The 72,089-nt window shown below is 38.8% G+C and overlaps 4 protein-coding genes across 5 annotated transcripts; all 4 read left to right on the forward strand.

Annotated features, from left to right (window-relative positions):
• The first annotated feature begins 7,372 nt into the window (after nt 1–7,372).
• LOC118803152 lies at nt 7,373–10,140 on the forward strand. 2 transcript variants are annotated; one of them, XM_036563670.1, is made up of 3 exons: nt 7,373–7,490; nt 7,899–7,970; nt 8,318–10,140. In XM_036563670.1, exons 2-3 carry the CDS (start codon nt 7,960–7,962, stop codon nt 10,023–10,025), a joined length of 1,719 nt encoding a protein of 572 aa, XP_036419563.1. In that variant the 5' UTR covers nt 7,373–7,490; nt 7,899–7,959; the 3' UTR covers nt 10,026–10,140. The 2 variants fall into 2 exon arrangements, with proteins under 2 accessions (XP_036419563.1, XP_036419564.1); XM_036563671.1 differs by having other exon boundaries at nt 8,321–10,140.
• Nucleotides 10,141–14,663: 4,523 nt separating this feature from the next.
• LOC118803149 lies at nt 14,664–20,074 on the forward strand. Its single transcript, XM_036563666.1, has 5 exons — nt 14,664–14,674; nt 15,021–16,305; nt 16,366–16,711; nt 16,998–17,308; nt 20,066–20,074. Exons 1-5 carry the CDS (start codon nt 14,664–14,666, stop codon nt 20,072–20,074), a joined length of 1,962 nt encoding a protein of 653 aa, XP_036419559.1.
• A 1,959-nt stretch (nt 20,075–22,033) lies between these two features.
• On the forward strand, nt 22,034–37,214 carry LOC118803150. The gene is made up of 2 exons (XM_036563667.1): nt 22,034–22,122; nt 35,504–37,214. The coding sequence occupies exons 1-2, from the start codon at nt 22,034–22,036 to the stop codon at nt 37,212–37,214; spliced, it is 1,800 nt and encodes a 599-aa protein (XP_036419560.1).
• Nucleotides 37,215–66,970: 29,756 nt separating this feature from the next.
• LOC118803151 lies at nt 66,971–70,266 on the forward strand (the record flags this gene model as incomplete). The annotated part of the gene is made up of 3 exons (XM_036563668.1): nt 66,971–67,060; nt 68,029–68,091; nt 68,664–70,266. Coding segments are annotated over exons 2-3 (1,614 nt in total), but the record flags the coding sequence as incomplete, so codon positions are not given.
• Between the last annotated feature and the right edge of the window lie 1,823 nt (nt 70,267–72,089).

Genomic DNA, 72,089 nt, shown 5'->3' on the forward strand with positions numbered 1-72,089 from the left:
ACATAATATAAATAACACATGGGATGTACTAAGCTTTTGGTTTTTCCAAAAATGCTAATGTTTCTAAAGTCTCCTCTACTAAGTCCCAAGCTGCTTTATTTATTTTTTTCTATACAACTAGCGCTTGTTAACATGAACAAGGTTCTTGCTGTCTTTCCTGCAAGGCATCTCTGTTTTCTTGATGGCACTACAGACATTGTTAGGTCTGGAAATGGTAGACAGGAAAAAAGTACAGTAAAGAAGTACACATACTTTTTTTTAAAGTACATGTACTTTATTATAAAGTATTTCCAGTTTTTGAGACATTTACTTTCAGTCTACTGCATTTAACAATAGAACATCCGTTTTACTCCAGTACTTTCTGCAAAATATTAAGATGTAACAAACGATTTCCCATGATATCCAAAAGAACAAGATTCATTTTCACAAATAAATCAAACCAGTCATAGCAGACCTTTTACTAAATGCCTCCCTTAAATACTGATTGTCCAGTCATAGCTTAGCAGTTTTAATTTGGATTGGGCAATTCTGACAACCTTTTATAATTAATGAAAACGCTGTAACATTGAGTGGGCTATTTTTAAATCAGATGCTCAAAATCTCGAGCACACTGCATGTTTCGTTTTAGACCAAAGCACCGACCAAAGACAGAAACAAATGCAAACATTTAGTTGCAACGCCGTAACTGTGTTTTACTGAGATAATCCATAATGTTCTCCCACATTCTGTCTGTTTATTTGGCTAGTCACCCCATACCACAGCAGGTTGTTGTCACTAAACTGATGGATGATGATATATTCAGCAAACAATCAATACATTACGAATTTGATGTGTGTGTGTGTTATTTAAGCAATAGAACATGAGAGGGAGTGTGTTCTGTTGCTTTAAGTAATAAATTAATAAACTGGGCCGTGAACGCGGCGTTTAATATGTTTTAATGTTCGCAGTTCCTTCACCAAATTATAGTTCTTTAACAAGCAGCTTGTTGCTACGTCAGAGCAACGAGCTCCGCCCACTCGCTGCACAGCCGGCAGTTCGTTCTCCAGCCCCTTACACTAAATTCCCAAACTGTCATCACCACTGAGCAGCTTTTCAGTCGGCAGCTGAGACAGAAGAACCTAAACAACCTGGAATCAGCCAGAAATGAACCCAGTACCATTCGCTAAACTAAATGGACTGACTGTAAGATGCTTCACAGACTGGCTGGAACAAAACAACATCAATACTGATCCAGCAAAAATAGACAAAACTGAGCTAAACTTGATATTGCAGCAGTTTTATGGCTCAGTCTGATTTGTTCAGGCTCTGAAGATCAGACTACACGTTTGGCGAATGGTGTTCGGGTTCATTTCTGGCTGATTCCAGGTTGTTTAGGTTCTTTTGTCACAGCTGCCGACTGAAAAGCTGCTCAGTGGTGATGACAGTTTGGGAATTTAGTGTCGTCTCATCTTCAGAGTCTGACCAAATCGGCAAGAAGTAAAAATGTTCAAATGTCTTGAGCGTCTCCTACAGCTGTCAAAGTCGTTGCTCAGCAACGGTGTCTCAGTGGAGTGATACAGTGTTTGTGAAAAAACTGTGATGTTATGGTGAAATAACAGCACAGTTAGAACGCCTCTCAACCAATCAGCTCGCGTGGCCGGAACTAACTGTTGTATATTCTGCTTTCATGTGCAAGTGGAGCAGTATATCAAGCGGTTCACGTGAAAGAGAAACAGAAGAGACAGTAACTAGTGTCTGGATGCTTTATAAACTACCATGGAGACCCAGGTCTGTATGCATGTATCAGCAGTCTATTTGTGAACAAAAATGGACAGAAGGGTAATCAAGTAATATAACTATAATTTGACTACACCTGGACCCACACTAACAAGGATTAAATAAAGCAAAATGAAAAGATCAGGGATTTGTTATTCTAGGTTTTATCTAAACTGGAATGGTCTTACACCACTACACAAAAAGCAGGGCTTGAATCATATAAGGTTGGATTCCAAGACATGGATTAAGCCCAATCTCTGACTTAATTGCATGGTGAATCTCTGTTTTTAGTCTAGGGTTAGGCCTAATTTGGGTCTGGGAAATTGACCCTTACACTTTAATTACACTTTGTGATCCAGTAAGCTTTAATTACAGAAGCATTAATTTCACAAGCATATCACATCAATTAATGGAGCAACATGGACGCCAATGGAAGACGAACAGATTTCACAATGAATAAAAAGAGGCATGGGTTGATCTACAAGCTTCAGTGGGTCTAGGGGATCAAGGACAATCATGACGTGAACGGGCTTTAAAAAATAAAAAATCCAGATAATCACAGGGTAATTTTTAGATGCAGATCACCTCAGGGACCTGACTTGTAACACAGGTTAAACCAAAACGTTTTGACTGAAGGGAGACTAATAATTAAGGTTATCAAAAGTAGAATCGAAATCTTTTGTCCACTAAACAGTAACGTATTTCACAAGTGTATCACTAAAATGTCTCTGATATTTTCTAAGATCGGTTGATCGAAAACTCTTCCTTGTCACACCTGATGATTCTGGCTACATGGGCAAGAACTTGAATGCTGCAAGCCAGGGGCGCAATTTATTTATTTATTTATTTTAACTTAATGGTAAACATAGTATCCATTTGAAGAATAATTTTGTTAAAGTGCCATAGAATATAAAATTGTATTTATATTAGTCGAATAAGGACAGGTTGGTACGTGGAACTGAAATACTGTGAACCTCAAATAGTGTTGTCTTCTCCTTTAAATGCAAATACCACATTAGCAAAAGCGGGTGGTAAAACAGGCCAATTCCAAAATCCTAAACTGTTACATAACAGTCTTGACTCATACACCTGTCCACATTCCAACCCAGCAAAACAACGACAATCGCCAGACTCTTAATCGAATGTTTTATTCCATCTGTATTTGGGGACGGCTAACCTAGGAACAGTTGAACATGGCCCAATTGGTAGAGTACAATTTTGATGTCTGTTACCATCAGCAATGCTGATGACCTGTCAAGAATTCTTTCCCCAGAAGAACCTGAGATCAGCGATGCAGACAAGATTTCATACTGAAAAAAGCCAAAGCAATGTGTGAGTGCTTGTGGCAGGCCGCAGACGAAAAAGGAGATAAGTCTGCTGTACAGGCTGCTGTCAAGGTCTACATCAGGAAGGGAGACTGTGGATATAGTTGGAGTGAGACTGAGGAACAGCAAAGACATGATCCTGCAATCTAATCCATTTACAGTGCTGTGCTAAGTGAGAGAAAACCTAGCCCTGCTGAACAATGTGCTATGGATTAAAAACAGAAGTTCTATAGACAGTTTGATCACTTTAAGCTATGTCAAGGGGTGTTATTCCGCTGAATATGTCATCCATGAGATGGAGATGATGTCTGGCAGCTTGTTGTGCCAGAATCTCTGCAACGCAATGTCTGTGAGAGTCAGCATGAGTATGGTGGGCATTTTGGAGAAGTACGTGTAAGACGATGAGGCGGAGTTGACTATGGCTAAAGGCATCCAGAGCTGGATTAAGCTGTGCAAATGGTGTGCACTTGCAAAAGATGTACTCCCATGGATTCGTGCCTCCATGACTTGTAGCAAAGTTAGTGCTCTATTGGAAGAAGGACATCCTCAGGAAGTTAAGAGAAGGTGCTAGTTCTCACAGATATGTTTACCAGATTCACCGTCGCTGTACCAACTAAAAACCAAACAGCTCATGAAGCTCTTCTAAAGCATTGGTTTGTTCATTATGGTTGTCTAGCTCAATTGCATTCAGGTCAAAACTTTGAATCTAATGTAATCAAGGAGCTTTGTAAAATTTATGGTTATAGTCAAGAGCCGCACAAGCCCCGCCTCCACCTCAGCTAGTCCCCTACTTTTCCAATGTTCACAGGAGTTTCACAAAATCTAACAAAGCTTTTACAAACTTTCAAACTTTACACATAAAGTGAAGCGAAGAGTGGTGTGGAGAGTGCCGGGTTGGTCTGAACAGGTGTTCTTCCAGGTCATGTCAAAGAGGAAAGAGCTGTGAACATCTCCCAAGATGGTGGCTCAGCGACCTCTTATACTGCCAGGTGCCCCCGAATGGCCAATCGTGTGCCTGCACATAATACAACAATGGAAAAACACACAAAATGGCCACAAACAGATACAATAAAGGGTGATTACAGAGCTCTTGTGGTCTCCCAGGAAGTTCTGACGCGTGACAGTACCTCGAGTGCCCATTATCCAGGTGTTGATTGTGAAAGTCTGCAATCAACCCAGGGTCCAGGATATCACAAGCAGGCACCCGGCACTGTTCCTCAGGGCCATATCCCTCCCAGTCAACCAGGTACTGTACTGGCCTCCCCGTCTTCTGGAGTCCATCAACGAAAGAACAGTGTAGACTGTGAAACACAAGTCAAGTTTGTAAGTTACATCGTTAATTTTCGTAAGGACCTTAAACAGACCAAATGTACTTCGGGTTCAACTTCTTACTTCCATCTGCAAATCTGAAGTCCAAGGAGCCACTGGTGGTTGAAATCCTAAAACGCGCTGGCATGGGTTAATTCCAGTAGCACAGTTTTGTGCTATTTCTGCCCATACCAAGTAGAGAAACCAGTTGTTGGGGTTCAATGTTATCAGGATACAATGTTCTTCTTTTTGATCTTCAGCTTTATGTGAATGTTGCGCTTGTTTACCTGCAGAATCTGTTAAAATCTGTGAAATAGAGAGAGCTGTTTCTTTTGTTTAACTACCATGAGGAAAATGGTCAGTTCGCCTGGTACATTTCCCCAGTAAGACTGGAGTTTAAGCACTAAGCGGGAGCTAGTCTTTCTCGATTTTGTCGAGTCTCAAGTCATCAAATTTGTGACTCGAGTCCACACCTCTGTTAAATTGTATTAGTTTATATATTGGTATACTGGTAAATACTTATTCCAAGGCATATCTTACTATTACAACAACGTTTTAAACATTTGACAGCATGTTGACAGCTGGAGCTTTAATTTTATTTACTATTTCTGGTCTGTTAAAAAGGAAAATCAATAATAATAACAGAGTGTCCAAAACCAAATGAACAGAGAATGATGTGTTTTTCTCCCCATTTCAAGTTCAAAACTGAGGTGTCTAATCTGTTCAGAGTCTGAAATGCTGATCCTCCCCATACAGTACTGGTAACTGGGCACATGATGGACATGTGGTTGGCGACCGTGTGAAACAAACTGGTCAATAGCAACATGTACAGACACTACTGTGCAAAACAAACTGCAGATGAAGAGGCTGAACAGATAAACAATTGGTAGTTTGTTGCCTCATAACAAGCGAATTTGCACAATCCGTCCCAATCGGATTTCATTACGACTAAACAGAGACGCATTTGACTTCCATGTGTAAATTCAGGTGTCAATCTTATCAGGATACAATCCAGATACGAGTCACAAGAAGTGACCAATTGTAAATCCGGTCAAGGTGTTTCTGAACATACTGATGTCAGACAGCCTGCAGCATCATGTCGGCCTCTTAGCATCATTAGTGTCATTAGAACAAAACATTGGTGAGGCAGTGAGAGCTGAAGTGACCCTGTGCTGCCCCACCTTTTCACAATATCTATTGCCCTGCCATACTGTAGATCAGAGGTCACTAATAGGCGAACCGAGTCCAGACCCAGACACTGTCCTGTGCGGACCTAGGCTTATAACCGATAAACTATAGAGGATTATTCACTTTCGACGGGGTGGTCCTGTTTTAAGCAACGTAACTTTTCTAGCCTTTACGGTACCTGTAGCGGCCCGGGAAACTCACAGACCAATCGCATGGGTTGGAAAAATCACACGTGATGCTACTCAGCCAATCAGATCTGTGCATTACGATGAGCGCTGAGACTCGAGTGAATGACACACACACAGGGGACGGATGAGGCGGGAAACAGCAGTCAGAGAAGAAAGTGAGCTGGATTATTTTGCATGTCGTGCTCTAAAAAGAAAAAAACTGACAATGTGTTGTTGAAATATCACCGAATTCTACTTGAACATCATTCAGTTGTTGACTGTATAAGATGTTGATATACCAACTAGGCTACTTCAGTAAACAGTATATGGCACTGAATCATGATGCAAGTTAGACATTATGATGTTCCAGACGTTTGCTTGAGGACATTTTCTTTGACTGGACCTTATTGAATTTTAATTAAAGACCGCTGCTGTAGAGGATGTGAGTGAGGAGGAGGTGCGCTGGGTTATAATGTGCTCACAGCAGGAGAAAAGGAGAAGGGAAGAGAGAGATCTTAGTGGACACTGGAGTCAAAAACTGAGTTTAGTTCAGATCTTAAAGTTGTCCAGACAGAAGGGCACCAGTGACAGCTCCAGAGAGAAGATGGGTTCTTTATAGCACCATGATCAAAAAGGTCAACTTGTCCAGAGTGTCTGCACAGTTTATGAATGAAGAAAGCCAGATCTGCTACACAGAAGAGAGAAATTTGTAAAGCTAAAAAAGAATCTCACAATCCTGCATCTTGACTTTTGTGTCAGCCAAGATGCTACATAGTGGAGCTGCACATGCAGACACTGTCAGGGGGTGGCCAGCATGATGTCTTGTTGCCGCTAGAGGGACACAGAGAGCAGCCAGTCAACCAGAGGCAGAACACACTGCAAGACCTGTCCCTGCCACCAGAGGGAATCAGAGAGCAGCCTCCAAGGCAATCACTGGAAAACGCGTCACTTGTATGAGCTCTACTAAAGGACAGCTCTCCATGCAGCGGGTGCTCAGTTTTGGGTCTGCCAGGCTGTGAGCTGGTGTGTCTCTGTAGCTGGCAATTTGTAAGTAAGTAAGTACTAAGTACGTAAGTAAGTAAATAAATAAATAAACCTCTTCTCGAATTTAACCTCTGGTGTATCCTTGGTTTCCAAACAAGTCTTGAGCCTTCTGACCCACAGTATAAATTAAAAAGAGGGAAAAACAAACTAAAACGTTTCTTTTGGGTTTCTTTTGAGTTTATTTCTCGAGTCAGCTCTTCATTCTGCATCTGGGCCCAAGGCAGCATCTGGCTGGTGGCTCGCCTGATAAGCTTTTACCTTTCAACTAAGTCTGAGGTTCAAAACCAGCTTGTGGTGGCCGTCCCATTACAGACACATTTTAAGTATGTTTGCGTATTATTTTAGCAATTAAGGTAGTTTAATATAGTTTTTACCTTAAACCTTTCAACTGAATTCAAGGGTTTTTCTGTATGTACAGAACATAATTATGCAAAAATGCTTATACATAACCTTGCATATGGCTTTTTGCCTAGCTACAGCTTACACAGAAGATTTTATTGGCTGGAGTGCTGATGTGGCCACCTCCCCCATAATACATATCACGCAACTAGTTGATCTTCTAGTCAGTTGGCCAGTAAATTCGTCTGTGTAAGGAATTCTGGATTTTTAGTTAAATTTCTTTAATTTCCTTATATTTAAGACTAACAGAATAATTGTAATATCACCGCTTTATTCCTGACAGAGGAGCATTCCTGTAACACAGGTATGTTAAACTCATTTGCATTTCTATTGATAATTTGCCAGTTAATTTTGTTGGATGAAAAAATGTAATAATGTAGATTAGAGTAGAAATATGCTGAGTAATCAAGACCACCATATAGCAGCAGTACTGCGCATTAAAAGTTACTTAAGTAAAACCATCCTTACGGAAGAAATACTCAGTTGATGATACTCTTGGCAAAATAATATATTAAAATCATGATATATTGTTATTGTTAGTTTTATTGTTATTAAAAGACTGCAAATTGATTGTGGTGAGTCCTTGTCTGAATACACAGGTTGTGCTTTGCTTTAATTTTTAATGATTTAGTTTTATTCAGAAAACATGTTCAGAATATTTAGCTTTTCCCGGAAAACTCATCCTAATGCACACTTTAAATTCTGTTAACAGATCATTCAGCTGTGACAGAGTCTTGGGAAACATTTGCATCAAACTGCAACACGTCATCATCATGGCTCACAGGTGACTGAATGAATTAAAATAATTATTATTGAGATTTAAAAATTGGAGTCTATCTGTTCACACGGTTAAACCTAATATAAAAGTGATGTGAGGAAAAAGAAGCTCCTGCACTGCTCTCCACCGTACCTTACCTGTTTACAACATGAGTTACCTGGAACACATACAAAGTGCACATGCAAAAGAGCACAATGCAAACAAATTTACATATTTATCTCATGGAAAGTTTAGTTAAGTGGGGAACTTACTCTCTACTGGTGGATGCTTAAAATTTCATACCTGAAATAATAATTCATGAACAATGTCAACACAAATTTTCAAAGTAATATTTATGTATTTATTGGGTTCAGCAGATCACAAGAGGCATCTTGGACTGTCAGTGATTTAATCCAGAAGAGTCGGTTAATCAGTGAAGGAAAACCGGCACGGTATCAACTGATCACAACGAAAAGTGATCTAGATGAAAGTGGTAAGATCAGAAAATGGACATTTGGTCAGCGATACATCAACACTCAAAACAAAATCATACTGGTGGTGGGAGAAACTGGAACAGGCAAAACCACTCTGATCAACGCCATAGTGAATTACACACTAGGAGTGAAGATCGATGATGATGTTTGGTTTGGGATCACAGAAGAAGGAGGAGTGAATCAAACTGAAGAACCTGAAACAGCAGATCAGACAGAAAGTCAAACAACTGAAGTCACTGTCTATGAGGTTTTTGTCCAGGAGAACCAAATCTCTGTTACCATAATTGACACTCCAGGTTATGGAGACACCAGAGGAGCAGAATATGATGAGCAGGTGGCTGAAAACTTGTTTAAACTGTTTAAACACGACACTGGAGTGAAAGAACTAGATGCAGTGTGTCTGGTAGTGAAATCAACTCAGAATCGACTCTCTGACAGACAGCATTACATTTTTGATGCAATTCTGTCTCTGTTTGGTAAAGACATAGAGGAGAACATTGTGTTTTTTATTACACACTCCACTGGAGGACCTCCAAAAAATGTCATTAATGCCATCACGAAAACAAAGATCCCTTGCAGGAAAAAAAATGGAAATGAACCAGTTTATTTCTTGTTTGACAATTGTCAAGCTGAACAGTGGAAAACAGAACATGAGGAAGTTTACCAAAAAGCTTGGAAGTTAACGGAGGACAGTTTAAGGAATTTTTTCACATCTCTGGAAGACCAGAACAGAAAAAGCTTAGAGATGACTGAGAGCGTTCTGACAGAGCAAATTCAGCTCAAAGCCTGTGTTTCTAATCTGCAGGAACGCATTGAGTTAAAGGAGCGCAAACAGGAAGAACTGACTCAGATTCAGGAAGCCCTCAAACAAAACCAGGAGAAGATTCAGAGAAATGAAAACTTTTCTTTTACAGTCACCAGGAGTCACAAGAAGAAAGTCAGCATTGGAAACGCTTCATGGTGGGACAGAAAGGCAACCTGTTGCTCCGTCTGTCAGGAGAACTGTCATGAGAAAAACTGCTGGTGTGCCATCGATGCCTCATGGTGTCATGTCATGAAAGATGAGCGCTGCACTGTGTGTTCAGGGAAGTGTCACCACAGTAAACACATCAGAGAGAACAAGAAATATGTTATAAAGAGTGATGAGATCAAAATGACGTATACAGACCTGATAAAACAATATGAGAACACTGATGAGTCAAAAGCAGGTATCAGTCTAGACAGAGAGGAATTTGAGAATGTCAAAAGGGAGCTTGAAAGCAACAAGCAAGAGAAAGAAGAAAAGACAAGCATAGAGAGGAAACTGGAAGAAAAACTGAGTGAGATTGCAAAAGAAAAGACCCAACTGGTGGAAGAGGCCTGCAGCACCATAATCAAACTGTCTGAAATTGCATTAAAACCAGACTCTGCCTTCATGGTTGAGTCACTGGACTTCTTGATCCCCCGAGCTGAGGAAACTGGACATCGTGACTGGGTTCAGAAACTGAAGGAGTTGAGGAAAATTCATCCTGAAGCAGAGACAAGAACCGTTGCTGTACTGAGATATTTGCGAGCAGGTTTTACTAGAGGTCTTACTAGTAAAAAATGACAGAAATGGATCATAGTTTGTTACAGTGATAAGGAAGGAATTGCTCAGTATCTGACTTATACATTATCCACAGCACATTTGCAAATTAGGAAAATGAAATTGAATGCAAAATTGTTAAAGTATCCAGACAGCCCTTGTAATTAGTGAATTCAGCTATTTTAAGGTCACTCATGGCTGACACAGATGTTCCATTGCACTCACACAGCTTGTATAATCTCTGTAGAAAAGCACTGATCAACAGAATGGGACCCTCTGGTTCAGCTGCACATGAGCCTAAGATCACCATGCTTAAATCCAAGGGTTGGTTAGAGGGGTACAAAGCCCCCCAGCATCAGTACCTGGCCTAACTTATGCTCTTGTGGCTGAATGCAATCAAATCCTCACAGCAATGTTCCAACATAGAGTGTAAAGCCTTTCCAGAAGAGTAGAGTTAGTGCAGAAAAGGGGGACAAACTCCCTATTAATACACATGAAGAAGAAACACTGTGATGAGCAGGTGTCTATAAGCTTTTGGACATACATAATGTGTCTAATTGAAGCTGGTGGACATTAGTACACTGAGATTTTCTAATCACTATTCTTGTTATTTTTTTGTTATTTTTACATAACGAATACATAGTTGTCTGGGTTAACATGTGTAATGGTCTCTCTGAGGTTTGGGTTAAGTAGACAGTTCTAATTTTTACTTTCATTAAATAAAATGGGAAATAAAATATAGTTTATATTTGAGTAACAGCTATTATTGGAGACATTTATCCTAAACCTGTGAGCATATGCTCTGCACAAGAATGCAGAAGTATGAATTACTGATCAAAAAGAGAATGGAACTAAGGTGTTGAAGTTACTATACTCTTTGTGCTGCAATTGAATATTTTTACAGAAAAAACTGAGTGATGATGTTTGTAAAATAAACATGTTTGTTAACATGTTTTGTCCTGTTGCATTTCCATATTTACTAAATCAAAAATTAATATACGTTTCTAACTTGTTTTTACATTTTGGGTCTTCACCCAGGACCATACATTGGGCATGTAAAGATCCAGTTCATTTTTTTACAAATTATCCTGTTAAGTGTGCTGTTGCAACTTTTTAAATTAGATAAGACTTGTAACAGGAAATGAAAAAGAAAATCTGATGTTTCCTCAATAATGTCGTTATTAAAGTCCTCTCCACACCAACCATCTCTTCTACACTTCTCATCTTTACAAGTCCTGCTAACAGGGAAACCTTTTATCTTGTTATTTATGCATTCTAAATGCTAAATAGTCATTCTGTAAAACTCTTCTTGCCTAAAATAGGATAAGAAACAGTAATTAAAATATAAAAGATTGTGATAAAACTAAGCAATTCTCTCTTAATATTTTTATGCGTGTCCTTATGAACATTGTTAGAGGTCTGCTACCTGACCATGTCGGGTCCAACAAATATTGAGTAAACATTTTTCACTTACAATATTAATCTCAGGTTGGGTTTGTTTTCAAAAGTGTGATTTTTTTCAAGGTGCAAACTTCTGTATATAGTTACTTTGACTAATGAATTCAGCATGTACATAAGCACAGGTTGCCATTTTCATTCACATACCTGTTTATTAAAGCTGGAAAATAGATTAAGAATTAAATTATGATGATAGAAGTGTTTGCCACAGAGAATAAAGCATAATCTTTTCCACTTCCGTTTGAAAGGAACTCACTTTCTTTGATACCTTAAGATGTCTTTAGTTGTAAAGAATCTTTGGTAAAGGTTTAAATAAGCTATTTACACTTGATCTGGAACAAGATTTTATTCCCACTAATAGCTTGTTTATTAGAATCATTCTGTGCAGATCCATCAGTGTTATAGCCCTCAAACGATGATCCCTTTTACTACCATCTCATCAATTCTGCTTTCACTTTCCTCCTTTAAAGCTCAGCTGGAACCCTTCTCTTCTGTCTTTTAGTCTCAATCTCACTCCAGTTGATGTTTCTGTTGACTTTTTTGAGGAGGATAACCTCCAGTATGAGAAAGGCACTTTATAAATGACTACTACTACTACTACTACTACTATTATTATTATTATTATTATTATTATTATTAATAATAATAATAATAATAATAATAATAATAATAATTATTATTATTATTATAAGCATCCTATATAGAGAAGAAAGAACATTGTGTTTTTTGTTATGTGGTCCAATAAAGGACCCCCAAGAAATGTCATTAACACCATCAAGAAAGCAAGGATCCCTTGCAGGATAAGAAATGGAAATGAACCTGTTTATTTCTTATTTGACAATTGTCAAGCTGAACAGTGGAGTACAGAATATGAGGACACTTATCAAGAAGGTTGAAAAGTAATGGAGGTGAGTTTAAGGAATTTCTTTCAATTTATATAAAATTTATGTAAAAAAATACCAGATGTTTAAAATATCACAATAACACACACACACACACACACACACACACACACACACTCACACACATATACAAACACATACACACACAGACACACTAACAGCAGGCCATGTAGGAGGAGAACAGAGTGAAGGACACAGCACCTCCACACTTTTATTCCTGCAGGTTCACCCATCACCACATGTGTAATATAAATGTGTAGACGACACTGAAAATTGGTTATTTTATATGTTCTTCACAGAAAATGAGCAAAGGCCAAGAAATCTGAGTTTGAATTAATAATAAATCACATCATCTTTTCTTTTGGTAAACATTAAAAAAAATGGGTCCCACAGACCCCAACACCACACAAGGGTTAAGCTCAAACATGAAGAACTGGCTCAGATTCAGGAAGCCCTCAAAGCCACCAGGAGAACAATCAGAAAAATGAAAACTGTTCTGTTACAGTCACCAAAAGTCAAAGACAAAGTCAGCATTGAAAATGCTTCATGGTGGGACAGAAATGCAACGTGTTGCTCCGTCTGTCAAGAGAACTGTCATGAGCACAACTGCTGGAGCTTTAGCTTCCACAGTCTACAATAAAGCTCATGAGACTGGTAATTCATGTTTGAGTGTGATTGGTATAGCAATTTGGTGGTGGAAGTTGGGGGAGACATTTTTATGTTGTGGGTTACCCTAGACAGATCGTAACAAGCATGATAATGGAAAGGTTCAATTTGCCACAAAGAATAACTAATAATCTTGTCTGCTTCCATTTGCAACTAACTCACTTTCTTTATACTATATGCTGTTTGGGGTTGTAGAGAATCTTTGGTAGATGTGAAATAGCCTATTTACACTTGATCTGGAACAATCATTTAATCCTACTAATAGCTTGCTTAATAGAATCATTTAGTGCAGATCCATCAGTGTTATAGCCCTCAAATCATGGTCCCTTTGACCATCACCTCATCAACTCTTTCACTTTCCTTCTTCAAAACTCAGCTGAAAGCCTTTCTCTTTTCTCTTTCACCCAGCATTTCACTCCAGGTGATATACTGTTACCTTCTTGGCAAAGGTTATCATGTAAAATGCCTTTTTTTGGCTTGTACATCAGCCTTGGGTGTCATTATTTTATTATTATTTTTATAATTATTATTATTATGGCTGCATGGCGGTGCGGTGGGTAGTGCCATTTCTTCACAGCAAGAAGGGGCTGGCTTTGACCAGGCTCCTTTCTGTGTGGAGTTGGTTCCTGCCTTCCGCCCATTGACCCTTGGGAAATGCTCAAGCACCGCCCACAACCCAGAAAGATAAGCAGCTTAGATAATGTGATTATTATTATTGTTGTTGTCGTTGTTGTTAGCATCTCCTGTACAAGTATACAGTTAGTGTTTTCCATGTTGCAATATTCTGTGGAAACCACAGAGGAACATGAATAGAGTAAAGAAGCAGATTATGTAACCTCATCTGAAGTGAATCTATTTGATTATAACTTTCACATCAAGATAAAGGACCAAGAAAGCTTTTGTTTTTCTCTCTGTCTTTTCTTTCTTTTTTGTCCAGAAATGGATTCTCTTAATGTGATGTTTTGTGTGTAGAGGAACCCAGGAGTCCTTATACAAGCAGAAATATATGCATGTATAACCTTGCATAAGGGTTTATGCCTAGCTACAGCTTACACAGCAAATGTCATTGGCTGGAGTGCTGATTTTTTGCCACTTCCAGCTGACGACACGTTTGCCACCAATATGTCAGTTCTTTCTGAGCTTATCTTTTAGTCAGTTCAGAATTTCTTAGCTCTCTACATAAGACATTTTTAAATTCCTTATTTTAGACTAAGAGAATAATTTTAGGATCACTTGTCTTTTTCACTGCTGACAGAGGGAAATTCCTATAAACCAGGTATGTTTAAAAATAACTACAACTCTTTACATTTACATTTCCAGTGATAATCTACTTTGCTAAGCAGCATGATGAGTGATGCAGAGCTATTTATTGAGGTCAGAAAATTATTTAAAACCATACTTAATTAGCAAGAAGTATTATTACTTCCATGCTAATTATGCTCAAGTTAAATAAGGATGAAGCAACTCAAATAATTGCAAAGAAGACACTGCACTAAGAAGACACTGAAAATTTGAATACCTTACAGTTTTTTTTTATATATGAAGCTTAATGTACATTCTATATTCTGTTAAAAGGTCATTCAGCTGTGTCTAAATCTCCAAAGATATTTGTGTCAAACTAAAGCACATCATCATTATGGCTCTCAGGTAAGTAAACAATGAAAATAAATTTGTTGAAGTTTCCCTGTTTAGGAAATTTATCATAGAGTCATAACTTATATGTATATTTATCTCATCTGACCCAACAACAAGGCCTTTTGGACAGTCAAGTGGTGACAGACAACAGTTTAAGTGCAAGACAGCTTACTCTTTCCAAATAATCAAGTTCAGTGCTGGTGTAAGCTTAAATTTTCAAGCAAAATACTGAATGTTATTGTAATAATAATATTATGATACCACTATACACTTTGCATATGTGACTATTGAAACAACAATTCAGGAACAGTATCAACACAGTAATTCTCAATAAAATTTCTCTCTTTATTGGATTTAGCAGATCACAAAAGACATCTTGGACTGTCAGTGATTTAATCCAGAAGAGTCAGTTAATCAGTGAAGGAAAACCATCACGATATCGTCTACTCACAACCAAAACTTATCTAGATGAAAGTGGCAAAATCAGAAAATGGTCATTTGGGCAGCGATACATCAACACTCAAAACAAAGTCATACTGCTGGTGGGAGAAACTGGAACAGGCAAAACCACTCTGATCAACGGCATAGTAAATTACACACTAGGAGTGAAGATCAATGATGATGTTTGGTTTGAGATCACAGAAGAAGGAGGAGTGAATCAAACTGAACCTGAAACAGCAGATCAGACAGAAACTCAAACAACTGAAGTCACAGTCTATGAGGTTTTTGTCCAGGAGAACCAAATCTCTGTTACCATTATTGACACTCCAGGTTATGGGAACACCAGAGGAGCAGAATATGATAAGAAGATTGCTGAAAACTTGTTGAAACTGTTTGAAAAAGACACTGGAGTTAAAGAAATAGACGCAGTGTGTCTGGTAGTGAAGGCAGCTGAGAATCGTTTCTCTGACAGACAGCATTACATTTTTGATGCAATTCTGTCTCTGTTTGGTAAAGACATAGAGGAGAACATTGTGATTTTTGTTTCACGGTCCACTGGAGGACCTCCAAAAAATGTCATTAATGCCATCAAGGAAACAAAGATCCCTTGCAGGAAAAGAAATGGAAATGAACCAGTTTATTTCTTGTTTGACAATTGTCAAGCTGAACAGTGGAAAACAGAATATGAGGAAGTTTACCAAAAAGCTTGGAAGTTAACGGAGGACAATTTAAGGAATTTTTTCACATCTCTGGAAGACCAGAACGGAAAAAGCTTAGAGACGACTGAGAGAGTTCTGACAGAGCAAATTCAGCTCAAAGCCTGTGTTTCTAATCTGCAGGAATGCATTGAGTTCAAGGAGCGCAAACAGGAAGAACTGACTCAGATTCAGGAAGCCCTCAAACAAAACCAGGAAAACATTGAGAGAAATGAAGACTTTTCTTTTACAGTCACCAGGAGTCACAAGGAGAAAGTCAGCATTGAAAACACTTCATGGTGGGACAGAAAGGCAACCTGTTGCTCCGTCTGTCAGGAGAACTGTCATGAGAAAAACTGCTGGTGTGCCATCGATGCCTCATGGTGTTATGTCATGAAAGATGGTCGCTGCACAGTGTGTACAGGGAAGTGTCACTACAGTAAACACATCAGAGAGAACAAGAAATATGTCACAGAGAGTGAAGAGAAGCAAATGACGTATACAGACGTGATAAAACAATATGAGAACACTGATGAGTCAAAAGCAGGTATCAGTCTAGACTCAGAGGAATTTGAGAATGTCAAAAGGGAGCTTGAAAGCAACAAGAAAGAGAAAGAAGAAAAGACCAGCACAGAGAACAGACTGAAAGAAGAACTGACCAAGATTGAAAAAGAAAAGACCAAACTGGTGGAAGAGGCCTGCAACACCATCATCAGACTGTCTGAAATTGCATTAAAACCAGACTCTGCCTTCATGGTTGAGTCACTGGACTTCTTGATCCCCCGAGCTGAGGAAACTGGACATCCTGACTGGGTTCAGAAACTGAAGGAGTTGAGGAAAATTCATCCTGAAGCAGAGACAAGAACCGTTGCTGTACTGAGATATTTAAAAGCAGGCTTTACTAATCTCACTGGTAAAAAATGACAGAAATGGATCATAGTTTGTTACAGTGATAAGGAAGGAATTGCTCAGTATCTGACTTATACATTATCCACAGCACATTTGCAAATTAGGAAAATGAAATTGAATGCAAAATTGTTAAAGTATCCAGACAGCCCTTGTAATTAGTGAATTCAGCTATTTTAAGGTCACTCATGGCTGACACAGATGTTCCATTGCACTCACACAGCTTGTATAATCTCTGTAGAAAAGCACTGATCAACAGAATGGGACCCTCTGGTTCAGCTGCACATGAGCAGGTATCAGTCTAGACTCAGAGGAATTTGAGAATGTCAAAAGGGAGCTTGAAAGCAACAAGAAAGAGAAAGAAGAAAAGACCAGCACAGAGAACAGACTGAAAGAAGAACTGACCAAGATTGAAAAAGAAAAGACCAAACTGGTGGAAGAGGCCTGCAACACCATCATCAGACTGTCTGAAATTGCATTAAAACCAGACTCTGCCTTCGTTGTTAAGTCACTGGACATCTTGATCCCCCAAGCTGAGGAAACTGGACATCCTGACTGGGTTCAGAAACTGAAGGAACTGAGGAAGATTGAACCTGAAGCAGAGGCAAGAGTTGTTGCTGCACTAAGATATTCAGAGTCACTAAGAAAAAAATCAAGGCACAGTTCATAACAGTGATGAGGAGGGAATTGCTCAGTATACAAATTACACATTATCCAAAGCAGAGTCACGAAGGTGGTCTGTTAGTAAAATGAAAGTGAATATAGGAGAATTAAGTATTCTTGCTGTACATTATCATATTTTCTTTTTTATCAGATTTTGATACTTATAAGTTACACTGTATGCCCAAAAGTATCTAGGTTCTTCTTCTAATCTGTGAATTTAAGGCCACTCAGTGCTGACACAGACATTCAATTGTGCACACACTGCTTGTATAGAAATACATGCAGTACATCATAGAGAAGCAAATTACAACCAGAACTGATCTATGAAAATGGAATTGTGTTCTCTGGAGTGATGGATGCTCCATCTAATACTTTTGGGATGAGTTGGAGTGTCCAGAACTGATCATCCAACATCAGTACCTGACATCACTAATGCTCTTGTAGCAGAATGCAACCAAATCCTCACAGCAATGTTCTAACATTTAGTGCCTCCCAGAAGAATTACTGCAGCAAAGAGGGACAAACTCTCTATTAATACCCTTCATTTCAGAAGAAACACTGCAATGAGCACATGTATGAAGTTTTGGACATACAGTGTTTATCTACTTGAAGCTGGTGGACATTAATACATCAAGAAATTCTGTTTGTTTTTTATCATTAATCTTGTTATTTTTGTCAGGTTAAATATTTAAATGTTAAATAGTTGTCTGTATTAACAAGTGTGCTGGGCTCTTTGTGATCTGATTTAAGACTATTACCAGATCTATTTCTTAAGCTCATCATTCCTGTTACATAAAATAGAAAACTCATATATTGAGTGACAGCTATTATGGAAACATTCATCCAAATCCTGTGAGTATTAATTACAGTTCAAAAAACAGAATGGAACATCTGTACTAATTGTACTAATTCTACTGTACTTAAGCAGTTTTACAAAAAAAAAAAAAAAGATTATATTTCTAAAATAAACGTATTTGTCAAACAAGTTCATTTTTGTCTCGTTGCATTTCTGTGTTTGCTAAGTCAAAAATCAATATTTCTAACATGTAATTACATTTTGGATGTTGACAATTTTTTTAAAGTGCAAACTTTTATATAATGTAACTTCCACCACTGATGAATGCAGCATAGCATCATCAGCACAGATAGTCATGTTCATTCACACACCTGTCCATTAAAGCTGGCAAATAGATAATAATGTAAACACAAAGAATAAAGAACAATATTTTCCTCTTGTGCTGAACTGACTTCCTTGATACTATAAACTGAATTGGGTTGTAGTGAATCTTTGATTAAAGTGAAATAGCCTACTTTGTGTTTTTGATACATAGGATAATACCAGATCATGTCTGTATTATTTATATCTCTTGTATTGCTAATACATTTGAGGGAAACACAAATCTAATATTGACCAGGTTGGAAAGAGTACTGAAAATCTCTACATAAGTACTGTTACTGTAGTAATAATTTACTTGACTACAAGTAAAAATAAAATATAAAGTAAATTACTCAAAAAAGAGTAAAAAGTATCGGCTACATTATTGCAAATAATCTGTAAAGACAAAACTAAAGCACATGATACTACATGAGAAAGAAAGTTTGTGCTGAGTGCTGAGACTGATCAGCTTATGCACATTTACACATCTTTCAATGAACTGTGTGAGAAACAAGGTTCACATTAAAATACCATCAATTAATTATTGATATGAGGCTTTCAAGTTTATCTGTTTCCAATAAAGGAGTTTAGAATATCTGAAAGGCTGTGCAGAGTTTGTTACTGTTTAATTAAGTTTGTATTAAAAAAACAGATAACTTGATTGAAAGACAAAATTATGAGTAGTTTTTAATGATATTCCTCCTGCCCATCTGCTCCTTGGAGCTTACATTAATTTATAGGGGGGGACCTCCACAGAAAATAAACAATCACAGCCTTCAAACTATATAAATGTACTGGTACCTGCATAAAATATTTCTACCATTAAATCTTCAGCAACAACTGCAATTTATCCAGTGTTGATTTTCTTTACTGTGATATATTCCTCTGGTAATCATACTGCGACGATGGCAGATAGAACCAGATGTTCACAGCAGAGGTTTGAGAACAGTACTTTAATATCAATAGGACAATCCAAACTCACAGTCAGTAAACACAAGCAGAAGGTTGAAAACTAGAGAATCAGTGCAGGACAAAAGGGCAAGACTCACGGTCATAAAGAAAACACGGGTCATACACAGGTACGCACATGAGTGACAATACTTTGCGCAATGACAGTACCCCCCCAAGGAGTCTGGGATGACCAAGGAATGAGGGCGCCCGCGACCACCACCACCAACCCGACCAGAGGCATCTGAGGGTGTAACCCCGGAACTGTCCAGGTGCTGGACAGGACCACGGTTACTGGAACGGACCAGACAGGAACTTGAGATGCTTCCTGGGATGACCTCTCTGACGTGGAGCCGGCTTCTCAGGCAATACAAAACTGTGCAGGTAAGTTGAGCCTGCATCTGACATCATTAATTTTTCACAATCTGGAATGAACTGATGTATTTGGGCTGCAACTTACAACAACCATGCCCAAACCTGAGGTCCCTAGTATATAGCCAAACCTTGTCTCCTAGTTAAAAGGAGGCGGTCTCTCCTCGATGCCTATCTGCCTTTTCTGTGGCACACTCAATGCTGCAATGTGTTTGTTCCCAGACTCCTTGATGAGTCTCATACATGTCTATGGTGGGGTTGTCTGATGGTGTAGCAGTCCAGGGAGCGAGAGGAGGTTGATAACCTAGGACACATTGGAAGGGAGTCATCTGAGTGGCAGAACAAATTAGGGAGTTCTGGGCAATCTCCGCCCAGATCAAATACTTGGACCAGTCAAAGGCATTGCTGCTGCTGAATGACTGGAGGAATTTTCTTAGTTCTTGGTTAACTCTTTCGCATTGTCCTCTGCACTGATGATGGTAACTTGAAATGAAACCGACATTGATGCCTAGGTGTTCAGAAGCCTGACCAAATTTGAGACGTAAATGGGGGACCACGATCAGAAATAATGTCTTCTGGTACACCATAATTACGAAAGATATGTTCATATAGGGCTAAAGCTGTGTCGAAAGCAGTGGGTAGTGATTTGAAAAGAATGAATTTCACTTTCTGGCCAGAAGTGTTTTAGGGGTTTTATTTTGTGCACAGATTGAACAGGAGGCTACAAATCCATGTATATCCCATTGCAAAGTCTTTCACCAATAGCGGGCACATATAGCTTATTGGGTGGACAGTGACAAGGGGTTTCGACTTTCTCTGTAGCTTTGGTAATCTCTTCATCAATCTCCCAACAAATAGATAAGATCTCAACACTGAAAGGGAGAATGGGCTCAGGCTCAGACATATTCTCTCTCTCCTGGCCACCCTGATGAATGCAAGCCTGGGCGTCAGCTTTAGAGTTACAAGAACCTGGGTGGTAGGATATACTAAACTGAAAACATGAGAAGAACAGGGACCATCTGGCTTGTCTGGGGTTGAGTCATTTGGTGGAATGCAAGTATTCAAATTTTTAATGGTCAGTGAGAACCAAAAAGAGGTGAACAGCTCCCTCTAGCCAGTGACGCCATTCCTCTAGGGCAAGTTTGACAGCTGATAATTTTCAGTTTTCTATCTCTTGGCAGAACTTAGTTTGTCAGAATAAAACACTATGGGATGTAAATTCTCGGGTTCTCCACTGTGCTGAGATAGAACCAATTCCAGTCTCTGAAGCATCCACCTCCAACATGAAAGGCTTCCATGGATCTGGGTGCTTCAGAATTGGTGCAGTTGCAAAGGCCTTCTTAAGGCTTTGGAAAGCAGTCTCTGCTATGGGACCCCAAGTTAACCTTTTGGACACTCCCTTGAGGGCTGTGGGGGGACCAGCAATAGAACTAAAACCATGAACAAAACTTCTATAGAAGTTGTCAAACCCTAAAAATCTTTGGAGCTCCTTCATACTGGTGGGGGTTGGCCAATTTACTGTGGCCTCAATCTTCTGATCGTCCATCAGAACAACGAGGAAGGAGGCTCTTTGAAGGTAAAACTCACATTTCTCTCTTTTAATAAACAGGTAATTATTAAGTAGGCGACTCAGGACTTGATGAACTTGTTTCACATGTGTTGCATTTTCAGGGGAGTACACTAAGATGTTGTCAGTGTAGACTAAGACGAACCTCCCTATCATGTCAGGTAAGGTGAGGACATTGATAATGAAAGACTGAAAAACAGAAGGGACATTGGCTAAACCAAAAGGCATTACAGAATACTCATATTGCCTTCTAGTGGTGATAAATGCCACTTTACATTCATGCCCCCCCTTAATACGTATGAGGTTGTAAGTGCTGGGATCATCAACGATGTCAATGGAGCAGTCATAGGGACAATGAGGGGTAAGTTTTATGGCATTCTTTTAGCTAAATACTTCTGCAAGATCAGAGTATTTGGAAGAGATGGGTGCTAAAGGAGTGGTTTCTGGGCTCTCAATGGTAGTGGATCTAATTCTAAGCTCTGGGAATGTGTGGCAATGTGAAAAACAATACCCTGACCAAACTGTGACCTCCCTAGCAGACCAAGAGATTTGGGGGTTACATACACAGACTGGCAAACCGGCAAAGCCTCTCCTCTTTGGACAGTCTGGATGTGTCACACTGAATGGACTCTCAAGCTGGACTGGAACTGGGACCAGAACTGGAACTGGATGAAGCACTAAAACCAGAGCTAAAACTGGAACTGGAGATCACGTGAGTGTGGAGAGAACTCTTGTGCAAAGGTCGCTGTTTCAATAGTTGATCGAGGCATATAGCCATGTTGATGATTTGATCTAGGTTCAGATTGTCATCTTTACATGATGCAAATTTAGTCAAGACTTCAGGATACAGTCCGTTTCTGAATACTACAAGAAGAGCTGGTTCGTTCCACCCACTACCTGTGGCTGGAGTACGAATTTCCAAGGCATAAGCAGCCACCGAGCGATTACCTTGTTTTAGCTTGCACAAGAGTTCTCCAATAGAGTGACCATCCTTAGGATGGTCGAAAACAGTCTTAAAGTCTTTTAAAAACTGTTCATAAGACAAGTCCTGCAAATTAGACCACCCTGCGGTAGCCCACTCTAATCCTTTATCAGAAAGGCGAGATATAATGAAAATGATTTTAGCTGGTCATTACTCACTGGAAATGTTTGTATCTGACTCACAGTAACAGAATTGTTAACAAGGGAAACTGGAGTGGAAGTAGGAGCAAATGTAGCAACCCTGGGCTCTCTCATGAATACATTACTAATATGGGAGGGAGCAAAGGAGCAGCTTAGCTCCTTTACACTACACTATATTAAGCTAAAATCTTAACTGTGGCTAAATCAACATAGACTAGTGTTTTCTTGGTTGGAGTTAAAATGGACTATCAATATAGTTAGAAGACCAATTGAGGTCATATTAGCTAACTCCAGAATGCAGTGCTACCGATTAGTGATAGGTAATTTAGCTAGGTCATATTAACAAAAGAGATGGCTAAGTAAATTTAGCTGCCCATAAAAATGACCTATCAGTCAAAATGTAATGTGTAATGTAAATTCAAACTGCTGGTTTATTTTAGTTGCTACTAATGGCAGAGTTCATTGTTATCTTTTGATTTATTTCTCCTAGATGGACACTCGTGGACAGATGTCAAAGAAAGCTGCGGCAAAGTCAAGTACATCTAACATGACTCCAAGCGAAAGTTCTGCTCTTCTGCCACCTCAGCAGTGTAAAGCAGGTAATGTTGGTTTTTACATATGACTTATGTTCAAAATAATTAATCTAAATACTTGTTTTTTTGGAGTGGTACAATGTCTTGCTCTGTATATTCGTAGTATTCAGTGTTTTTTAATCCTGCCTGGCGATCCACAGCACTTACTCCTCAAGGGCACCTAATCTAAGCCATGAATTAAACTCAACCAAGTTTAAGATGAATTTACCTTAACTAAAAGGTAACCTAGCTGAGGAATTTTGAATTCATTAAAATTAAATAATAAATAGTAAGTTAACAGTAATCTATATCTTACGTTTTGTTAACTTCCAATTCAGTAAAATCAAATCAGCTTGCTTACATTTTTTAAGTTAAAACATTTTTGTGGTGCAGAGAGTAGTTGAAACTGTGCAGGACAGGAGGTCCATTGGTCATTTGGGCTGTTCACACATAGGATGTGTGATACAAAACCTGATTAAAACCAAACCAAAAGATATATAAATGTCAATTACATTTAGATTTTCTTTTTTCGGTTAAAATGAAATATAATCAGGTTGCACTAATATTGTAGAGTGAGATTTCACCTAATCAAGGATTCTTTCTAAAGTGTCGCATGTGGTGATTTAATTTGATAAGCTCTCAGTAATTAAGAGTATATGTTATATAGGAGTGGGAATCTTTAGGCACCTCACGATTTGACTAGATTACGATTTAGAGGCTGCGATGCGATTATAAAACGATTATTGATGCACCTTTTTTTCTATACAGGATTTCTTTTTTTCTCACTGTGTGACAACTTGGATTATTTGTATTGTATTGTATATTTGTAATGATCCATAATGAATGTACTTCCAATATGTTTTATTACTAAATCAAATGGAATTGATGTGGCAAGTCAACTGCAAGGCTCTCATTCACTGCTCTTGTTTGGAACACATGAGACGCAGGCTGCCATTTATCTGTGGTAAAATGCACAATTACGGAGGAATAAGATCCTGTGAATGTCCACGCAGGAGATTACAGCCAGAGAACTCTGTTACAGCTATTCTACCCATTTTCTTCAGTGATTTCATAGCTTCGGTTTTGGTTTTGTTGTAGAGAGTCAGTTTCTTGTTCTCCAGCTTCTCATTCAAATTTTCCCGTTCCACCTTAAATGGTGCAGCAGTTACATTCTGGCGCCTCAGGCACCATTTAAGGTGGAACAGGAAAATTCGAACTAGAAGCTGGAAAATGAGAAACTGACTTCAGCCTCTTAAAAAGTCAAACATTGGGAGACATTTTACAAGAAACTATTCTACTTTTGTGGAAAAATTTCCTGCTGGTGCAAGAAAAGTGGCTACCTTGATTAGCCTCTTGCAGCAACCCACTCTTAAATCCATTGGATTACTTTTTGCAAATGATTAAGTACAATATGACAAAATCAACAGATGTACATAAATATATAAATAATATTGTCAAACAGTTAACAGATTGTGCTAAATGCCTAAAAATTAAATACTGTTGGTTACCTATTTCAGTATCACCAACTGCCTTGCAAGGTTTACAAGTTGCAAAGATGCTTTTTTGAGGCCGAAAGGGAGAAAGTTCTTCAGAAGACAATAAAACATCTATAAGCAGACAAGGAATTCCTAAAGGATCAGCTTTCTCAAATGACAGGTAGATGGAAGGGTTAGCTAAACAACTGTATATTTGATCATATATATATATATATATATATATATATATATATATATATATAAACTTTTCATTTGACCGATATCAGTGTCTATAATCATGACAGGTGCTCCAAAAGAAAAAGGTAACTAGCTAACCCACTCCCTCTCTTTTTTGCCTACATGCTCTTGTGTAGGGTACGCTGTGCAAGCATAACTTGATTGACATTGATAAAACTGAATTCTTGGCATAAAACTGTCCCATTGTGCTAGTTACATTTAGGAGCACTGAGATTATTTAAAATTAGAGTTTCAAGTCAAGTCAAAAGGCTTTTTATTGTCATTCCATCTATGTTCAAGTACATAGTGGAGTGAAGTTACGTTCCTCCAGGAACAACACGGTGCAACATGGAACAAAAAGTACAAAGTGCGAACGTGCAGACATAAGTGTGCAAACAAAAAATTAAGCTAGAAACAATACAATAAATATGATAAACAGACATTAGACAACACACAGGACAGTGCAGCGCCGAGACAGCACTCATTTTTGAGCATGAGGTAGTGGAATAAGGTGCAGAGGTATTTAACATGCTGTGATCTGTGAGTTTACACGGTCAGATAACATACGTGAGCACAGCAGTTACTGAGGTAGTAAAACAGTTTAAACACAGTATTGGCAGCAATGTTCCAGATAGTGCAAGTAGTGCATCAAAAGAGGTGTGGGTGGGTGTGTGTGTGGGGGTGGGGAGTGGGGGGGGTTTAGTTCAGTTCTTGTGAATTTGAAAACCTGATTGCTTGAGGAACAAAGCTGTTGCAGAGTCTTGCAGCGGTGGCACGGATGCTCCGGTACCTTCTGCCAGACGGCAGCAGTGAAAAAAGTCAGTGTGAGGGATGGATGGAACTAAAGAGGAAGGGGTCCTTGAGCCTTGGGCCTTTGGACCAGGGGCCCCTTCACTTAAACATTCCAAACCTGCAACATCATTACACCTGGAGCTTGGATACTACACCTTCTTCTGTAAAGCTACTCTTTTAAATATACTTCAACATACAACCAAATGCATGCACTGTCGGTTTAATCTTGTCATATTAATCAAAAGAAATAAGAAATATCCTGTGAACAATTAGCATCCATACTGTAATTTTGTAATTAGCATTCCACCTTAACATTCCACCTTAACATAACTCATGGCCAACAGTGAATGAAAATGTACTCAAACCTCATAAAACAGTGTTTTAACTGCACAACAGCATAACCAGTGTGTGACATAATGTTTTTGTGACTGAATTAACTCATTTTATGTCGAAAACTGGAAAATACAAAGTGCGTTTTAACTCAAAATTACGGAGCTGCGCCAGCACATACCCTCTCTCACAGTGGCGTTTTCCAAAGAGGACAAAAGGTGGGGCTACAGCTTACTTCGTACTCCACTCAAGTAAAAGCTGCTAAAACTCCGCCCATATTGAACTTGCTCGAGCAAATCAGACTTCTCTTTTATATATTTCCCCGGCTAAATAATTTGCAATAGATAAAAGAAATAATAAAAAATTAAAACTAAGAATTTTACAGAAAGAATTTTACATTTAATAGCTTTCTCTCCTCAGTGAAATGCTCCAACAGTTAAAAGCCCTTGCTGATTTCAAAATAAAATCCCTGAAGTGAATAATCTAGTCTAACAACATCACACTGCCACACCTGCAGCACAATTGGTATCTGTAATATGACAGTTTGTAACTATCAGCTTTTTGCTATATGTACCATTTTCAGTGACTTTCCAGTTCAATACATCAAAAGTTAAAGTCAGTCTTCCTACATAGCAAAGCTGACTGGCAATGATAAAGGTTTCATCAGCAATTGCTTGCTTTAGCCTGGGAGAGTGGGTCTCTCTTGGAAGTTCTGTAGAAATGAACACGGTCTAATTTTAAGTTTTGTGAAAAGAGGATTCATACCTGTAATGACAGACACTGTAGCAACAGCTGATGGACTGTGATGTGTGGTTACAATCTGTAATATTACAGATACAAACTGCTCCATGGAAACACAAGTTTATTGGTGCCCTTATTGAACACTTGGCAATTTGTTGAATTGTAGCATTAAAATGACCCTATTGAAATGCTTAAACTTGATTTATTTTACACAGGAAAGAAGGCTGTTGGAACAGAGGAAGAGTCAAGTGGAGAGATAGCAGGTAAGATGAAAACTATCATACACTCAATTATACATGTAGAATATAACACAGATAGCAATAAATAGTATTCTTTGGAACTGTCTACTACAAGATGGCATGCATAGTAAAGTCGTTTGTGATTTAGTGTCATAGTCAAAAGCAAACTGAAGTATACTGTAACATTATTAAATTATTAGTGTGTTCCATTTTGAAGGTAGCTGCCTAACTAGTCGCTGCTTTCAAAAGCACCTTTCTTTTTGGGCAGCATTCTAACTGAAAAGGAACCTCAGCAGGCATTACATTCGGGACAGTGCTTCAGAACCATTGTACATCATAACTTTCACTGTGCTGTACACATTTTATCTGTTTACTCTCAGTCGCTGGTTAGCTTACACTCACCTCTAACTGCAAAGGTGCATCACCTCAGTGTAAAAGGGTGGCTCTTGCATCTGCAGCAGCTTTTTCCTTGCATTGACACTGTTGTGGAAATTTGAAGAACAGGCTGCCTCAAGGAGTCGTATCTGACATGATATACTCAACTTGGCGCCCCAGATAAATACAGATAATCATGACTACTAGTTGTGAATCATTTCAATTCATTCACTGTCTTCATTCACCTTAATGAACTTGCTATATGTCTAACACACAAAAGATAAAAACTTTGTATAATTTTGTACAAAATGCATCCAGAAAAAAATGATTGCACACTCTGTTAAGCTGGCTAATATGCATTTCACTTTATACATTCTCATCTGATTTATGATCTCCTAGTCTGAACTTTTGCTGTCAACCTACGCTTAACGCTGATGTGACTGTGATAAGCACATCAATACCAGACGTGCAGAGTGAGTAGACAAAAATAAGCAATTTTCATTTCTGAAATTCTACATAATCCAGTGTTGAAGTATTTTTCATTGTTCAGCGAGAACGTCAGTCTCCAGTATTGGTTCCACCGTGTTTTCCCCCACCATACGCTCAGCAAGTGAGCTGATTTCGGTCGTTCAGTGCAGTTTTCTCCCCGTAACAGCTTTTCTTCCTCAGCTCCTCATCCAGTGCCTCTCCTCTACTGTAATGTTAGTCCCTGAGGACAGGTGAAATCTCTTGAGTACATAATCAAACTGAAAAATTATTTACAAGTAAAAGAGGCTACTAAACAGTGAACAGACAATATTTTAAATTGGACTCTCTCACGTTTTAAAGAGCCAGCGTGTTCACAAAGCTGGCTAACTAACGTTAGCATCACGTAATGAGTTGCTACAATCACAACCTGTCACATTAGACAAGCAAACTGCCAAAATTTTACCACAGGAACAATTTCTAGAGATCTACAAATGCAAACATGTTAAATACTTTACACAAATACAACAATCAATCAAAAGAGCAAAGACAGAAGTCAAGAAATAACTTACATTTGTAAACTCCTCAGTCATCAGAAACGGCTGCTCCATCCGCCATGTTTATCAAACTGAAGCTATAGGACTCTTGGCTGGTGAGCAGGTGAACAGTATTGTGGGATTGCCTTCACTGAGAAGGATACATATGATGCTGCCTTTAGATTTCGTCAAATTAAGGCAGCTGCCTTATGCTGCCTTCCAAATGGGACAGGCTTCGTCTCGGGAGCTCACAAAAGCTTTCTTAAAATGCTGCCTACTTAGACAGCTGCCTCCTGATTGGAACGCACCATACTTTTCATTTCGATTCAGGTTTGAGTCTGACTTAACATTAATTTGGAATAACATAATTACGAAAACTAGTAAATCCAGTGGTCTTGTCTTGCCAAGTTCTGTTTTCAGAATCATCAACCATTGGTGACTCTGATGATGAGGAGATGAAGCCTCCTTCAAAGGGAAGAAAGCAAGATCTACAAAGCAAGATGATCTGGGGCGAACTCGAAGTAATAACTGTTATTGATTATGATGTTATTTTGCAATGGTTCTTTGGCATGTCTGCATTCAGATATTAATTTTTTTGCATTACTTCTTTTATATAGTAAAAACAGTTTGTGGAGTAATACTGCATTACAAGTGTGCCCTACAAGCCTTAAACCAAGGTGGGTCAATGAAGAGGGCTTTCCAAAAAGTGGGAATGGACCGCAATACCATCTCTAGGACCTCACCCAATGCTTAATTAATTAAGCTATTGAATAAAATATTTGCATGCCTACATTTTTGATGTTTGTAGAGATTTTACACTTTGGATAAAGTAAATGACACTCAGACTATTTAAGATTATTTTGTTGTGAATGACAGAGCTTTTGTTATGCTATGGAAATATCTATAAAGATTTGTTTAGTATTTAACATCAATGAATCTGTTTTACTGGAAAACCTGCATTTTGTTTGTTTGAAAAAATGAAGGGATACAGGGAATTCTTTACATACATATACATCATGGCCTTTTTGATGTGAAAGGTTATTTTGCCAATGAATGAATCCTTGTTCAAGTACAAACTAGTGATTCTGGTATTCTGTTTTGAACTTCTTACTTATGGAATCTCACTTTACTTAAAGTCTGTGAAGAGCACTTATAGTGCTTTATAAGTTGGTATGTTCTTATGTTAACATGGATTACTTCATAGAGCTGTTCAGTATCATCACTTTGCCATCTGCTGGTGATTTACTTTTCTTTTCCCACTTTGCTTTCTTGTTTTCAAGTTCTCCAGCATGTAAGTACACGATGTTCCAAATTATTATGTACATGTCATTTTTGTTTGTTTTTCCTAAACAGTCAATATTTTTACGTATTTTTTAATCCTCAACAATTATATCACAATGTAGATATTATTACAAGTGGAAGTACTGAAACTGGCGGTGGCTTTATTGATATTTTGAAAAGAATACCAAATATGTTGTTCCAAATTATTATGTAAAATGCCATTTTTGAAATCATTCAATGAGTCATAATGATGTTCATGTAATTTCAAACAGAACATTTGCTGCATGGACAGATCACTTTTTCAAAAAATGATAAGTTCAATCAAATTACATATTGATATATGAGCCCTTCTTTGAGATGAATGACTCTCATTCATTGAACTTATGATTCCATGCATAGTTTTTGCCTGTATTTCATTTGAGGATGCCAGTATTGCCACTCAGAGCTACTGTTTCAAGGATGCCAACACTAACAGATCTTACTTTTAAGGATGCTCCACGTGTTCTCAATATGATTGAGGTCAGGGGATGATGGTGGCCAAACCATGATTTTTTTCCTTTTATGCCCATGACAACCAAGAAGTATATGGTGTTTTTTGCAGGATGGGATGGTGTATTGTCTTTCGTGGAAATGATTTTATTTCGGAAGGCATGTTCTTCTTTTTATACTATGGCAGAAAATGGCTGGTTAGGAACTCTAAATATCTTTCAGAGGTCATGTTTACACCCTCAGAGACCCTAAAGGGACCTACCATCTCACTTCCTAATATTCCAGCCTGTGGTATCACTCCTCCACCTCCTTGCTGATGTCATAGTCTTGTTGGACCAGGATGGCTACTCACCAACCATCCATAACTCCATCCACCTGGACCATCAAGTGTAGCACTGCATTCATCAGTAAATAGAACCTTTGAAAATGAGTCTTCATGTATTTCTGAGCCCACTTTCTGTGCGCTTTGCTTAGGGGAGGCCAAAATACAGCTTTATGTACAACTGCCAGCCAGTGGAGGATCCTGCATTGAGAGGTTCTTGAGACTCAAGAGACACCAGCAGTTTCAAATACCTGTTTGCTGCTAAACAGCGGTGTTTTATTTTTTTACTTGCTTAACAATGCAGAGCAATATCTTTAAGTAAGTTTCCCTTTAATCAAGATCACCTGGCAAACTAATTAACAAACCTGTGTGAGATTGATACCAGATATATATCCAAAAAGATATAATAAAACAAGGACTTCATTTGAAAAACTAAAATCTAAATGCTCATTATACTGAAATCCTACCAAGATATCACTTGCATAATAATTTGAAACATGGTGTATATGTTAATTAACACTAAGCAGGGTTAAAACGATGGAACCACCCGCAAAATTCAGTGAAGGCAGCTTATGGCAGCATGGCGGGCATATTGTTAGAAACAGCAAACGAGATAATGAGGTTGGTGAATTTCCAGGACGAAGATTATATATTACTTAGCACACAAAATCTCACCATTGCTTACACAATAAGCAACAATGCAGTTGGGCTACCTTATGAGAATTGAGCAATTACGTTAAATGTTTGTAACTTGTCTGCTTGATATATTAGCTGGTTTCAGCATAATAGCTGCTTCTAATGCTTTGTCCACATTTGTCTTCATGTTTAAAGTGTCTGACTTGTACTCAGATATCACAGATGCACCTCATGTTTCTTCCTAAAGTAGCTGAAACATGTTATAAAAATGTTTAATCCAATGACTTTTGCTTAGTGTAATATGATTTTATGTAATGTCATGTCAACATTAATGTTACTACGTTAAGCTGAGAACCCTATTCACCAAGAAGCGGGTGCTTGAGCTAGGGTGGCCGTTAATGTGAGTTAGCTAGCTAACAAGCAGAGGGGAACCGGCAGGGCCCTCTATCCCCTCACAGAGGGCCTAAGCTATCGTAAAAATAATATTTTAAAATTGCGCAGTTATAGTTTGAACTGATCATATTTTGACAATCAACATCTAAATAAATATAATAAAATCTAAGCAAATAAATTCTTTAAACCTGCCTATTCAGTTTGTACTGGAAAGTGAAGGGTTAAAGAAGCCCTTTGTCTCCCCCTATCAGAATTTTGCCATATCTGCTGTTGCTGGAAAGAATGATGGTGATTGGTGGTCCAGCTATAAATCTACAGAGGGCCAAGCAATAGTAATTCAATGAGAGACCAATTTCAAATGACAGTAAAACTGACCAGTCATATATTCCCTGTAAATGGGTGGGCTTTGTCATCGCTAACTTTATGACAAGTTCCAGCCGCTGTGAAGACACGCAGGCTCCGGGCACACAAACCTAGCGAACAAAGCTTGTTGGTTCGTGATGGAAGCTGAGAGTAACGTTACCGCAGAGGACTGAGGTTTAAGAGTCACAGTTCGCTACTGCTCACAAGTGACCTGCTTTGAATTGCCTCTCTTGCCATGGAAGCAGCTCGCGATTCTTGGAGATTGGAGGTCCCCGAACGTGGCTGAGGCTGAGATTCACTAGCAGCAACCTTCAGTTCACTGAGGCTATCTGTTGTAACTCAGCGCCCTGTGCCCACTCCAGCACTGCTGCGGCCTCCCATAGCTGACTTCGCCATATTGCCTAGACATGCAGAGAGACTTAAATGAATTGCAAACTCTCACTTTGCTGTTGGGTCCTATAATATCGTTAGGGGAAGCTACAGATGAGGCAGAGAGGGATTATCTCACATTGCTTGTCTTTATTTCTCACAAAATTCAACGGAAACATGCAAGGACCATTACTGCTGTGTGCACTTGTTCTCTATTTTATCTCAGAGGGTAATTATGCTGAGAGCACTCTAGCCACACCTGCTGGACAAATTAAAGAACTTCACCTAAGAACACTACAGGCCCGTGTACGATCTGTGTATTCAGGGCCGAGCGGGTATTTGACCCCCAACTTTTTAAAGTACTACTTTTTGAGTTTGAGTAAAAAACCTCCTCTTTCCCTAAACTGGATAAAGCGTCAGACCTGCCTTGGATGGTGCTGAGCTGTCCAAATTTTTCTTTAGTTCGGTTTAGACATGTGACTCCACCCCAATTCAGGCAGCACTAAACAGTGAAAACGTGCTAATTCACGAAAAAAAATCAACAGGAAAGCACATTTTTTTTCCAAAAACATCTTTGCTGTACTGTCTGCATGATCTGCTGCTTTAGCATGTTACTATTTACAAACGACCATATTGTTCCTTCACTGTGAGCTGTTGTAAAGAACAAAAGACAAGCAATAAAATAATGATATGCATTTGATTATGGATTATGGAACAAAATTTTTGGCCATAAAATAAATGTAAACTTGTATACACATAGATGATAAGTATCTCTATTTTCTGTTTTTCTGTTTTCATGGTGGTGAATGTGAGAGTAACGGAGTGCTTACATCCCTGCAAAACTTCTGATCAATAAACAAACACCAACATGTGTAATTTAGTTTAACCAAATGAAAGAAAAAAACTGTGGTGAGCCTTCAGAAAATGAACTGGGTATGAAAACAGCCTGATGTTCTTCAGAGATGTTGGTTAACAAATACTGCTATCTGAGGCTTCAGCTACTGTAGCAGCATCAAAACCAGTCGTTCTGGTTTTTCTTCTTCTTGATCTTCAGCTTCATAGTGAATGTTGCGCATGTTTACCTGCAGAATCTGTTAAAATCTGTGAAATAGAGAGAGCTGTTTCTTTTGTTTTACTACCATGAGGAAAATGGTCAGTTCGCCTGGTACATTTCCCCAGTAAGACTGGAGTTTAAGCACTAAGCGGGAGCTAGTCTTTCTTGATTTTGTCGAGTCTCAAGTCATCAAATTTATCAAATTTGTGACTCGAGTCCACACCTCTGTTAAATTGTATTAGTTTATATATTGGTATACTGGTAAATACTTATTCCAAGGCATATCTTACTATTACAACAACGTTTTAAACATTTGACAGCATGTTGACAGGAGCTTTAATTTTATTTACTATTTCTGGTCTGTTAAAAAGGAAAATCAATAATAATAACAGAGTGTCCAAAACCAAATGAACAGAGAATGATGTGTTTTTCTCCCCATTTCAAGTTCAAAACTGAGGTGTCTAATCTGTTCAGAGTCTGAAATGCTGATCCTCCCCATACAGTACTGGTAACTGGGCACATGATGGACATGTGGTTGGCGACCGTGTGAAACAAACTGGTCAATAGCAACATGTACAGACACTACTGTGCAAAACAAACTGCAGATGAAGAGGCTGAACAGATAAACAATTGGTAGTTTGTTGCCTCATAACAAGTGAATTTGCACAATCTGACCTTAGTGAGAGACCTTAGTGGACCCTGGAGTCCTTAGTGGACCCTGGAGTCAAAAACTGAGTTTAGTTCAGATCTTAAAGTTGTCCACGGAAGAGAAAAATTTGTAAAGCTAAAAAAGAATCTCACAATCCTGCATCTTGACTCTTGTGTCAGCCAAGATGCTACATGATGGAGCTGCACATGCAGACACTGTCAGAGGGACACTGAGAGCAGCCAGTCAACCAGAGGCAGAACACACTGCAAGACCTGTCCCTGCCACCAGAGAAGCAGAGAGCAGCCTCCAAGGCAATCACTGGAAAACACGTTACCTGTATGAGCTGTACTAACGGACAGCTCTCCATGCAGCGGGTGTTCAGTTTTGGGTCTGCCAGGCTGCGAACTGGTGTTTCTTTCTAGCTGGTAATTTGGGTAAACAAACAAACTAACAAACAAACAAATCAACAAACGTATCTTCTCTAATCTAACCTCTGGTGTACCCTTGGTTTCCAAACCAAGTCTTGAGTTTTCTGTAAGTTTAAAAAAGGGGAAAAACGAACTAAAACGTCTCTTTTGGGTTTCTTTAGAGTTTATTTCTCGAGTCAGCTCTTCATTCTGCATCTGGGCCCAAGTCTGCATCTGGCTGGTGGCACGCCTGATAAGCTTTTACCTTTCTGAGTCTGGGGTTCAAAACCAGCTTGTGGTGGCCGTCCCATTACAGACACATTTTAAGTATGTTTGCTTATTATTTTAGCCATAAAGGTAGTTTAATATAGTTTTTACCTTGAAACTTTCAACTGAATTTTCTGTATGTACAGAACATAATTATGCAAAAATGCTTATACATAACCTTGCATATGGCTTTTTGCCTAGCTACAGCTTACACAGAAGATTTTATTGGCTGGAGTGCTGATGTGGCCACCTCCCCCATAATACATATCACGCAACTAGTTGATCTTCTAGTCAGTTGGCCAATAAATTTGTCTGTGTTTCTTTAATTTCCTTATATTTAAGACTAACAGAATAATTGTAATATCACCGCTTTATTCCTGACAGAGGAGCATTACTGTAACACAGGTATGTTAAACTCATCTGCATTTCTACTGATAATCTGCCAAGTAATTTTATTGAATAAAAAAAAACTATTAATTAGTGTATATTTGAGTATAGATACTGTGTGCAAAGTAATCAAAATTACACTTATATAGCAGCAGTACTGCGCATTAAAAGTTACTTAAGTAAAACCATTCTTTCTGAAAAAATACTAAGATATTGATGATGCATTTGGAAAAATGATCATAATATATTATTACTGTTAGTTTTGTTGTTCTTGAAAGACTGCATATCGATTGGGGTGACTCCTTGTCACTTATTCAGAATATTTAGCTTTGTCCACATATTGATCCATTTCACATTCTAAATTCTGTTAACAGGTCATTAAGCTGTGTGACAATCTTGTGAGACATTTGTATCTGACTGCAGCACATCATTATGGCTCACAGGTGACTGACTATCACAATCACTGACAAGTGTTACATTTTGTTGGATGGTACTGGTGGATGTTTAAGATTTTTCACTTTAAGCAATAATTGAGGAACAATGTCAGCAGGAGTTTTCATAGTAATGTTTGTGTGTTTATTGGATTCAGCAGGTCACAAGTGGCATCTTTGACTGTTAGAGATTTAATCCAGAAGAGTCAGTTAATCAGTGAGGGAAAACCAGCACGGTATCGTCTACTCACAACCAGAAGTAATCTAGATGAAAAAGGCAAGGTCAGAAAATGGACATTTGGGCAGCGAGACATCAACAGTCAAAACAAAATCATACTGTTGGTGGGAGAAACTGGAACAGGCAAAACCACTCAGATCAACGGCATAGTGAATTACACACTAGGAGTGAAGTTTGATGATGATGTTTGGTTTGAGATCACAGAAGAAGGAGGAGTGAATCAAACTGAACCTGAAACAGCAGATCAGACAGTAACTCAAACAACTGAAGTCACAGTCTATGAGGTTTTTGTCCAGGAGAACCAAATCTCTGTTACCATAATTGACACTCCAGGTTATGGAGACACCAGAGGAGCAGAATATGATGAGCAGGTGGCTGAAAACTTGTTTAAACTGTTTAAACAAGACACTGGAGTGAAAGAAATAGATGTAGTGTGTCTGGTAGTGAAGGCAACTGAAAATCGCCTCGCTGACAGACAGCATTACATTTTTGATGCAATTCTGTCTCTATTTGGTAAAGACATAGAGGAGAACATTGTGGCTTTTGTAACACACTCAGATGGTGGACCTCCCACTAATGCCATTAATGCCATCAAGAAAGCGAAGATTCCTTGCAGAAAAAAAAATGGAACTGATCCTGTTTATTTCTTATTCAACAATCGTCAAGCTGAGCAACGGACCACAGGCTATGAAGAAGTTTTCCAGAATGCTTGGAAGCTAACAGAGAATAGTTTAAAGAATTTCATTGCATCCCTGGAATGTGAGAACAGAAAAAGCTTAGCAAAGACGGAAAGAGTTCTTTTAGAGAACATTCGACTTAAAGCCTGTGTTTCTAATCTGCAGGAACGCATTGAGTTAAAGGAGCGCAAACGGGAAGAACTGACTCAGACTCAGGAAGCCCTCAAACAAAACCAGGAGAAGATTCAGAGAAATGAAAACTTTTCTTTTAAAGTCACCAGGAGTCACAAGGAGAAAGTCAGCATTGGAAACGCTTCACGATGGGACAGAAAGGCAACCTGTTGCTCCGTCTGTAAGGAGAACTGTCATGAGTATGACTGCTGGTGTGCCATCAACCCTGCATGGTGTGAAGTCATGAAAGATGGGCGCTGCACTGTGTGTTCAGGGAAGTGTCACTACAGTAAACACATCAGAGAGAACAAGAAATATGTTCCAAAGAGTGAAGAGATCATAATGACGTATACAGACCTGATAAAACAATATGAGAACACTGATGAGTCAAAAGCAGGTATCAGTCTAGACTCAGAGAAATTTGAGGATGTCAAAAAGAACCTGGAAATCAACACAAAACTGAAAAAGGAGAAGAAAAGAATTGAGGACAGACTGAAAGAAGAACTGAGTGAGACTGAAATAGAAAAGGCCCAGCTAGTAGAACAGGCATGTGCCACCATCATGGTGCTGTCTGAGATTGCATTAAAACCAGACTCTGCTTTCATTGTTGAGTCTCTGGACTTCTTGATCCCCCGAGCTGAGGAAGCAGGAGATCATAACTGGGTTCAGAAGCTGAAGGAGTTGAGAAAGATTGAACCTGAAGCAGAGACCACAGCTGATTCTGTACAGAGATATTTCAGAGCTGGTTTTAAAAAAGTGACTGGTGTCTTTTCTGGGAAAAAATAGAATGTGTAGAGTGACTTCATGTAACAGTGATAAAGATGGGATTATATATTATGCAAATATATATATATATATATATATATATATTATGCAAATATTTATCTATTAGTAAAATAAAAATGTACACCTTTTATAGCTGGTGCTGTATGTTCATATAAATGCTTTTAATTACTTTGCTTATCAGATCATATAATTAATCTATGTTGGTACACTGAGAAATTAATGAGTTAATTACATTATGAATTAATCGTTATCTGTATTAACAATTGTGCTGGGCTCTCTGAGGTTTGGGATGAGGACTGTAATCAGTTGTAGTTCTTCAGCTTGTAATGAATTCCTGTTCAATAAAAATGAAATAATATGCCCATAATGAGTGACAACTTATTGTAGACATTTATCCACATTCTGTGATACACACCACACAATAATACAGAAGTATGAATTGCTATGTTATTGTAATACTTATTTTTAATGTGAGCAAATATGTTCATGTGTCAAATAAGATATTTTGTGGCTTTTTAAGACTTTTTGCTGTAATAAACAGAGCTTGCAGATAAATTTGCCTTATAACCTCTTGTTACACAGTAGTAAACAATAATTGATTGATTTTTATAAATTCCAATACACACTTCTTCTGCACATGTGCATTACTGTTTATTTGCTGAACTTAACATACAAAATATAAAATGTGGCCTGTGCGTAAGTTTTATTTTTCCAATCTGCTAAATTCAGCAACTAAATAGAAATTGTGCTCCAAAAGATTTTTCAAAATTTGCCATATTTAGAAGTTGTGAACTTATTTTCACCTACAAAATCAGCAAAACATGTAATGTGACCTGGAGATCTTCATTCTTTTGAAGGCAACTGTATAAACTCACATAACAAAAACCCAAAAAGTAGACATTTAGCAAAATTTTTATTTGGGAACCTGAAAACAAGACAACAAAATAAACTGACACAGTTCTGTCACCTCAGTATGGTACATGCAGCAGTTAGCAAAAGTAAAATTCTAGCTAAATAAAACCTTTTTAAGAATTTAAGTAAGGATTAGTTTTTCATTGTTTTTCTTTCAATATAGTAATTATATCAGCTTGAAAGAAAATATTATTGTTTTAAATATGAAGGAAACTCAAATGTTTTCTCAAAAAAAATCATGAAAAAGTTTTTATGTCTAACAATGACTATACAGTAAATTAATATGGCAGCAAAGTTAGAGTACTGATCAATTTGTAATATTATATTTGGATTTTACTTTAAAAGTTGAGCGAGGAATCAAGGAGGCATCACTTAATGTAATGATTTCCATGTTGCAGTGCAGTTAATTCTTCATCTGTCGTAGGCTTGCAAATCGAGAACAGACAGGAATTTACTGCATACTGAATTCATTTACAAGGGCACAGAGCCAAACCCCTATAAAATTAAACAGTTGCTGTCTAGCAGTTTTGGAAGGGTAGGGACTTCAAAAGAGGATAAGATGGTATTGCTAAAGAGACAATACAATCCATCACTAACCAACCCCATCTGATCCATGTAACAAATTCATTTCAGACATCCTTAGCTGCGTCCAGGGGCATGACTACAGATTTATGGACGGGGTACTAATCTTTCACTGGGGCACTGGGATCTCAGGGTATGGTCCCCAGGAGATTTTGTTTTTTAAATGGCCCCTTGAATTTTAGAGTTGTAGGCAGAAAATGTGTCATAATATTTGACTATTTAGTGAAGCTGGCACACAGAAGATACATAATTTTAGTTTGAATTAGAAACAAATCTACTTAAATGTTATACATCCATTAACAACAAGCACATATCAATCAATTTTTATTAGGCTCAGATTTACCAGAAGTCAAGGCTTAATGAGCAAACATTCAGTTCAATTGTTTATTTGAACTCGCAAAAATCTTCATCTGACTGTCCTTCAGTCGAGCTGCTGCTTCTCATTAAGGGCGTTTTGTCCATCTACAGGTTGAGGAATTGGGATTTAAATTGCATTATGATGAACACAGTGTGACTATTCCCATTAAATTAATTTACTCTAAACAAATCTATGGCTATCTATATATTTTGAAGTAAAGACAGTACAACATCTGCTTGGAATAGGCTTGCTGTCTTTACAAGGACTCGCACATACTAAAAACAAGATAATAACAAAACACACAGTAGAACATTTCTGCAATATCTACTATTAATAGCATTTTCCCTTTTCTTGTGTGATTGAATTCTAATTCTAATGGAGTCTGTCTATGTTGAGAGATCTTTGTAAGTCTTCCATTTACTCATTTCTATTTTAACTGACTAATGTTGGTGTGTAGTTCATTGCAACAGCTATTGAAACGGGACATTAACAATTTACAGTTGTAGTCTTGGACTAATGGAAAACTGGCATCATTGGTGCAGTTAGGGGGTACCATAATAACTGGCACAAATGAAGTTTCTTCCTAAAGCAGGAGTGATTTTGGTGCTATATAGAACTCTTTTCAAAAAAAACATCTACAGCACATTCTCCATCAGTCTGAAGAACACTTTCACCATACAGAGAACCACTGAAGCATGGAAAGGGGTTTTTGAATGTTCATGGTTCTAGACAAGTCAAGTCAAAGTTTGTTTATATAGTGCTTTTTACAACAGGTGTTGTCACAAAGCAGTTTTACAGAAAAATCCAGGTCCGAGCCCCCATGAGCGTCGACAGTGGCAAGGAAAAACTCCCTAAGAGCAAGAGGAAGGAACCTTGAGAGGAACCAAGACTCAAAAGGGGAACCCCTCCTCCTCTGGTCAACACCGGATAGCAAACAGCATTAGTATAAAATATTAGAATACAAAATGGGGAAAAACAGGTGGAGCAATGGTCAATTAGATTAGTGTTAGTTTACGCAGCAGCAGCATCATCAGGAGGGTCAGTTCATGAAGGTGAGGTTTGCACAGCGTTGTACAGAGTGAACCTCAGTGGTGGTCAAAGTAGTCCAGAAGGCTGAAATGGTCCAGAAGGCTGGCGAGCAGTGGCACCCGATCAAGGCTGAAGAAGCAACAGCATCAGACGCACAGGATGGGCAGCTGTTCAACTCCGCAAAGAAAGGAAAACACACAGAGAGTCAGTTCTGTAAAGAGTGCCTGATCACAGATTACAGTATTATCAGGGCAGCAGAGACTCTGGCAGGTCTAGTTATTACAGCCTAACTAAAAGGGAGAAACCAGAAAGGTAACAGAGACATGAGGGCTCCCTGAGATGTCGGCGCCCCTCCGCTCCACCGTCAGCAAACTTGAGTGAACACGTGAGAGTAGTGGGATGACAATGGTTCTATATAGAACCATTTTTTTTATTAAAGAACCCTTGAAGAACCATCATTTTTAAGTGTGTACTTTTACCAAGGCTGTTTCTGTACTGTGGCCTGACCTAAAACCTGACTAAAGTTTTTTATATGCTTTGTTATGCAGGAGGGAAACCTTTAGCTGATTGTGCACCACTTTCTCTATGATTAAAAGTTGGTCTGTATTTGCTCATGATGGCAGAGTACAAGTTGTGTTTCTTTAGAAAAGGTCCCACAGCAGCAGTTTTAAGTGAGTCTGGAAAGCACCCTGATTCTAAGGAACTGTTTACAGAACTAAAACAGTGCTGTTAAGGGAGTACATTCTCATAGTCCACTATTTTAGGAGCGTCAAAAGTAATTGGACAAACTAACATAAATCATAAATGAAATTGTCATTGTTAATACCTGGTTGCATATTATTCTTTGCAGTCAATGACTGCCTGAACTCTGGAACCCATAGACATCAACAGATGCAGGGTTTCTTTCCCTGGTGATGCTCTGCCAGACCTTTAATGAAGCTGTCTTCAGTTCCTGATTGTTCTTGGGGTCTTTTACCTCCAGTTTTGCCTCCAGTAAGTGAAATGCATGCTTTTATTAGGTCAGGTGATCGATTTGCAGAATGATTGTCATTGCAGAACATTCCACTTTTTTGCTTTAATTAAAAAAAAAAGTCTCGGGATCCTTTTGCAGTACACTTGGAGTCCCTGGCATTTGGCTGAGTGTGAACAGCTAATATAGCCCATTTCATCCTGCTGCTTTTGTCAGCAGGCATATCATCAGTAAATACAGTTCCATTGGCAGCCAAACATGCCGACACTATAACACTACCTCCACCATGCTTGACAGATGAGGTAGTGTGCTTGGAATCACAAGCAGTTTCCTCTCTTCTCCATATTCTTATGTTCCCATAATTCTGGTACAAGTTAATCTTTGTCTTGTGTCAGAACAGTGCAGGCTTTTTGATGTTTTTTTGGCAAACTCTAATCTGGTTCTAACTCTTCCTGTTTTTTTAGGCTTACAGGTACTTTACATGTAGTGGTAAATCTTCTAAATTTACTCTGGTCTTCTTACTTTAGTCTTCTCTTGACTGTTGACTTTAATACTACAGTATCTCACAAAAGTGAGTATACCCTTAACATTTCTGCAAATATTTTATTATATCTTTTCATGGGACAACACTATAGAAATGAAACTTGGATATAACTTAAAGTAGTCAGTGGACAGCTTGTATAGCAGTATAGATTTACTGTCTTCTGAAAAATCAACACACAGCCGTTAATGTCTAAATAGCTGGAGGGCGTTCTTGATCTGGCCAACTGCAGTGAAGAATGTTTTTCACTGGGGAAAGAAGTGTCCTGTTTTCCACCAGTTGTTTTCCATGATCTTCAAGGCCTTTTAGTGTTACTGAGCTCACCAGTGCATTCCTTCTTTTTATGAATGTATAAAATAGTTGATTTGGTCACATCTAATGTTTTTGCTATCTCCCTGATGGGTTTGTTTTGATTTTTCAGCCGAATGATGTCTTGCACAATGTTCAAAAAGAATTCAAAAGCAGCGAAAGATTTCAGGTAAACTGTTCAGCAAAGCAAAATACGCACAAAAAGTCAATATGTCACAAAGAATACAAAAGAAATCAAACAGAAAAAATAAGCTTTCAGTTTCAGAACATTTACTTTACTGTCACTAAATTAAACAAAAACTTAAATGAACACAGCATGAAAAAAGTCATATATCTCTTTGTTTTATTGTTTCACTTTGTTGTTCCCAACCTTGGTCCTGGATGACCGCCTGCCCTGCACATTTTAGTGTTTGACCTGCTCCCAACACATCTGATCCAACAAATCCACTAATTTTAACAAACGCTTCCTGATTTGAAGTGGGTGTATTTCAGCAGGAAAACGAATGTAACAAAAATGTGCAGGGCAGTGTTCCTCCAGAACCATTGATTTAACCTGAATCATTTCAATTTTGTATCGTTAAGCTTTTGTAGATTAAAATTGTCCTACTGTCCACTAAAGTGGGTATCCTATAAAAATCAAAAATAATTTTTAAAAAAGTCTAAATGGTAAATGTTTCATTACTATTAAAAAATAACATCATGAAAACCCTAAATTGCAAGAAACTTTGTCTCCCTTGCTTCTCAGAAGGTTAGAGAGTGAATTCATAAAAGACTTTGTGAAAAGTTTGAAAATGGTGGGTAAATATGGGCTAAACTGAAACTGAAGAGGGCAAAATGACAGAATATGAAACAGCCTGGAAAGCATCTTAGGTTTTGTGACACAGTTAAGCAGTATGTTATCATGGATAACATCACAGCTGTGATTTGCTTGCAGGCATGAGCTGATGTGTTCAAATTTGTTCATTTACATCTGAATAAATTGCACTAATACATCATGTTCGATTTGTAAAGGCCTTAACAGCAGTATTACAATCAGGAAAATGTGAGAGAATGACTTTGAAAAGCTGTTCTCGTGAGGTTTTATCCAACTTTCCAAAACTGGAGCAACAAAATGAAAAAGCACTTCAGGATCCTTTCGCTTTCTGTAAGGGTTTCTGGTATCCATCATAATTAAAAGGGGCCTGTGAAATCTTCACTACACTGACAATAAATTAACACAAATTCTTTCCATTGGAAAACTAGTCCCATCTTTGAAAGAGCAAATGATACACTTTACAGCTTCATTTATACACACCTCTAACTGAAGAAATCATAAAAGTGTTTTATGAAAATATGTTTCACATGGATCTCCAAAGGTCACGCAAATCCAGCTCACAAAGAGGTACTGACAAGGCCAGGCTAAATACACCTGCCTTCAGGTGTCACATAGGTTAGCACTGGATATTTAGGCTTTCTCTCAAAATGAAACTATTATATACAGTAAATCAATAATCACAATCAATAATCTTTTTTTTGCCGTTGAAGAGTCTACAACATAGACTAATGACGTACACTGATCTAAGAAAACAATATGACGGCATTGATGAGTCAAAAGCAGGTATCAGTCTAGACTCAGAGGAATTTGATAATGTCAAAAAGGGCATTGAAATCAACATGAAACAAAAACAGGAGAAGAAAAGAATTGAGGACAGACTGAAAGAAGAACTGACCAAGATTGAAAAAGAAAAGACCCAACCGGTGGAAGAGATCTGCACCACCATCATCAGACTGTCTGAGATTGCATTAAAACCAGACTCTGCCTTCATGGTTGATTCTCTGGACTTCTGGGTCCCCCGAGCTGAGGAAACTGGACATCCTGACTGGGTTCAGAAACTGAAGGAGTTGAGGAAAATTCATCCTGAAGCAGAGACAAGAGCCGTTGCTGTACTGAGATATTTAAAAGCAGGCTTTACTAATCTCACTGGTAAAAAATGACAGAAATGGATCATAGTTTGTTACAGTGATGAGGAGGGAATTGCTCAGGAATTATACATTTCCAGGTTTGTTCTATTACGAAAATGAAAATGAATGCAAAGCTTTTATTTTTCACGCTGTAGATTGCTATGTTTCCATTTATTTTATTAGGCCTTTTAAATAAGTTGCACTGTATGTCCAGAAGTGCCCAGACAGCCCTTCTAATTAGTGAATTCAGCTACTTTAAGGTGCACCTATCGCTGACACAGGCATTCAGAATGGGATGCTCACATGAGCCTAAGGTTGCCATACTTGATGCCAAGTGTCAGCCAGAGGGGTATAAAGCCCCCCAGCATCAGTACCTGACCTCACTAATGCTTTTATGATTGAATGCAATCACATCCTCAAAGCAATGTTCTAATATTTAGTGTAAAGCCTTTCCAGAAGAGTAGAGACTGTTACTGCAGAGAAGGAGGACAAACTCACTATTAATGCCCTTGAGGAAGAAACACTGTGATGAGCAGGTGTCTATAAGCGTCAATAAATTGAGATGCTCTGGAGCAACTAAATATAACCCTAAGGATACCATTCTCAATGCCAAGAGCCAGTTAGAGGGGTATAAAGCCCCCCAGCATTGGGCTGTGGAGCAGTGATGCAGAACTAGTCACCCATCCAAAAAACATTGGAACAGCAAGTGTTTTTAAATGTTTGGCCATATAAGGCATCTCTAATTAAAGCTTTTGGACATTAGTACACTGAGAAATTCTAAATAAGAAAAATTAATTCAGTTCAATTCAACTTTATTGTCATTATACATATATGGGGGCACAGTATAACAAAACGTGTGTACTACTTCTCTGGTACATAAGCATTAAGACAGGGACATGAGTGCACATGCACTAGTGAATGCTAGATCAGGTGTTCAGTCCAAGTATGTTTGAAGTCAGACAGCTGTTCGTAATTACATTACAGTGCAGTGTTCTCACAGCTGGAGTAGTGTTTATATTCATGATCTGGGTGCTGTGGGTGTGACTAGTTTAACAGCTCCAGGGTAGAAACTGTTCTGAACCTGGTGGCTTTGGCTCGTTCTGATATCTCTTTCTAGATGGCGGTGGCTGGAACAGGAAGTGGCTGGGGTGTGTGGGGTCTGATGTGATACTGTTGCCTTTCTTCTTTTACTGTAAAAGCCCTGTATGTGTGCAAAGGCAGCTGCAGTGACAGACTGGGCAGTTTTCACCACATTTTGCAGGGCCTTCCTTTCTGCAACAGTGGGGCTCATGTGGGAGGTTGACTCTCTTCAGCCTCCTGAGGAAACGAAGGCGTTGTTGGACCTTTTTGACGAGGTGTGACATGTTGAGTGACCAGGTGAGATCCTCGGCTATATGAACTTAAAGCAGTTCACTCTTTGCACCGTGGTCCCCCCAATGCTCAGAAGTGTGTTCACTCTGCTCCCATTCCTGAAATCATGAATGATCTCTTTGGTTTGGCTTACATTGAGGGTGTGATTGCTATCTGTGCACCACTCTGTGAGGAGTTCCACCTCCTCTCTGTATGCTTCCTCGTTGTTAGTAATGAGGCCCACTACTGTTGTATCATCAACGAACTGCGCTTGGCGAGGCAGTCATTAGTGTACAGGGCATAGGGCATGGGTGATAAGAGACAGCCTTGTGGACAGCCTGTGCTGAGAGTGAGGGTTGGAGAGGTGTGGCCACCCATCCTGACAGACTGAAAGATTTTTGCTGCTTTAATTAATTACATTATGAATACATTAATATTTTCTGTAATAGGCTGGCTCCCTGTGGTTTGGGTTAAGATGAAGATGTATATATACATATATTAAGTGACAGTTATTATTAGAGACATTCATCCTAATCCTGTTATGTATGGACAGGTACTGCACAGAGATTAGGAGGCCTATTTGCTAGCCCACCTCACCACTGAGTCCTAAGTCTCTATTGCTCTAAGGGTTGGTTTCCCAAACAGGGATCAAGTCCCGTACTGTGTTTTTTTTATTTTTTTTATGGGGACTATGCTTAATCCCTGACCAGGAAACCGAGCCTAAATGTGCTTGTTGTTTGACAGTGAATGGCATAAAAGAGCTTCCTAAAAACTTCAACGGACAGGTCAACACTGAAGAGTTTTGGAACTCTTGAACTATCAGTGTCAGATTGCCCTCGGCTTTGTCCCTAGTAAGTTTATGATCTGTTACTTTGACATTTGGTTTGAATAATTATGCACAGTGTCTTTTGTATGTCATTGTTATATTTGTTATTGGTGGGTTTTTTTTCCTCTTCTTTTTCTTCTGTATTTTTTAACAGGTGGATGGTGCATCATTGCATGTCCACATGGTGTGTTCTATAGTTTGAAATTCATCCTATGGGCAGAAAGTTCTAGGGACTTAACAGATTTTGTCCTATCATGGAAACACATACCCGGTGTGCCAGTCTATGATCTTGCTTGTGGTTTCACCACACATGCAAACTTGAGATTTTCAACCCTCATACCATTCAAACCCCATGAAGGATGTTCGGCTGAGCCAACATCTGAAAGTATCTCAGCACAGAAAGGGAAACTCCAAGTTCCTCTGCCTTGGCTGGTTGAAAAGGTAGGTGTAAGTAGTAGTAGTAGTAGGTGTAAAATATGTGGAGTAAAACATGTGATGATGTATTAACAGATCAATGTATCCAAAAGTGCAATCAGTCAACTGGGTCCAGTGTCACTACTGTGGGGGTCCGCTGCATAGTGACTGTGGTGGAGTGGAAACATTGAAAGAAGACTTGCTGTTCAGCTGTGGATGTCACCACCCAGAGCCATATCCATACAAAAGGTTTAATATATTATGTAATTTAACATTAAATTTAATTTTAGATAAGATTAGATTAGATTGGATTCAACTTTATTGTCATTGTGAGTACAGGTACAGAGCCAATGAAATGAAGTTAGCATCTAACCAGAAGTGTAAAATACAGTATTATTTGCATATAAAGCGCAGAAGGATGGTAGAGTGGTAAAAAGATATAGATATGCAAGCATAAATATGATATACATATATACAGAGTGAGTGGAGAGCGTTCAAATGTAGGTAGTATGTACTGTGAGAGCAGCGTATGTAAAAGATAAGTATGCAGAGTAAACTGAATAGTGCAGTACTAGAATGTGCAAATATGAAAAGTGCAATAATACTAGGATATACAGTATGATAACAGTGCAGTGAGTGCAAAGATGCAGTGAAAGTGGCGGTGTGGAGTTCAGCAGGGCCACAGCCTCAGGGTAGAAGCTCTTCCTGAGCTTGCTGGTGCAGAAGCGGAGGCTTCTGTAACGCCTGCCAGATGGGAGGAGGGTAAAAAGTCCATGGTTAGGATGAGAAACGTCCTTGATGATGTTGAATGGTGGCGGTCTTGAAGCTAGTTGGGACAACTGCCTGGGCCAGCGACAGATTAAAAAGGTCCATGAAGACCCCAGCCAGCTGCTTAGCACAGGCTTTTAGCACATGACCAGGTACTCCATCAGGGCCAGCTGCCTTCTTGCATTCACCTTGCTCAGACATCCGTGGTGGAGAGAGTAAGTGGCTGCTCATCGGGTGGTAAATCTGTTTTGGAGAAGACCACCTTATTTCCCCTGTCAAAGCGAGCATAGAAGTGGTTGAGCTCATTAGGGAGTGAGGCACAATTGGTAGGGGGCACAGTGCTGCGTGGTTTAAATTGGGTAATTGACTATATGCCTTGCCACATACGCCAAGGGTCGGAGGGGTTTAAGTGCTCTTCAAGATACTCTTGAGATGCCTCTTCTGAAGTTGGCACTGGCTGAGCTGTAAGCCTCCTGGTCACCAGACCTGAAGGCAGTATATCTTGCTTTTAGCAAGAGGCGAACCTCTCTGTTCATCCAGGTCTTCTGATTACGGATGGTCTTTATTTCTGTCATGTTACAAGTGCACACTTTTAAGAACCATTTGAAAATGTATCTCTTTAACCTAGCATTTAATTAACTCTACACCTCTTTTTATCATTTATCATTTTAATTTGATCCGTGTCATTGTCGTATCATTTTAAATTAGTACTCCTAATTTCTTGTATTACTATTAAGCTTTATCACCTGACTGTAAAGCACTTTGAACTGCAATTAGGCATTAAAAAAGTGCTATATAAATAAAGATGCGTGTAAATTTATGTAAAAGCTACCAAACAGGAAAACTAAGTAGAATTTCTAATTGACATTGTTTGAGCATCACATTTGAAATGTTTTCTCAGTTGTTCCAGAATCGCTGAACGTGGCTGCATGAAAGGCTGCACAGAAACATTGCACAGCCACAAAGACGTTATTGCAGTGTTTGGAAATGCTAAGTATATGTTTTTTTATTTTACACATTTACATGTTTTCTGTGTCACTGATATTTAAAGTAAGTCTATACTATAATTTAAGACTCTACTGTAGTTTAACCATTATCCTTCATGTGTGGGAAAGTGGATGGATTCTTAGAAACCATGTGATGTTTTTGCTAATGAGGGTGAAGGAAGTGGTTGGTTCTGTCTTTGCTGCATTTGTGATGCTTCTTCAGCTTGAAGCAGCTGGTGGTGGTTAATGCAGCAGTAAACTGTGCCACTTGCACTGCAACAGTTTGTTTATTATTTTAGTAATAGTGTAAAAAAGTAATAGATAATTATCATTATTTCTCTAAATAAATTACTACTAAAGCAATGTGATGTTTTTTTGTGTTCAGAAGAGACCTTTGGAAAAACTATGGATATACACTTGCATGACCTTTTATATAAAACCTTATGTGGTTTTATGACTAGCTACAGCTTAAACAGGAGATTTCATTGGCTGGAATACTGACTGTGGCCACTTCCTCCAAATTACTTACGTTACCACCCCACAGGTTATACTGGAGCCTTTCGTCAGTTAACAAAGAAGTTCTGCTGATTAAGAATTTCTGAACTTTTAAACATCAACATGTAATATATTTTAAACTAACAGAGAAATTGTAATATCAGTATATTATTTCTGATAGAGGAACATTTCTACCAAACGTACTCATTTCAGACTGACACTCTGGCACTTAACTTTGTTTGATAAGGAAAATGCTAAGTGATGCTGATATATTAGTAGAGATGTAATATGGAGGATGACATGAGTGTAAATAAATAAATAAATAGCAGAAAAGTGAAAAAATAAATAAATAAAATAAAATACATAAAATCAGAAATAAATACATCTTTCATATTTTTATTTATTTATTTATACATTACTTTATACTAACAATGTTTACTATCCGGTGTCGACCAGAGGAGGATGGGTTCCCCTTCTGAGTCCTGGTTCCTCTCAAAGTTTCTTCCTGTTGCTCTTAGGGAGTTTTTCCTTGCCACTGTCGCCACTGGCTTGCTCATGGGGGCTCGGACCCGGATTTCTTTCTGTAATGCTCATTTCCTTGTAAAGCTGCTTTGTGACAACACCTGTTGTAAAAAGCGCTATATAAATAAACTTTACTTACTTACTTACTTATAGATTTGTTTATTTCTTCTTCCAGTATGCTAATAAGAAACAGTAAACACACGCTATTGGCTAATTACAGAGAAAGCAGTGTGTTTGATTACTCTTGCCTTGTTTTTGAAATGCTGCTAACACTTCAGCGATGGCAGAGGATCTGACCTGTACAAAAAACATAACAAAAATAAAATATCATTTACAAACATGCAAAAACAATACACAACTTAAAAATCACGATTCTGGTTCACCCAAAAGCCAACTGGAAAAGGTGGGTTTTTAAAAACTAGCTTTGAACGTAGCCAGGTTGGAACAAGCACACAACTCAGAGGGGGGGACTGTTCCACAGCTTGGGGCCAGCAACACTGAATGCCCTATCACCAAAAGTACACAGCTTAGAGGGAGGAACTTTGAGCAAATGTGAATCAGAGGAGCGAAGAGTGCTCCTCTGATTCTCAGTGCTCCTCTAAAAACCAGCACAAGCAATTTGTATTGAACACAATACTGTACTGGGAGCCAATGAAGCTGTTTCAGAGTTGGACTGATGTGCTCTCAGGATCTAATGTGGGTTAAAACCCTAGCAGCTGAATTTTGCACATACTGCAGCCTATTCAGAACCCTAGCATGGAGTCCATGTAGCACAGCATTGCAGTAGTCAATTCTGGATGTTACAAAAGCATGAATAATACTCTCAGCAGCAGCAAAAGAAAGAGGAGAGGAGATAATCACAGTAGCAGGAGTTGTTACACCGAACCAGCAGACATGGAGAACAGGTGATCCACTACTCGTGCTACTGCAGACGCTCCACTCCACAAAAACAGAGTAGCACAGGGAGAGCTCCACTGCACAGAACTTACACTGTCGTAACAGACAGAAAGTACTGTGCAGTACCTGTTTGACCCACGTCTCTGTGAGACACAGCGCGTTAAGTTGGTTATCAGTAATTATTTAAATTACAATAACTGCTCTGGGTGCCACGGATCGAGTAGGCCAAGTTTAATGCGAGAGCTGCTGGCGCTGCTATTATGAGAAGTTAAGTTGACTTAAGTAAGATTGTTAGGACAGATTTTTCAACGGCGGTGTCTACGAATCGGACGGGCGACAGACACAGTCTCAATGTTATAAGACATAACAGCGGTAGGGACATTAGAAATGTCGACATTAACATTATTGGCCTTTGCACTATGAGCATTAGTATTTCTAGGATCAATATTATTATTAGCATTTGCCTTATTTGCAGTATTAGCACTAGCATTATTAGCTTTACCATTTTTAGTGTTGACTATAAGATTATTATCTGCGCTACTTACATGGCCTTCATTTTGTAGTCAGTGGATGGCCCTCTCGATGTTCCGTGAGAGGAAAACTGATCCAAGACAACGATTTTCTAAGCCGCTTATCCTTCTGGGTCATGGGGGGAAGCTGGAGCCTATCCCAGTAGTCATTGGGCGGAAGGCAAGAAACACCCTGGACAGGTCACCAGTCCATTGCAGACCAGTTAAAACAATTTAAAAAAATTAAAATGAGAGAAGGGAGAAGCAGCAGACAAGCGTGCCAGTATATCTCTCACGACCCAGAAGTGATTTCATGAAACTGTGCTCTAAACAGTTTCATTATTTAGCATTAATAACCTGCCACTGTCTGTGTGTGGACATGGCTCGGGCAGGTGGACTCTGAGCTGTGGCAGAGTTCTACTGGTCAGCTGCAGTTGTTAATGCTGCAGGGAGACTGATATCTCAGTCAGGACACCTGTAAGTCATCTTTTTTGTGTTCACTTGTTTCTGTCATTTAACAGAAACAAGTGAACACAAGAAGCTAAGAGGTGTCTGGTTTGTCTGCGATATCTCACAGAACCAGGCACAGTCTTTGGTTCATCATATTGGAGTTTTCTTGGATTTCACATTAATTCTATTTACCTGCTGTTTAGTAGAGCCTGATCCGCCTTTCAAGCCAATCTCAACCAACAGTTTGTTAGAATTATGTTAGTGTTGACCACCTCATTAGCATAGACTAGAGAAAGAAATACAGAAATAAATCAATGGAGAAATAAATATAAGCAGAAATTCACTTATTTCAGTCTTCTTATATGTCAATGAATATTCCTTTCTTTAGGCATTTCTAACCCATTTTATATATGAATACATTTTTAATAAATGTTAAGTTTAATTTCTTACATTATTTATTTTTGTTTTTGTGACATTCTTTCTGTTTTTTCTTTCTTTAGTTATTTATTAACATTATGATTACGTTATGTTCTCTTTAGTTCTAGAGAATATTTGGTAAAAGTTTAAATAACCTATTTATAGTTGATCTGGCACATAATTTTACTCCTAGTAATAATTTGCCTAATACAATAAACTGACCAGAGTACTTATCAATGTGCAATCAGTTTGCAATATACTTTATACTTTACAATATATAACTTTAAAATATATCTAAAATATTTAACTTTCAGCTCCCTGTAATTACATTTAGGTTTAGGTCACTAGTGCAAAGTTTAGAGAGTCAAGTCAAGAGGCTTTTATTGTCATTCCATCAGTGTACAAGTACACAATGGAGCGAAATTACATTAACTAATGTAACTAACATGCTATCTGGCACCATCAGGGGTAGTGTCAAATTTTTTCTTATAATTCTCATAAAATCATTTAAAATAAAAAAAAAATATATATGATTACGCAACTTATCATGAAAATGCACATCATTAGTCACCTCATACATCATCAAAATTTATCAATGACGTAAACAGCGTATGCAAAAGCGTATGTAAAAGCTGACGTAAATAGCCCACTACAGTAGGTTTTTTTCTGCATAATGCATTATGAGACTGTTACATGGGGCACACATACTAGCATGGAACATTTTTTTTAAAGAAAGGCTTCAGAATCAGATACCTTTGAATTTGAGCCATTAACTTTATCATCCAGTGGTAGCTCAGCAGTGAAGGTAGTAGAGGCCAGCAGCAAGACAAAGAAAAGACAGCTATTTCTTATATGGTTTAATCTTTACCAGGGATCCATCGTGCCCTCTCCCTATGTGCCTGTTACACTATGTTGCCAAAAGTATTCGCTCGTCTGTTTTCACACGCATATGAACTTGAGTGACATCCCATTCTAAATCCATAGGGTTTAATATGATGTCGGCCCACCCTTTGCAGCTATAACAGCTTCAGCTCTGCTGGGAAGGCTTTCCACAAGGTTTAGGAGTGTTTATAGGAATTGTTGACCGTTCTTCCAGAAGCGCATTTGTGAGGTCAGACAATGATGTTGGACGAGAAGGCCTGGCTCACAGTCTCCGCTCTAATTCATCCCAAAGGTGTTCTATCGGGTTGAGGTCAGGACTCTGTGCAGGCCAGCCAAGTTCTTCCACACCAAACTCGCTCATCCATGTCTTTATGGACCTCGCTTTGTGCACTGATGCGCAGTCATGTTGGAACAGGAAGGGGCAAAACTCCCCAAACTGTTCCCACAAAGTTGGGAGCATGAAATTGTCCAAAATCTCTTGGTTTGCTGAAGCATTAAGAGTTCCTTTCACTGGAACTAAGGGGCCGAGCCCACCTCCTGAAAAACAACCCCACACCATAATCCCCCCTCCACCAAACTTTACACTTGGCACAATGCAGTCAGACAAGTACCGTTCTCCTGGCAACCGCCAAACCCAGACTCGTCCATCGGATTGCCAGACGAAGAAGCGTATTGGTCACTCCAGAGAACACGTCTCCACTGCGCTTGGTGATGTAAGGCTTGGATGCAGCTGCTCGGCCATGGAAACCCATTCCATGAAGCTCTCTACGCTGTTCTTGAGCTAATCTGAAGGCCACATGAAGTTTGGAGGTCTGTAGCGATTGACTCTGCAGGAAGTTGCCAACCTCTGCGCACTATGCGCCTCAGCGTCCGCTGACCCCTTCGTGGCTGAGTTGCTGTCGTTCCCAATGGCTTCCACTTTATTATAATACCACTGACAGTTGACTGTGGAATATTTAGTAGAGAGGAAATTTCACAACTGGACTTGTTGCACAGGTGCCATCCTATCACTGTACCACGCTGGAATTCACTGAGCTCCTGAGAGTGACCCATTCTTTCACAAAGGTTTGTAGAAGCAGTCTGCATGCCTAGGTGCTTGGTTTTATACACCTGTGGCCATGGAAGTGATTGGAATACCTGAATTAAATGATTTGGATGGGTGAGTGAATACTTTTGGCAATATAGTGTATGTGATATAAAATTATTGAAATTGTTGAATTGCAATGGTTCTGAGCAAGCTTAAAAGACATCTGACAACAAATCATCCATCACTAGCCAGCAATGGTGCAGAGTACTTTATTTGTTTGAAAAGTCAACACAACCGACAAGAGCAAGTGATGAAGTGTGCAAGTGTCAGAGAAAGCACTGGAGGCTAGCTATCTAGTGGCCAAAATAGTAGCTAAGACTAAGAAGCCAAGACAGTCATATTGCCAACAGATACAGCAATTGTAAACAAAATGCTAGGCCCATAAGCAGCGAAAGAAATTGGAAAGTTTTCGCTGTTGGATACTACAATTGGAAGGAACATCAATGACATATCTGCAGAAAGTGAAGACATGGTTTTGGAAAACTCAGATCTAGTGGGAAATTTTCCTTACAAGTTGACAAATCAACAGATGTCAGGGGCATGCTCAGCTCTTTTGCAAACCAATGCCTAACAAAACATCCAGAGAGGTGATTTATCATGTGATAATTGAGTATCTTGAACAGGGGGGTTAAGTTGGAAGAACTGTAGCAGTATCTGCCCTGATAGGGCCTCTACCATGACGGGTAGTGACAAGGGTTTCATTGGTAGCATCAAAGCGCAAAACCCAAACATATGAAACACTGCTTCCTTCACAGGGAAGCACTAGTTGCAAAGACGCTGCTGAAAGAACTTTCAGATATCCTGGACAAAGCAGTGGACATTGTAAATTTCATCAAGGTGTGGCCATTAAAGACCTGTCTGTTTTCAATTCTACAGTAGGAAATGGGAGCAGAACATCATAGTTTGTTGCTATACATAACTGTCCGCTAGCTTTCAGGGTGAAAGCTTTGGGCTAACTGTACAAGTTAAAAGAAAACCTCAGAATGTTCCTGATAGGGGACAATTCTGCATATGCAGAGTTGATTGCAGATGTGCCATGGTGTGTGAAACCTGTACTTGGCCAACACTTTTAGGCTATGTATGAAATACAGGGTGTCCTGAGGGGTCAGGGACCCCTTAGTTAACCTTTTGGAAGCCCTGAATGTCTCAGAATCAAAATTCTGTGGGTCCTTGAAAATAAACTTATGATGCTATGCTGTCCACTACAGAAAGACAGACGCTCGAATAGAAATTCAGGGAAAAGTCGTTGTTTAGCTGCTTCTAAATCAGACCGCTTATGGAGGAAAAAAACTGCAGTTATACTATGATATTCTCAAAGAGCAGATCTCCACCTACAATAATGCCATGGAAATATCCAGTCATACTTCTCTAGTGTAATTAATAAACACAAAGATGAGCCAAAAGTTTTTTCTACCATAAAGCAACTAATTAACTCTAACATTCCAGCTAGTGCATCTCATGGTGATTTGTCTTCTAAAGTTTGTGAATAGTTTGCAATTCATTTTCAAAATAAAATAGACCTGATAGCACAGAGCATAGCTCAGCCAGCTGAAACAAGTTCTTGATAAGCCACCTACATCAGTAATGACATCTTTCTCTGTTATCTATTATCAGGAGCTCACAACTGTTATAAACAAATTAGGTTTGTCCACATGTGATCTTGACAATGTTCATTATTCTCTTCTTAAGTTGTTTTTTGATTTATGTTCAAAATGATGTTTCGACTATTGTAAACTGTTCTCTTATAAACTGGTCAACAGGTGTTTTTCCAGATGCTTTTAAAATTGCCTTGGTGAAGCCTCTGTTAAAAAAGACTAGCATGGATCCTTCCATTCTAAATAATTTGGACCCATTTAAAATCTTTAGGAATGTTTGTTTTCAAACGCTTGCATGTGTATTTAGTATTAAACAAATTATTTGAGGAATTTCATCCAGGTTTTCATTGTCGTCATCGAACTGAGACAGCATTTGTTTGTGTTGTGAATGATCTCAGGCTCAGCGCTGATGCGCAAAATGCTTCTATTCTGGTCTTTTTGGATCTTAGTGCGGCCTTTTATACAGTTGATCACAAGATACTAATCTTGAAATCTGTGTAGGCTCAGTTTCAGAATGGTTTAAATTGTATTTAATGCAAAGGCAATTCTTGGTTTCATGGAGAATCATTTCTTGTGGAGTCTCATAGGGTCTAGTTTTAGGGCCTTTGCTTTTCTCCTTACCACAACATGATGTTATTGGGAAACATGATATAATTTTTTTAGCTATGCTGATGACACGATACATTTTAATTACTTCTGAAAATCAAGACTCTGTTGACAGGCTGTCCAGTTATGTGTCAGTTATTTCTCAGTGGATGGCACAAAATTTCCTATGACTAAATCAAGAAAAAAAACTGAAATACTGATCACTGGTACTACAAATCAGAAAAAAAACTGCTTCATAATAATTTTTAATAATAATAAACATACTTTAAGGTGAGCACTGAGCTTGACTGTCTAAGAAAAGGTGGAGTTGAGTTTCCCAGTTTAGAAGCAGAATAACCCAAAGATTATCCATGTTTTCTGTATTTTACAGAAAGTGTTTGCAGAAGGCCACTATCTGCAGATGTAAGATAATGTGTTGGAACATAATCATGAGCAGGAGCTTTAAGGTCATTTAGAACCTTAAAACTAGTAGCAGAACTTAAAATCTATTTCGAAACATCCAGGTAGCCGGTGCAGTGTCTAAACGGGAGTGATATGATCTCTTTTTTTATTTTGTTAGGATGCATGCTGTTATGTGATGTACGAGTTGTAGATGATAGATTGTTGTCTTAGGAAGTCCAGTAAGAAGAACATTACAATAATCAACTCTGCTTGTAACAAATGCATGAACAAGTTTCTGTGCGCCTTGCATGTCATCAGCATTACTATGAAAACTGATATTTTGTTTCCTAATGACATCACCAGGTAACATATACAAAGAGAAAAGCAAAGGCCCTGAAACTGAACCCTGTGGGACTCCACAGGAAATGTTATTTTTTTTGAGAATGATTTCCAAGTGAAACCATGAACTGTCTATTAACTAAATATGATTAAAATCATTCTAAAACTGTGCCCGACCCAGTATTCAAGACGGTGGATTAGAGTCTTGTGATCAATGGTATCAAAAGCTGCACTATGATCCAATAAGAACCAGAACAGAAGGATTTTGTGCATCAGCTCTGAGCCTGATTTCATTCACAACATGTACCAATGCGGTCTCAGTACTGTGGGTAGAACGAAAACCTGACTGAAACTTCTCATATAACTTGTTTGATATTAAATTTGCATGTAATTGTTTGAAAACAACTTTTTCTTTCTTTACTTTAAAAGGAAGGTTCGAAATGGGTCTAAAATTATTTAGTACAGAAGGATCCATGCTACTCTTTAAAAGGCCACTTTAAAAGCATCCGAAAAAGTACCTGTTCACAGGGAACAATTTACAATAGTTAAAACATCATTGTGAACACAATCAAAAACCATCTTAAGCAGAGAAGTAGGAACAGGGTCAAGATCATTCATCTAGAAGAGCATTTGTGATGTTGGAGGAGAGGGCCTGGCTTGCAATCTCTGTTCTAGTCCATCCCAAATGTTTTTGATGGGCTTAAGGTCAGGGCTCTGTGCAGGCCAGACAAGTTCTTCCACACCAAATTTACCCAGCCATGTCTTTATGGACTTTGCTTTGCGCACTGGGTCTCAGTCATGCTGGAACAGAAAAGGGCCTTCCCAAAGCTGTTCCCACAAAGTTGGAAGCGTAACTAGAACCTCTTCTCAGGTTCTCAGCCGGTTAGAGCAAGAATATGGAAAAAAACAGTCTACTCACTTCATCTAGTACAAACACGAACACAAACATACAAACACACATAAAATAAGCTAACGATAGTGTAATACAGTGTACCAGTCAACAAAATGTATATATCTAGCAGTAGCAGAAAATAGCTGCCTTATGTTTCTAGACTTTTAAAGTAGCTGAAACGTGCTATTAAAATGTTTAATCCAAATGACTTTCGTTTAGTGTAGTGTGCTTTTATGTAATATCATGTCAACAATGACGTTGCTACGCTAAGTTGAGAACCCTGTCTACCAAGATGTGGGTGCTTGAGTTAGGGTGGCCTTGTTGATCTGGGTTAGCTAGCTAACAAGAGACCTACTTTGAACTGTCTTTCTTGCCATAGAAACGATTTGAGGTTCCTGGACATGGCTGAGGCTGCGATTCACTAGCAGCAACCCTCAATTCACTGGGTAAGGCTGTCTGCGAACTGCCCCTACACCAGTGCCGCTGCAGTCTCCCGTAGCAGCTACGCAACTGACTTCACCATATTGCCTAGACATGCAGAGAGACTCAGCATTTGTGATTTTGCAGGCAGTTCCATAGTTTTAGCCCAGCCTAGTATTGATTAACATATATTTACATGTTGGCTAACTTAAATGTTGGTTAAATCAAGAAAGCAAAGCAGAAAACAAAAAGTAAATCATCAGCATATGGTACCTATGTTTGTTTCCATTTGCCTTTTTATTTTGACATTTAAGTGTGTCCATGCTGAAAACTGAATTGCAAACTCTCACTTTGCTGTTGGGTCTGTGTATGATCTGTGTAGCTTCTGTTCATTTGATTTTCATCGCAAAATCCAGTACTGAAAAATGGCAAATGGATCAATGCTTGTTTTTGGTTCTGTCACTGTCAGTGGAAAAACAAGAAATAGCTTCATTTTACAGTTTCACAAACTATCAGAAAAAAACAAAAAACAAACTCACAATAATGGATTAAAGGGTCATACTTATCTAAGTTTAAAATTTCCCATCATAAGCAGAAAAACATGCAGTCGCAGAAGCTCAGAAATCACAGAGATCAGGTCTGTTGATCTGGTATTATATTGGTAAGCTATATAGGTTTTGTATAGGTGTTTGTATACTTGACGTGCACAAATGATATGGGGAAGAAACTGAACTCCTACCACTTAACTGGGGCTTCATGCTTCCCAGATCAGCTGCTGATGCACGCAAGTTGAAGAAGTATTCTGTCGGTGTTGTGCCAAACTCACGCAACTGCAGTTACACCAGCCGCCTTTCTCCAAAATATGATTAAACTAGCTGCGCGGACATTGGAGTGCATGAATACCACACACTTATGTAACGGGTTTTGCAATTTTTAATATTATTATTGCTAGAACCTTATGTGAGGGTGTGAGGTAACCCGGATTTATTTGAAGTCTACAGACCAGGGCAAGAGAGAGAAACGCTCGCACCAAGGATGCTTCAGAAAAGGGAATTTATTGGCTAAATATCAAACTACTTTTGGACTACATTCAATGATAAACAATAGAAAATAAAACAAGAAAACAAAACAAAACAAAGTGATAGTAATGAAAGACAGAATAGCTCGAGTAAGTTAGAGTGATTCACGGCTAAATGGTATGAGGCAGTGTGGTTTGGGGAGTCGCTTGGGAGAGCCTCTAGAAAATTAACCTAAGCCTGGACGGGAATAACTATATGGCTGGATGTACCTATAAATGTTCTCTTATTAAATAAATTGGCGTCAGGGCCCTGACTGCAAATGGATGGTTTCAGCTTACGTTGGAGTCGGGGGCTGACTTCAGGCGGGGTCGTCTCAGGACAGACTCGATCGAAGGCTGGAGCTCACGCGGTGGTTCCTCTCCTCGCTGGCCGTGGATGCTGCATCTCTGTGCGGGCACGCGCCTTCCTGTCAGTGATTGGGCGGAGGCGTCTCGTGGCCGTCTGACGGTGAAGCTTGGGCGGCCTTTCGATGGTCGATCTGTTCACAGATCAGTGTGTGGCTCTGGGTGCGATGCTGGGTCTCCGTGGCGTCAGAACCGCTCCCACTCCGCTGGCGAGGTTCAGGTTGCAATCAGGGCTCTGAGGCTGGTGATACTAATTTAACTAACTACCTCTCTTTAGCAGAATCGGAAGTTATGGATATATTCTCCCTGGCCAGACAAGAAATATCCACCTTCCTTCTCTGAGGGTGGTTCAAACTTAAGGTGTGTAGATGAACAGGCAAGTTACAAAACAAACAAAGGTTTCAGATCTGAAAATTTAGCATCCTAATACTTCTGACCTGTCTTTCTGACCTAGGCCGGCACAAACTTAGAAACTTTTGTTGCGAACGCAGGAACCCAACCAAATTTGCAGTGCACTCTGGTTTTGCTCGGCTGGAGGCCCTACCCTTTGGAGGTAGTGCCAGAGTGCTGATAGGTTCTCCTCACCTAAGGTTCTCCGATTGGTTGTGCATAGTTTGAGGAATGCCTTCCCCAAAATCACTGCCTCCTTTGTTTCAGCTAGTTTAAACAAAGAAAAAGAACATTTCTATATCATCCAATTGGTTTAACTTTCAAAATTAAGGAATGAACAATTAGGATATTCAGGCATGTTTCTAAGAGAGAGTTTAAACCTTGTTACCTGATACACAATACATGTCAAAGAACACAGGTACTATTTGCCTATCATCCCTAAACATGACCCAATGCATGAAAAAAATAAAATCAACAATAAAAGTAAAGGAACAAAGGAGGAAAAGAAAAGAAAACCACATTCAGGATACATATTGGTAAATGGTCTAAACTCATAGCAATTAAATGGTTGTGTTGGGTACTACCCAACAACAAGATTAATACCACAAGTATTATTGCTTACAGATCATAGAAACGTTGATAATCAAGCAGACAAAGCAAGGAGCTTCTTGCTTTCTTATAAGCACAAGTCCTTACAGTGGTGATTTGGTAATTCGCGGTTTCACCCCTTAGGGGTGCTGTGGGTCCATGCTTGAGATCCCTAGGGAATTTAGAAAGTTGAAACTTTGCCGTCCAAAGTCGTACGAGTTCAGTTTTTGGTATGTCTAGTTTAGTTAAAAAGAGTTCTAACGAATGGTTGCAGTTTGGAGTGGACATATACCTTAGAAATGTACTTTCTGTTACTTAAAGATAAAGTTGTCCACAGGACTTTGGAGGGCCATGTGGCCAATATTCCAGGGAGGCGTTGCCCCCTGGGTCGAGGGAGAGGGGTGCTGGTTCTTGGTTCAGTCGTAAATTTGGCTGAGTTTGGGGGTTGGGAGTGTTAAGTGACAGATTTACACTTTCAATTCCAGACTCGCTGGAGTCAAAAGGCCTTAACTTTGGGTTGTTGATACAATTGTTAGATTGTTAGAAACACTCAGCCTGGGGGTAAAGTTTCAGCCAGTGTTCGCTACACTTAGTTGTAAGAGTTGCAGCACAAGCAGACATGAGAAAAAAAACTTAGTTCATATCAGAAGTCAAATTCGCCACATTATAAAATAGTGATTTCAAATAAATAGTTCATAGAACCAACAAAAATCAGTTCAGATTTCATCACACTATGTACATATGAATTATGAAGTGATTTTGTTGCACAGTCTTTAAGTAATTGCCAGCCAAAGTCCCAACACTTGTCAAGTGTATTTTAATGAATAAAGTTAAAACATTATAAAATGGTCATAAGCAGTTCATAAACCCCAAAAGTATAAGTTGAGAGTTTACAATACTATGTACATATGAATTATGAAGTGATTCTAGTGTACTCTTTGTAACACAACAGAACCAGCCAGACACTGAGGCTTTACAAAAAGGCCAAAATACAAAAAAAATACAAACATAACAAACAAAATCAGCCAATCAGATCTGAAAGAGTCCAAAAAGTCCAAAAACACACTCAAGAAACGCATAAGGTAAAATACAGACAGAAATGTTCAATAGCTCTACAGAGAGAAGCAATACCTCTGTCACGCTTTCTGCCACTCATCAGACGGAGCTAGCTCCCTCACTCGTGCGTTCTGACACGAACTTCATTTCCCAGACTCCTCAGCAAAGTCACATGACTCCAGAGAGATCCTCATCCTCCAATCATCGCTCAAGTTCGCCTGAATACTAATGCTTTGCAGCAGTTTTAGATAGTATTTAAGCCCGGGCTTTAGTTAGAATCTTTGCGAGGTATTTCTTTCTCTACGAAAACACTGAGCGGTTTCTTTCTGATTGTTTTCCTGGTTATGACTTTATACTTATCGTTTTCTCTGACTGTTTTTGGATTTGCCCTTTTGTACTTCTGCCTGGTTATTTGGATTGGTGATTTTGACCCTTTGCTTGTTTTGTGGACTTCGACCTGTTTTGCCCTTGTCTGTTATGGTAGACATTCTCATCTTGCTGTGTTTTCTGGAACTGACCCATGCTCGCTATCTGACTACGGTGCTCATCCCTGATTCCCCAAGTAAAGCTTTCTTTTTGTTTTCAAACCGCGAGCGTCTGCTTTCTGTTCAAATGTTACACCCTCACAATTAGACTATGCTAAAGCCTGGGCTTATATACTAAACCACATTTAATCATATGACATACATCACAGGTGCAACAGGTTAGCATTTGGGCGAACTGGAGCATCGATTGGTGGATCGTGGAAGTTCATGGGTCATGTGATCTCAACAGAGAGTTCTGCGACATTAAGTCATTATGGACATCAGAGCCGGGAGGACGTGTATTTAGGATTTAAGTAACCGGACGGCAAAATCTTTACATTTGTGCACTGTATTTTAATGAATAGTTAAAGTTTTAAAAATACAACATAGCAATTTCAAATAAGTAGTTCAGAAAACCAACAGATATCAGTTTAGAGTTAATCATACTATACCCATAATTGTTTGTATTTTTTTTTTATTGTAAGTATTTCTGACTATTTTGCTATTTTTTCGGCTTTGCCTTTTTGCCTAATCCTTTTTGGACTGTTTGCCTTGTGTTATGTTTGTATTTTTGTATATTATGTCTTTTTTTGAACTTGACCTGTGCCTGTTTGCTGACCATGATTCTGGATTGCGATTACAACAGTAAAGCCTCTCGTTCTCTTTTTACCCGTGAGCATCTAAGTCATTCCGTCATGTTAAAGAACACCTCACCACCAGTGCAGACGGTGGATCTGAAGGCCACTTATTACTTACATAAACAAGTATTAGCTGGGGTAACCCGTTCTCTCGAGTCTTTGGCACATTAACAGGCTGAGCAACAAGCCCAGCAGGTACAACTCGTGGTCAGTGTGAAGGGTCTCACCAACCAACTTCAGACCCTGAGTACTGCAGAGCCGGAAGCAAGTTCCACCAGCTCCCATCCCTAACCGAAGTGCCCAATTCCCTGTTTCTAGTGAGTAAGCTGGATAAATTCGATGGTAACCCTGATAAGTGTGGGTTTTTGTTACAATACAATATCTCTTTTATAATTCAACCACAAGCTCTGATCAGGATGAAGTCTCGCTCTTGGTATCTTGTTTGTCTGATAAAGCTTTAGAATGGACCTGGTCTCATATCCACAACTTGTCATATGCTCAATTTTTGAAATAATTCAGAACCGTTTTTGTGTATCCCTATGAAGGAAAGATAAGTGGAGAACTTCTGACCAAACTACATCAGGGTAGCTGCTCAATAGTAGGCTACGCTTTAGAATTCTGCACAATCGCAGCTAGTAGTCTGTGGAATGAGGTGGCCCTTGTCATGTTTGCCAGGGACTGAACCTGGAAATTCTGACTGAACTGGCATGCAAGGACGATGACCTAACACTAGATCAGGTTATAACTCTGTCTATTCACCTTGATCAGTTGATTAATAACCTTGGCAAACGAAAAGCTGATCATTCTAGGAGGATGGTAGCCAGAGTCAGAACATCCCCTGAACCCATGGAACACAAGGAGTTTGAAGAACCCATGCAATGTGACTCATCCCACTTGTCTAAGGAAGAAAGGCTCTGTCGGTTGAGAGAGGGCCTTTGTTTTGTTTGATATCATTCCCAATGTAATAGACAATGCGAGCCATGAATCAGGAATTAGGAAAGTTCCTTAGGATATTCTGCCACAACAACCCCACGGACTGGTCCAGATTATCTCTGTGCGCTGAAATTGCACAAAATTCCCTCAGTAGTTCAGCTCCCAGACTTACCCTTTTTCAGTGTGTTCTTGGTTACCAGCCCCCTTTAGTGTCTTGGAACGGTGTCACTACAGATGTGCCAACCATCGACGCTTGGATGTGAGAGGGTCTGGGAGGAGACGCATCAGAGGATAGAGGTTGCTCTGCAATGAAACAAGGATCAAGCTGACCGTCACCATGGAAAGACCCCCGTGTATCAACCTGGAAATCGAGTGTGGCTCTCGACAAGCAGGGAAGTAAAAAGTTGCAACCAAAATATATTGGTCCATTCAAAGTATTCAAACATAGCAAAGATGTAAGGTGTAAATTGGACTTTCCCCCCATTTTAGAGGTTCTCATTCATTCCATGTTTCTGTTCTGAAACCTGTTATTTCAGGGCCTTTGGACGAGGCTACGCCATTATGCCCTCCAGAGGAGATAGATGGAGCGCCCGCTTATGCTGTCCGTTGGTTGCTGGACTCCCAGAGACGTGGAGGTAGTATCTAGTATCTCATGGACTGGGGGGGATACGGCCCCGAGGAGCAATGTTGGGTTTCCGCAGGTGACATCCTGGATCCCTGCTTGATTGCTGACTTTCATGGTCAACATCCGGATAAACCTGCTCCTCAACCCAGGAGTCAACCACGGAAAATGGCTCCCAGTTCCCTTTCTCATTGTCTGCCCAGCGCAGCGGCAGCTCTGGGTCTGCACCTGTTTGGTTCTCCGTTCGTGGCCGTAGGGTACTGTCACACATCCCTTCAGCTCTAGGTCTCTTTGGACTCCATCTCCCAGAACCCTCTCCATCTCCTCACATGACTCCTGAACCTCCCTCACGCTCCAATCAGTGCTATCAGTCTCCAGAGTATTGATCCGATGCCTCCATTCTTCCATAAACTGCTATTGCATAAACTGATTTGACTACAGTTACCCTGTTTAATAGTATTTAATTAATCAGTTAGGTACTTAGTTACATATGTATGAGTTTTACATTACAAGTGGTTCAAAAAAAAAAATCAAGTTATGGGGCTGTGTTTTACAGTCATAATCTGTTAATTACCCTCGTAAAGTCTCACATTTCTATCACAGATATGTAGTATGTTAGTGTTACATTCCCTTTTGGTTGTATCTAGGGGTAAAGGGGATGTAACATGGAGTATGTGATGAGGGGTGGAAGGGAGAGACACAGACAACAGGAATGCCACTTTTTTACTCAATGCTTTACTTTCCAGAAAAGGGTGTATTATACAACATTGTGCAACATTCACCTTAAGTGTGTTTTAGTGAAGCAGGAAAAAGAGATAGGCCAATCGAAAATAAAGAGAAAACGTCCAGCCAAGCAATGTCACTAGTATAAATATGTAACAGGCTAACAAGGTTGATTGAATGGTTGGATTGCACCTGTTAGAGAAGTGAGATAGATGGGAATAGAAAAATTGGGGTAGAAAAAAAAAAAAAAACTTAAAAAAAAAACCTTCTGTCCTTGCACACAACAGTTAGTCTATTTTATGGTTGCTGCAAATCTGTAATGTTACATATCAAGAAATCAGTCAGTCTGGGTTATGTTAGCGTAGCACCTCTTTATCATAGAGATAAACAAAGCAGGCGATTAACGTAGCACTGGGCCTGAGTCAGGTTATCAGCCATGTCAGACATGCAGTGTCATGAAGCATGTTCTCCAGCTGTAAACATCTGTGAGTTTTTAAAATCTCCTCACTGGAGAGCATTTTCCAAAAGCTTTGTTTTCAGTGACCTAAAACATCAATGTCGTGTGAGCAGGAGGCCAAAATGTGGAGAAAGAAAGCACACTTTAAAAAAAAATAATATCTGTAAGGATGAGCAGGTCTGTATGCAGTTTAGACAAAAATACTGCTCATCTCCAATAAGCCATCAGTGTTTATTTTGCTTTGCTTTACCAAAACAGAACTCACTGAAAAACTGCTGTAGGCTGTTGGTGTGGTACCCCAGGTGGTTGTTAGGTTGTTGCTAGGTGGTTGCTACGGTATCCCAGGTGGTTGCTATGGTATTCCTAGTGGTTGCTAATATGTTACCAGGTGGTTTCTATCGTATAACAAGTGGTTGCTAAGTTGTTGCTAGGTGGTTGCTATGGAGTGTCTAATAGAGTGGACAGTGAGTGGACAGTGTCTATAAACTCCAGCAGCACTGCTGTGTCTGATCCACTCGCACCAGCACCATGTCAGTGTCACTGCAGTGCTGAGAGTGATGCACCAGGGTGCGCTGACACTCATGAGCATAGAAGCTTTGTTATGAAAATGAACGTTTAAAGAGGCTCATGGGAGGTGCACACTGGCAGTAAAAAGGGACTTTTTGTTGTTGTTAATGTCACTGGTTGTTAGTTTAAAGATGTGTTATGTGTTATTCATGTTATTCTGTGTTAGGGTGTGGGTATAGTTAGTTGGGTTGGTTGAGTGTCTAACATAGAGAGGAGTTCTATGGTTAAAAGTAACCTCCCTGCTATTTCATCTGGTTTTCAAGTGGCTTTTCTGCAATGTCCTAAATAAAAAAAAACATTTTTGAGGAGAAAAAATGCTCTCATCTGACTTCTCTTTTCCAAGATTTCATAGTATGCATAAATACTAAAACAGATGATAAACAGATGAACTACAAAATGTAATTATAGATCTAGAAAATGCACCTATATGATAAGTAGAGATGACAAAATGGACAGTGAGTGTAGAAACAAGGAGGTGGACTTAATGAAGTGGCCAATCGGTGTACATCTTTATCTTATGTAGCAAAGTTTTTTTTTTTCTTGTTAACTTAAGTGGAGAAACTTCTGTACTGGTGGGGAATTTACATTAATAATAATTAAGGAATAACATACACATTTTCATAGTAATATTTATGTTTTTATTGGGTTCAGCATATCACATGAGACGTCTTGGACTGTAAGTGATTCAATCCAGGAGAGTCAGTTAATAAGTGAGGGCCAACCAGCAAAGTATCGTCTACTCACAACCTAAGTTGAGGTAATTAAGATAAGTAGTGACAAGATCAGAAAAAGGACATTTGGGCAGAAAGACATCTGCAAAACAAAAGAACTGTGAATTAGCGCTGAGGGTAGACAATTTTCTTTCTAGATCTTTACTCCTTAATTTCATGACTGTAAATCTGTAGACTTATAATGTAGAAAGGTACTAAACAGGAGGACTAAGTATAATTTCTAAGTGACAGTGTTTGATGAGCACATTTAAATCACTGTGTTCTGAGTTGTTTCAGTATCTGTGAATATGGCTACATTAAAGACTGCATTGCACAGAAACATTTCACAGACACTGATGCAGTATTTGGAAATACTAAGTGCATATTTTGTTATTTTACAGAGTCTAAAGTCTAAATTAAGTCTACTGTTGTTTAACCATCATTCTTCGTGTGTGGGAAAGTGGATGGATTCTTAGAAACCATGTGATGTTTTTGCTAATGAAGGTAAAGGAAGTGGTTTGTTCTGTCTTCTTCTGCTTCTGTGATGCTTCTTCAACCTCAAGGAGCTGGTGGTGGTCAATGCTGCATTAAATTGTGCAACCTGCACTGCGACAATTTGCTTATTATTTAAATAATATTATAAAAAGGTAAACGACAATTAAGTATCGTTTTTGCCCTAATATCAACATTTTATATCAACATTTTACTCCTGACAGAGGAGCATTTCTACAACACAGGTATGTTGAATTTGAATTTGCATTTTCACTGACAGTCTGGCACTTGACTTTGTTTGATAAGGAAAATATTAAGTGATGCTGATATATTAGTAGGTGTAAATAGCAGTCAGATATGCTCAAGTAAAACTATCTTTATCTATAAAAAATGTTCTGATAAATATAAAGTTTGTTTGATATCCATTGTTTGTGATCAATTTTTATTCAGTTTTGCATACATGTGGAAATATTTGACCAGTAGTAGTTGTCAGTTAAATGGAAAAAATGGAGGAAAATGGGAGTAAGGGATAGCCTCCAAAAAAAAAAAAAGATCTAAAATCTTTTTTTTGTATGGTGATAATAGTGCAATGAAAATGCCTTTATATAATTTCCAGATTAGCAGATAGCAGATGCCATTTCAGTCCAAGCTTGTGTAGTCTTTGATTGATCCTTGTTCAATCTTGCGGTCACATCTTCAAGGGTCACAATTATGTCAAGTGTACAAATCCAAAATCTCTGTAAATTAAAATGAGGAGTAAACCAAAATTAAATAATCGACTTTTTAGCTGCAGTAAAACCAAAGTATAGCATTATATGTTGGTTAAGTGTAAAATTTCAGAGAGCTGGGTTTGGCATATAAATAAGATTTAAAACTTTCATTAAAGTAGTAACACATTTCCAAAAGCAGAAAATAGGCTTGCATTCTAAGAATATATGTAGAAAAGTGCCTTCTGTATGTCCAGAACAAAGCTGACAGTTGTGATTGGGAAAAAGACCCATTTTTTAATATCTGTAGGGTGTATAATAATATCTGTAATAATAAGGTGTAAGGTATATAATAATATCTGTGAATCTGTGATTTTTGTTTGATCTGTATCTTGATACTGTTATCATTTTTATTATTATTTGCATTACTTTTGGCTCTACTTTTTCATATGCTTTCATATGCTTACATATGCTTTCCCTTATGGATGTTTAAATACTGTTAACAGGTTATTCAGCTGTGCCAGAGTCTCCTGAGACATCTGTATTAAGCTACAACACATGGCTTACAGGTGAGAAAAGAAATTTGTTGAGGTTTAATATTTTGATTAGCTTTCTGCATAGTTCAACTAAGGTGCTGTGGGGAACAGAAGATACTGACCTAATGTAATTTGTAATTGCATTGTAGTATTCTTTTCCTATGTAGAACATTTTGATTTGGTATATATACAGTCATATGCAAATGTTTGAACAACGCTGGTCAGAAGACATGTTTTGTTAATTCAGTAAAAGTAAGTGAATGCATCCTGTACAGAAAACACACTTCTGCACATTTTAATGCACAATTACTGTTTATTTGCTGAATTTCATTTTAAAAATAATAAATAAAACAAACAAACAAAAAAATAAAATGTTGCCTGTGAAGAAGTTATGGCACATTTTATAGATTATGCATTCTTATCTCATGTGACCAAAGCTTTGCACACTTGTGAGTGACAGACGGCAGTTTTTGCAAAGGACACATAAAAGGAAATGCTTGCTGTTTTTTCCCAAAGAATCAAATTCTGTTCACATTTGAAAAAACAACAGAGAAACAATATAAGCACATTTTTCTCTATAAAATGTCTCTCTTTATTGGGTTCAGCAGGTCACAAGGGACATCTTGGACTGTCAGTGATTTGATGGAAAAGAGTCAGTTAATCAGTGAAGGAAAACCATCACGGTATTGTCTGCTTACAACCAGAAGTAATCTAGATAAAAGTGGTAAAATCAGAAAATGGACATTTGGTCAGCGATACATCAACACTCAAAACAAAATCATACTGGTGGTGGGAGAAACTAGAACAGGCAAAACCACTCTGATCAACGGCATAGTGAATTACACACTAGGAGTGAAGATCGATGATGATGTTTGGTTTGAGATCACAGAAGACAGAGGAGTGAATCAAACTGAACCTGAAACAGCAGATCAGACAGAAAAACAAACAACTGAAATCACTGTCTATGAAGTTTTTGTCCAGGAGAACCAAATCTCTGTTACCATCATTGACACACCAGGTTATGGAGACACCAGAGGAGCAGAATATGATCAACAGATTGCTGAAAACTTGTTTAAACTGTTTAAAAATGACACTGGAGTGAAGGAAATAGATGCAGTGTGTCTGGTAGTGAAGGCAGCTGAGAATCGTCTCTCTGACAGACAGCATTACATTTTTGATGCAATTCTGTCTCTATTTGGTGAAGACATAGAGGAGAACATTGTGTTTTTTATGACACACTCAGATGGAGGACCACCAACAAACATCATTAATGCCATCAAGAAAGCGAAGATTCCTTGCAGGAAAGAAAACGGAACTGATCCTGTTTATTTCTTATTCAACAACCGGCAAGCTGAGCAACGGACCACGAAACATCAGAAAGCATATCAGTTTGCTTGGGAGCTCACAGAGGAAAGTCTAAAGGATTTCTTCACATCTTTGAAAGACCAGAACACAAAAAGCTTAGAAAAGACTGGAAGAGTTCTGACAGAGCAAATTCGACTGAAAGCCTGTGTTTCTAATCTGCAGGAACGCATTGAATTCAAGGAGCTCAAACAGGAAGAACTGACTCAGATTCAGGAAGCCCTCAAAGAAAACCAGGAAAACATTGAGAGAAATGAAAACTTTTCTTTTACAGTCACCAGGAGTCACAAGGAGAAAGTCAGCATTGGAAACGCTTCACATTGGGACAGAAAGGCAACCTGTTGCTCCGTCTGTCAGGAGAACTGTCATGAGTACGACTGCTGGTGTGCCATCAACCCCTTTTTGTGTGAAGTCATGAAAGATGGTCGCTGCACTGTGTGTTCAGGGAAGTGTCACTACAGCCAACACATCAGAGAGAACAAGAAATATGTTACAAAGAGTGAAAAGGTAGAAATCATGTATACGGATGTGATCAAACAATATGGCAGCACTGACGAGTCCACAGCAGATATCAGTTTAGACTCCGAGAAATTTGAGCAGAAAGAAGAGAGGATAAGCATAGAGACCAGACTGAAAGAAGAACTGAGTGAGACTGAAAAAGAAAAGACCCAACTGGTGGAAGAGGCCTGCAACACCATCATCAGACTGTCTGAGATTGCATTAAAACCAGACTCTGCCTTCATTATTGAATCTCTGGACTTCTTGATCCCCCAAGCTGAGGAATCTGGACATCTCGACTGGGCTCAGAGACTGAAGGAGCTGAGGAAGATTGAACCTGAAGCACATGTAAGAGCCCATGCTGCACTGAGCTATTTGAGAGCAGGTTTTTATAAAGGTGTTAATAAAGTTACTGGTCTTGTTAAAAAATAAATAAAATACATGGTGGCATGGAACAATGAAAAAAGCATGGATACAAATTTGTTCATTCAAATGTTCATGCTGTATTCACATGTATCCTTTTAATCATTTTGTTATTGGGTTAGTTTTGAATGATTATTGTCTAATGGAAGCTAGTGGAATTCACTACACTCTGTAATTCCTTTTGATGCTATTTTGTCATATTAATTAATCACCTTATGAATGTATTCATAGTTATCTACATTAAGTTTATTGGGCTCTGGTTTGAACTGTATAACAGTTACATTGCTGTACTTGGAAATTAATTTCTAAAATAAATAACATTTAAAAAAATGCATATGAGCGACAAATTTATTGGAAACATTGGAGACAAATCCTATCATGTGCACTGTGTCTGCACAAAGATAGAGAAAAAGACAGAGAAAAGTATGAATTACAGTGCACAAAGAGAAAATAACCTGGCATTTTACAAGTCACTGCACCACTGCACCAAATCACTCCTTTGAATTCGCCATTATGAACACAGTATGGAGGATTCTGCCATGGACGGCTCCAGAACCTTTCTTTCCTGTCTTGACTCTTCCCTGTAAATATTACAGGCAAATGGATCAACGTTTGAACAATATTACTATATTCAAAACATGCAGTCACATAAAAACAATTGTACACAGGGTCATTAATTAGAAGCGCTGCTCTTATGAAGCATCAAAACCTATTTGACTGCTAATGGCGCCCCCTTTTGAATCATCCTCAGCCAACTTAGGGTGACAAGCTAGTTCTATGAGGTGCTTAACATCTAAAAACATGCAAAACAAATGTAAAAGTAGACATTTGAGAATGTACACATGTACACAACCTGAACTTATAGGGAAAAACAGCAGCACTCCAGCACTTATATCAGCCAGTGGTGGAAAGTTACTAAGTAAATGTAATTCATTACTGTACTTAAGTAGTTTTTTTTGTGTATCTGTACTTTACTGAAGTATTTCCATTTTGGGCATCTTATTACTTTCACTCCACTACATTTCAAAGTCAAATATCTTACTTTTTTCCTCCAGTATATTATGCGAAATCTGTTGTTTCTTTTGGTTTATGTGTGTGAAAAAATTTAACATGTCAAAACAAAAGAAGTGCAAAGCAAGAACACCAATCAGGGCACAGCGGTCACTTTGTTTTGAGCTTGTTTTGACCTGTTGGTCATACCGACCCAGTGCAGCACATGGTTCAACGTCAGTGCAGCAGCGTAAGATTTTGGGAGTGTCTATTCAACATAAATGATGAACTAACCTAACTTTGTGTAAACAGACCACAATATAGAAATATGTACATATGCAGTTGTGACTGACGTGTCTTTTTTCAGAATTTATACAAACAGAGTTTCATTTTACAGTAAATTTGTTTTTGCTAGTTTATGTTTATGAACAGAGACCTACAGATGCAGTTTAGTACAGGAAAACTCATTTGTGTTTAAAGCAAGTTTTTATTAAACTTAAACTTGTAATTAAGTTGAAGTTAATTAATCTTTTGGTACTTTTACTTTCGATAAGTACCAAGTACATTAGAAGGCAAATACTTTTGTACTTTTACTCAAGTGGACGTCTAAAGGAAGGAACTTCTACTTTTACTGGAGTAATATTTTACCTTGGATGTCTCTACTTTAACTCAAGTACATGATTTGTGTACTTCGTCCACAACTGGTACCAGCACAGCACACTAGCACATCACCACCACGTCACTGTCACTGCAGTGCT

The sequence above is a fragment of the Colossoma macropomum genome, unplaced genomic scaffold, assembly GCF_904425465.1.
Source record: "Colossoma macropomum unplaced genomic scaffold, Colossoma_macropomum, whole genome shotgun sequence".
Classification (NCBI taxonomy): Eukaryota; Metazoa; Chordata; class Actinopteri; order Characiformes; family Serrasalmidae; genus Colossoma; species Colossoma macropomum.

Coding starts and splice junctions, on each gene's coding strand:
- LOC118803150 (XM_036563667.1), top strand. CDS start 22,034: ATGGACTCTCAAGCTGGACTGGAACTGGGACCAGAACTGGAACTGGAT. Junction 22,123..35,503: donor AAACTGGAACTGGAGATCAC/GTGAGTGTGGAG, acceptor TGGATTCAGCAG/GTCACAAGTGGCATCTTTGA.
- LOC118803149 (XM_036563666.1), top strand. Junction 16,306..16,365: donor AGCAAATGACGTATACAGAC/GTGATAAAACAA, acceptor CTAGACTCAGAG/GAATTTGAGAATGTCAAAAG. Junction 16,712..16,997: donor AGGCTTTACTAATCTCACTG/GTAAAAAATGAC, acceptor GCACATGAGCAG/GTATCAGTCTAGACTCAGAG.